The 60,948-nt window shown below is 37.0% G+C and overlaps 2 protein-coding genes across 3 annotated transcripts; one reads left to right on the top strand and one right to left on the bottom strand.

Moving 5' to 3' along the window:
- Nucleotides 1-1,453: 1,453 nt before the first annotated feature.
- On the top strand, nt 1,454-27,763 carry LOC115924154 (thyrotropin-releasing hormone receptor-like). The gene is made up of 2 exons (XM_030985995.1): nt 1,454-1,538; nt 26,463-27,763. The coding sequence occupies exons 1-2, from the start codon at nt 1,454-1,456 to the stop codon at nt 27,761-27,763; spliced, it is 1,386 nt and encodes a 461-aa protein (XP_030841855.1).
- An 8,267-nt stretch (nt 27,764-36,030) lies between these two features.
- On the bottom strand, nt 36,031-55,980 carry LOC115924090 (delta-1-pyrroline-5-carboxylate synthase-like). 2 transcript variants are annotated; one of them, XM_030985833.1, is made up of 15 exons: nt 55,867-55,980; nt 54,479-54,970; nt 53,599-53,733; nt 52,644-52,748; nt 51,759-51,923; nt 49,050-49,265; nt 47,623-47,832; nt 45,658-45,754; nt 44,589-44,809; nt 43,786-43,923; nt 42,290-42,485; nt 41,562-41,683; nt 39,398-39,584; nt 38,398-38,493; nt 36,031-36,294 (listed from the first exon to the last, which is right to left on the bottom strand). In XM_030985833.1, the coding sequence occupies exons 2-15, from the start codon at nt 54,881-54,883 to the stop codon at nt 36,095-36,097; spliced, it is 2,493 nt and encodes an 830-aa protein (XP_030841693.1). In that variant the 5' UTR covers nt 54,884-54,970; nt 55,867-55,980; the 3' UTR covers nt 36,031-36,094. The 2 variants fall into 2 exon arrangements, with proteins under 2 accessions (XP_030841693.1, XP_030841694.1); XM_030985834.1 differs by having other exon boundaries at nt 51,771-51,923.
- Between the last annotated feature and the right edge of the window lie 4,968 nt (nt 55,981-60,948).

Genomic DNA, 60,948 nt, shown 5'->3' with positions numbered 1-60,948 from the left:
AATGGAAGAAATAAACTGAAAACAGGAAATGATAGATTGATATATTATTACTTCACTCTGCCGCTATTCAAATACATACAGTTGGTTTACTATCTCAAATTAAAACAACGGACAAGGAATTCTTGAAGTTTCGCGCGCGACGAAAAGTCGAGCTAGAGAGTTTTAGGTTGTGTCGCGGAGCGATCATCAAGCATCAATCATTTACACGGAGCCTAGCAACCAAGTGTAGACGGTGTGGCAACAATGCTCTTCTTCTACTCCCAACATTTTGTTTTCAATTGCAACTGGAAATCGAGTGGGTTTACTCAGCTATCACGATCGTCTCTAAACTGGAAAGAGAAAAACGTCTCTAAACGGTCAGCGAAAATGGAGAAGTATAATCTGATTGCGGCGTGTACAATTAATGTGAGATGCAGGGTGTGCAAATATGGGGGCCGTGCAACTTGTGAATGATGGTGTCGGTGAGAAGAGCTTCTTGACTCGTTTTGGATCTTTTATCGACGATAAAAACAAGCAGTCACGGTGCATCTGAGTGATATTTAACCAAAGCTTTGATTTGAGATCGACAGAGTATCCCGATCTTCTTCGCTTCAAGTTTCTACCTCTTCACTCTTATATATATTTTTTGCATAGTGATATCAACTGTAAGACTTGATTTGTCCTGTGGACCCGAAATAAAACAAAGAATTAATTAGTCGTAATTTCGATTCTCTTTTTCATAAGGAATTCATCATCTTAAATAGCCTTGGAAAGTGTTATGAAGTGAAAACTTTAAGGTTTCATCATTATGTTTTTGATTGAAAATGAAGATTATATATTTTAATTCACCAGATATTTTAATGCGAGGGTGAATCCCCTCCAATAGTTAACATTTATGATTATAGATAATTGTGAAGTTTTAGCACTATACCAGCCACGTTCTTTGAAAAGAAATCTATCAAAATGTATCTTCACAAAAACGAAAGATTTCACGGCGTATTACATTTACAACTTGCCCTTAGATAAGGTTGTAAATGCTTAAATTAACAGAGGCTTTACATTACCAGACAAGGTTGTCCGTTGAAACTCGCGAAAGACATGTCAGCATGTACTCTCTTTGCCAAAATTGAATACTGGTGCATATTTTTTCAGGATCCGAATAGTGGAATTCATTCTATTTTTGACGCGTCTACTAGTAACCGACTCTAACATTAAAGGAGGAGAAAAACTACGCCATAATATAATGGAAGTGTCTAACTACAGTTCAGGTTCCAGCTACGATCCAAGCAACGTTTCCTGCAGTGCGATCGAGCAAGTCCTCAGCCCGGCGGCCCTGGCTGTTACCACCTTTACGTTCACAACCCTGTTCCTCGTAGGGGTGACGGGTAACATTTTGGTAGCCCTCGTAATATGGCGCCAACACGACATGCGGAGCTCTACCAATTACTTTCTTCTAAACCTAAGCATTGCCGACATGCTGGTCCTCCTGATATGCGTGCCTGTCGGGCTGGTGGAGACCTACAATCCGATGACGGGCTGGCCACTGGGAAAATTCATGTGTAAGTATAGTGGAAGTAGTAGTTGAAGTAGTAGTAGTAGTAGTATCATCATCAATCGGCAGCCATATTATTCGTTCTTAACCCGTTGACTACTGAATTATTGTCTAATTCCCATAGACTTAACACAGGGACCACCATGTTCCAGTAAGCAATGGGTTAATTCATCTCGAACACGATCGCAAAGACTTTCGAACAAAATCATCCTGAGGCAATTTTAAAAGCCTTGTATAGTATAGTTTATGCATTCGTTGTTGAGCAAATTTGAATTTTGCCCTATTTGCTAATTAGGAAATATTGATTTAGCCCAGGTTTTGCTGATAATAAATGGACAAAATAATTACCAATATGAACAAAATACATTACCAATTTTAGAATAGCTTGCTAAAAAATGTATTACCCACATACAAAGTAGCCTATTCTGAGAAGTTTTAAATATGTTTTACCTTTAAAGGTATATGTCCCATTTGCAGGCCCCCCAAAATGAAAATGTTAAATTCCAACGGCATTTGAAAGATGACACTAATTTAGAACTTCCCTAAGAAAAAAGGGGCTTGAAAAAGTCTTTAAGTGAGGAAAAAACGACCATTAGTTGTCAAATCGACTTTAGTGATTGCAATTCATTTTGTTGCGCAAAGATTCAATCAGTTTAATTTTGGCCAGATTACAAGGAGTGGGTTATTGATGTAGACAAATTTCATGTATCCTGTTCAGCTCATTTTCTGTTAGTTATTATCAAAGAAAATAATAAGTCACTCAATCACTCAAAAGTGTCTGGCAGTGAAGTTTAGAAAGTAAACGGATTTCCTTGCATAATATGAACATTAGGACATTTCTAACGTTTGAATTCCACAGATAGGACATACGTGACATATTCATAATTCCTGCAAAGTTCTACAGAATTTGATGTCGGCTGTAAATGAGATATTTCCTTTTCCCTTCACCCTATCTACATGTATATACTCTCCCTCAATCCACTCTCTCTCTCTCTCTCTCTCTCTCTTAAATGAAGCACGTAGTTAAATGGGCCAAGACCTGATCATGGGTCTTAAATAAAGGAATACATTTAGCAAGGGGGACACCCAACTTTACATTTAAGATCCTTGAGTATGTTTGTTGGTACATTTACAAGTTTGTCGTATTTGCAATGTGTTAGCACCTGCCTTTTCGTGAACCCTTCGCCTTTTTCTGAGTCGTCCCAATAGCCCACAGGGAAACTCTTATCCCTCCCAAATATTGTCGAAATGTGCAGTAGCCGAATCGTCTAAAGTACCCTCTTAGGAAGGTTGCCCGCCACAGGCATGCACTTATTCCAACAACAAGACATCTTAAAGACACTATATTTGAATATTCCGGTTCATGCAGGTTATCTTGCTTTACCAATGTTTAAATATTGGTCGTTAAGATAACATCAGTTCACGAGGTTATCTACATCAGACACTGCACGATAAGCCCCATATTGAACCACCTGACGATTTTACCGTATAAAATCACTTTCATTCCATTTTGACATCCGTAGAAGCTTACCAGTCTTTTTTTAAGTGTATGAGTTACTTTCATTATTATATTGAAATTCTAGTTGACCCGTTGACCACTGAATTCCCATATACAACGTAGGTTTAAAGGGTAAGTCCACTCCAAAAATAACTTACTTTCAATAGAAGCAGATAGATCAGAGAAACCAATCGAAAAAAGTTTGAGCAAAATCTGATGACTAATAAGAGAGTTTATGAATTTTTATTGACTTTGAAAATCACAAGACAAATTGGCAACTCACTCACGAGTCGGTGACGTCATTGCCTCACTATCCACGAAATGTTTTCTTTAAATTGATAATATAAATTTCCTATTTCCTCACACCAGCATCCAAGTTATATTGATAGTACATGTTTTTGGTGGATGTACTAAGTATACTGTATAAAGTATTTTTTTCAGTTAAATCATGAAAAATGTGTATTTTGATAAACTATTAAAATTATGTACAAATCAATGATATAAAATATTCAGAAAATAGTATCAATCCTTCAGAGTTCATTAAAGAGTTTGTGAAATGTCATGCACGCAATATGATACAAATTATTTAACCTGGGCAAAGGCATGGGGGAATCAAGTTTTGGGGGATAAAACTGAATTAATGGGATAAAAAAAATATATTAAGTAATTGATAAATAGTCAGGTAATGACGTCACAAAGTGATGACCAAATTTGCAATTTGTTTTGTGATTTTTTTTTAAATTCCATAGTTTTTCATACTTTAAAAAAAATCCTTAACTTCCTTATTAGTTATCCGATTTTACTCAAATTATTTTGGCTCTGTTTCTCTTGTTTTTCTGCATCTATTAAAATCATTTTTTAGGGGAGTGGACTTATCCTTTAATAGCGATACCATCGATTTCCGTAGACTATGAGTTGCCCTATCATCCTTTGCTCGTGTATAACACAATGCATTTTAGATACAGGTCCAAAAAGTGTATAATATTACTGCTAGTCTTTTTTTAGTCCCACTTGGCACACATGTGTAACATAATACTTTAAGTGGAAGTTAAGATCATCACGTTCCTACTTCATTATTATCGAAAAGTCCCAACTATTATTTTATCAACTAAGGATTTCCTATTTCGAATAAATTGTACTCGCCAGTACGATATCGATTTCTATAATTCTCTGTCAATTTGAAGATGAAGATGATAATGTAAACTTGCGAGTGTTTGCTTAGAGTTCCCTACAGCTGGCGAGCTGCCCACCATAGTACACGTAGTACAAATACCCGAAGCAAAGATTAACTCGTAAATGTAGCCTAAATACAGGCAAGCCCGGTATAAATACCGAAGAAGGAAAGAAAAAAAAGTATAACATTTGTGCGAAGATAAATGAGGGTCAATTCCCGTCTTATGTGGCGTTGTTTCATATTTTGTTATGTCGTTTGATATCATGCAGTTCTATCCGGCCTCAAGTTCAAACCAATTAAAAAACATTGGTATTCAGTATTGTTTCCTTATAATGATTCCTGTGAAATATAAGTTCACATTCACATGCATAAGAACGCCCACAGTGTACATCCCCCTCCCCCTCTCTGTGGAAATTGTATTTCCCCCATTAAATTTCAATAGGTATACTTTATTGTCCTACATGTGCTGAATCATCGTTTCAATTAATCCAGTAGCATTAACGCCCCCCCCCCCCCCCGCCCCGAGAAAAAAATGAATATTCCCCTATTCCCCGTGAGTATTATTTTGCTTTGATCTTCTATAAAATACATGGGAAAGTGGGTGGACTTTTCAAAGAGGCAACGTTTATTAATCATAACTCTTGAATACTGAGATGAAAATGTTTTCTAATTTCTAGCACCTCGCTGTCCATATCACAATCACAGTCAAACACCGGCCATGAACTTTCACTCAATACCTGAATGCCCTGTATACCGTTCACTAATTACATGAATTATGGCAAGTAGAAATCTATCACTTCGTCGCGCCGATCGAAAGAAAATGGGTTCATTTCAAACCGATGGGTCATTGTGGTAATGTCACCAAATTTAATGCGTCGATACGAATTATTTCATTCGCCTGTCAGAATGAATATTGCAAACATATACGTGTTGTTAGGTGGGGCGAGCCATAATGTTTGTCCTACTTAGCAACAACTAATATATAAAATTTGAATTCTAAATATTGAGATACATTGTTTCGTAACAGGTGAATGAAATCAATCGTATCGAGGTGCTTCATAAAGGCATATGCACAGATTTGGTTACATTACGAAAATGCCCTATACACTCGAGGTACTTTATAAAGTTCTCCCCTACCTCTGAATCTGTTAACGTTAATAATGCATGTTTGTATCATAAATGTGTTGGGGTTTTTTAATGGGAAAATCAAATCAATAAAATAATCTTTTTTTGACACTCTGACTCTTTGATAGAAGATAATTATTGTCTTATCTGTGATTCGAAGATTTCTTCGTGATCTGCAGAGATTCCTCATCTTGACACTTTGCTCTCCAAAATGGCAACGAAAAAAACCCTGTGATTTACGACCTGCGAGTATAGGCTCCAGAAAGGTCAGTGGGAAGAAAATTCATTACGAGACAGTTCATCCCGACCAACCATGGAAAATCAATGTCATTTCGTGATAGGGCATTTCGTAACGAGGACGGTTCACGTAATCTTCATTTTTTTCACCGATCCCAAACCGTTTTAGCCTGTTCAGACTGTACGAAATGTATACGAAAGTCGTAAAATGAAACGTCGTATGAATACTCAACGTATTGCGTACGGACTAGATAACAAACATCGTATAAAGAAATGTCGTATGAAGAATTATCGTATTGCGTACGGACTAGATAACAAACATCGTAAAAAGAAATGTCGTATCAAAAACTGCATGATTTTGACGAGATCTGTTGAAATGACAGACGGCCAATCATGAGTGCGCGGTCACGTTAAGCCCCGCCCAGTTATACGATTTTCGTACGATACGACGTTCAGAATAGAACTATAGATGGTGGCTCTTTATCGAGTTTTCGTTCGAAACGATACTCAACAGGCTTTCAGTATACGACGTTTCTAAACAACGTACGTTCAGAATAAAACATTTTTTGTTCCTTTCGGTATTCTGAACACAGGGTTAATGGTGTCGGGGAGAAGGTTAATCGTGCAAATAATTCGTGCTTTATCACTTGTCAAGCTCGTTCTTCTTCGTCTATAGCCGACATCTACTTCACACATTAAATGAAGAATGAATGCCTCTTAAACTAATTGCGAGATTTGCCACCGCCCTCCAAGCTCTGTAACATGTGTCGCCATTTGGTAAAGATCTATTGAAATGCTTTACAAAATTTCAAATTTCATAGAATTTGATGTAGGTAATTTTTAGCAAGGAGATAATGACGTGCGAATGTCGACGCGACACCGAGTCCTATAGGCGTCGTTTCACGAAAACGTCATAATGTACAAGTTCATCGACATCCCATTGAAGCGCGTGTTAAATTTATTACATGAGTTTCCATGGGTTAACAGCGAACTTGCACTTACGATTGTTTCGTGACACGCCGCCCAGGCTCTTGAACAAATAGGCGAAGGGAACGCCAAGTCGGTTGCTATTACTTGTTAGTCTGTTTGTTATTTGTTCCTGGATAGCCGTAGAATAGCTTTCCATCGATTGCAAGATCTGGACCTCTAGCTGTGTCCCTAGGTCTAAGTGAAGAAGATTTTCTGTGCTTTCGAATAATGATATTGTACGATACTCCCCTGTCCTAACAAAACTGAATATTGAAAAGGTGAAAAATGACCCCATTTGTTTTCATGGATAGATTTGCCCTGTTTCAAACTCAGTCACAACCAAATATAAATGACAAACCAATTTTTCCATGAACATATTGACGAAAGTGGGTGAGTTGTATTTCACTTTGGCACTGTAGCGCACCGACTAGGTTTCGAATCCTAGAACTTCTTGTTATTTTGGTGCTGTCATATCCATTGCGCCGTTACGTCTCTTTTTATATTACTTATTTGTATGTTTTGTTATAGGCCTAGGCGGAATTTCAAAATAATCAAATTCAAATACAAATGATTTTATTTCTCGTGCAAAACGTAATACAGTGAATAAGTATATATATATTACAAACATATACAATGAAACAAAACAAAAAGGAAAGTAATGGCACGAGAAAAGAGGAACTAACTAGAAGCAGAGCTTGTTGATGCATTAGTTTCTCATTTGATAACTTTGTGCGGTTCACGTACCGCAATATAAATCCCCCCTCAATACGACCTGTTTAAATATGAGGTATCTATGCAATAGTAATCCACCCTTGGAAAGACGGGTCTAAAAATATCTGCAAACCGAAAATTGGTTGATTTCTAATTCCTTTCTAAATATTATCTTGGATTTAAAGTAAGGTAGAAATCAGTAGGAATATTTGAAAACATCACAGATGGCATAAAAAGGATTAGGGTAAATCCGGCCGCTTTGAGGGTAGATTCTCCATTCTTGCAATTACCATAAGGAAGTGATTACAAACAAACTACACAGGAACTTTTTTTTCCAACAAAACAACGCTGGCCTTCAGAGGAATTCGTTTAAGAATAATTGTTATGCTTTTTTGTCGTCTTTTACCTCAGTTTACATTCTTTTGCCACTTCATTTTGAAAGAAGGTTCAAACAAGTTTACAGACAAAAGTTTGGTTATTATTTTTATTTTGGAATACAGTATAGGGGTGAACTCAAAGAAATCAGATTGTATCTCAAAACTTCGCAGATGCGTATTTAAAGAATAGGGTGATCCATCCATTGTGATAGTGAATTCTCCTTTCTGGTAATCAGTACCCAAAATGGAATGACTAAAAAACACTCTGCCTAGAAAATTGTCAACAAAAAAGCACTGGCCTACAAATGAATCAGCTTTTGGTAAGGCTTTTTGTTTGTTGTCATGTTTTCTCCTGAATTTGACATATTTCCTCTTCTTTTCTGAAAAAGGGTTTATATATACGTAAGTTTATAGCTAAATAGGCTGGTCATATTTTCTATTTTGGAGTTTCATGAAGCAGAATTGGAAGAGCTGTAAATCAAGCCGAGGAAACGTATCCCATAGAGGGGAGAGTATTATACGATTAACGTACAGTAGTATTGTCGCCTGAAGAATATTTTATTCATTCGGACAAAAATTAGGTGCTAACGAGCGAAACAGAAAGAACGAGGGCAAGGCAGAGAAGAAGAAAAAAAAAAAAATGGTGGGATGCGTCTATAGGGACAGCTCAGATTATCGCAATATGAACCCCAAATCGGCTTTGAGTCATATGATGACGTATATTATGACGTGTCACGATATTACTTAAATTAGGTCAGCAGAAATTTCTGGGATGAGAAAAACAACAAAAGCTTCCAAAGAAGTATATTTACATCCTGCTTTTCTAAATTCGTTCGGATAATTCTAACTGCAATTTCTTTGAAGAAGACACCAAAGGCTGAACCGCTGGTGATGTTTCAACACCTTTGTCATTTTTCTTAGAAAAACACTTTTAGCCAAGATAAGGAAGACATTGATAATAATTAGCATGTTATTCCTTTAGAAAATTGTTCACTACACAATAAGAAAGAAAGGCACATTTCTGCTACAATAGCAGCACCCTCTGCCAAAAACGCATAGGTGGATGCAAATGTGCACCCCAATGGCACCTTTACTTCTTAGAGTGTATGTCTCTTTATCTCTAGAGAACTAACCATGGTCACATCAGCTGATGGGAGCTTAAAAAATTGATTGCCCTTTGCACATGTACGCATGCAGCGTCATTCCGCTTGCGCTATTCCGCTTGCGCCATTGCATGCGCTAATCAAGCACTTGAAGGTAATTAGTGCATGCGCCAGTCATTCGGAGCAAATTTTCTTTGTTCATTCTACCTTCGCTTTCTGTACGATATCAAATTAACATGTCGCGTCAAAGGCCACTTTAGTAGGCTAGCTGGCGCATTCTTACGTCCCAAAATGACGCCTTGTGTTTTGCATGAACCCTTTATCAAAGGATAAGACTTTATACCATTCTGGCTCTCGGCAGACCGTACTCTCAGGGAAAGTTCAGCCATTAGCCTAGTTTGTACCGAACCTCAAACAGAACAGAAATATTGACTTATTTTGTTTGATGATATTTGAACATGCTCAAAATAATAAACAGGTGATGGCGTATAGATACAGACAATGTTTTCGCATTGAGAAACAAAATTATGTTTCACTATTCAAAAACAAAATGTTTTAGTATTTAAAGTGCATTGTCTCCATGAAGCCCGGTGGAGGTTATCCTGACATGATAATACTCCAGTCACAACACCAAACCTACTCCAACCCGACCGACATTTGGCCATAGTGGGGGTGGGGGATATAACGTAGGCTAATCGGATATTTTATATTTTCGGGCTACAATCGATCTTGGTTGTTCATCACTTGCACATGCGACAGTTGCTTCGCTGTAGTTTAATACATTTACCTAACTTCTAACTTCAACCTTAATCCTAAACCTAACACAAAGCCTATCCCTTAACCTAACCCTATATCTAAACCTGACCTAAAACCGAACAGCAACCCTAACCCTAACCCTATGAGGCTATGACGAAATAAAGTCCGGAGCAATTGTGGCCGGAGCATCGTCAGAACATGTTCGATCTGGTATGATCGGAGTCGTTAGTGTGACTGTGGTATTAGCGATGTAAATGCGTACCCCGAATTTGATTAAATTGGTCTGCTATGTTATTTGGTATACAGCAAACTGTATGGATTACCTCTCATCCACGTATGCAAAGAAAAGTAGTTTGCTACACCCCATGAAAGAAGATCCTTCAGTAAAAGCTTGTTTGACATTTGTTTTAACAACTCGCAAGATTAAAATAAGAATCATCGAGTCTTATAGAAAAAGAAAGAAAACTGATCTACATGTGAGCCTCTCCCAAAGTAACTACATGTAAATGTATTCTAAAAACCTCCTCAAACATCAGTTTTGTTTGCTTTATTTTATGTTTTACACTTTCCTCTACTGTGTAATTTTCAATTTTAAAAATTAAAGAAATGCATGGACGTATGTCCACACTCAGTATTCTGGTGCAGTAATGCCCTGACAATGTCATACCACCCTCACAGTTCATACAATATTTTCACAAGACTTCAGTTCCTCTTATGGTTAGCTACACATCGACCACGACAACGTGGACTGCTACGTGTGACTGCCAGTGCTCTACAAGAACGTCACACGTTGCAGTCCACGCAAATCTAAAAGTCCCTTTTAGGTCTTTGATTAGCACACATGGCATATAAATAAAGGGTAACTAATAGATATCACTCAGATAATGATAGCATCAATTTTGAAGAGGAAAATGCAGAGAAAATTATGCCGAAATGAATTCAGAAACAGAATATTTTCACCTCCTTTTTTTGCTCCTGAGTTGTAATAATACCATTACCTTAACACGAAAATTAGATCTCGGATATGCAACACAATAGTAGCAGTTACATAGCATGGATCCAGAATTCGAGGGGGGCGTTGGTACCATAGAGGGGCATCGATCTTATGAGATGGGAGTAATAAGAAATTGCACGTATCGCATTGTGTTCCTTCCCCAGTCCCCCTTTCCCCTTCTCTACCCCTTCTTTTCGCAATGCGATGTGTGTCTATGGGGGGGGGGGGGGGGCACGTGGTTCCCTCCTCGTCGACATCAATATACACCAGTGACAATAGGGGGTGGTGCGATGGCTCATTGGTAGATCAATGGTTTCGTAACCAGGAGATCACGGGTTTGAAACCAAACCAAGTCGATGCGCTCGTGCCCTTTGGTAAGGCATTAATCCTTCAATACCAAGTGCCTTGGAGAGGACTTAAATCCGTCTGGCCCCTGGTTGCTTACTATCAAACATACACATGCGTTCTTATCAGTCAGGTAAAACGAGTTCAAAACAAAAAACAAACTCATTCTGTTAACCTTACGCCTGCTAATGCTTCGTAAATGCCAATCTCAGCCGCAATTTCACGAACTTTCTTAAAATAATCATAATGGTACCGGCATGATAACGATAATCATTATAGGATTATCGCCAAATTTTTGTCGGAATCGACGAATGGATATTCTCCAGCGATGTTACTTTTTCCCCCTTTCTTTTCTCTTCTCTGTCAAAGTCAGGGACCTCTATCAAAAAGGAGGAGATTTAAATACCAGGGCAAATATCTTTCATTCAATGTAATTTATCACCCGAGGCCTAGCTCTGATAAATATTGTAAGTGACATCCATTGCGAGAATCCGCTTACCATAATCACATTAAAGATAGTGTGGACGAAGATTTGAGTACACGCTCTCCTTAAATATGATGTAGATTTGCACTTAATGGTAGAAATAAATCACAGCAGGATTTAGGTGTAAATTCTTGCCATTGACAGCCTTAAAATGCTTTATGTGCGGATTATTGGAAATAGGTATGCATGTGAAACCAACAAAAAGAGGATGATACATTTATCTTAAAAACAAGTTATGAGAGTCGTAAGGATAAATCTCGTATAACCCCAGTCCTAAAGGAGGTTTCTTTTCTAATACCCTTATCATATATATATATATTTTTTTTTTTTTTTTAATTATTATTATTATTATTGTTATTATTATTTTTTTTTTTTTTTTATTATTATTATTTTTTTTTTTTGGGGGGGGGGGGCGACTATCTACACAACAGAACTAGCACAAATGCTTATTCGCTCCATCATATTTTCGCGTCGAGTCGGGTTTCCGGATTACAGGACCCTTCGTGAAAACATACCCCCATATTTAACATTTAAAAGTCATGTTGTCGGGCTACGCGATATTTTGTGAAAACGTGCCTCTATATTCAAGGAATCAAGGTCGGGTAACTGAATGCAAATAGTCATATTTTTTCAAAGATGGTTCTCTGGATAAATCTGATATTTTTTCCTCTTTTTTGCCCATAAAATCAGACAATAACGAAGCATCTAACGCTGGCCTTTTTAGGAGCTCTTATGATTATTTATCTGGTATCAAAAAGGGTTTTCTTGGGTAAACTGGACCCGACATTTCCGCGAAAAAGAAGAGGGGTGTTTTCAAAAAGTACGTTACACCCGATCCTTCGGAAAGTAGGGTTTTAACCCGAAGACCCAAAGACCGATGGAACGAAGTATACATGTATCAACAAAACCAACCAACGGCTCCCCTCCTCCCCCCCCCCCCAAAAAAAAAAGGTTTGGTAAACCCTCATCTGACACACTGGTTCGTAGAATACAATCATATTTTGTGGGTTAAATCGAATAACGCATCATACACAATCATGATATAAGCTGTGTGCAATGTATTTTTCTGAAATTGCTTCTAAACAAAGAATGCAATCATCTCTTTAATTTTTTTTCGTAATCGCATGTTTTTGTTTAATGTTAGATCAATAATACATGTATGTTTTACAGACCTGATGCAATATTCTATACAATTTTTTTTTTGTCCCCCTTTAATTCCCAGGGAAAACATATATTTTCTTGTTTTCACTTAAAAAAAGGAATATCCCTCCTTTATTTCAGACTCCTCTTTCGTTCTTTTTTACATTTTACATGTTATCGGATTGCACCTTGCCGCTTCACTATCCCCTGATTTTTAGGATTTGGTCACGGTTCTCATTGCTTGCAAGTGACAAATATAGTCTGTGCAAAGATCTTTACGATTTCAAGAGTCCGGCGAAAAATCCACGACCATTAAATGGCACTTATCGCGCCTTTTTAAAAGCACTCCTCAGATTCTTTTCCGACAGCGTACTTTACAGCCGTAATTCTTCAGGATTTGAATCTAGAATTGCTCTCCCTCATCCCATTTTCCCATCACGATGTGTCGTGTCTGTCGCACTATATTACTCTATTAGAAAGTAAGGTTGAATCTGCGGTTAAATTTTAGCCCCATTTATCGGGAAAAATGTTAAGATTGTACTCTAGCTTGCTCTATAAACTCTCCTCTTTTCGCTTACCATCCGCTTTATTACTCGCTTTATGTCCTGTCTTTTGATTAAATCAACTGTTGAATTGTATTTTTATTTTCCTTTTCACAAATTTTGCTTTGAATAGCTCTAATTTAGTATTCTTCGTGTCCTCTCAATCTATTCATCTGTCTTATTCTATACCCTTTGTGTTCTTCGTGGCATTTGACATGTCTCTTTATCCATTCCTCTTCATTACTCTCTCTCTCTCTCTCTCTCTCGCTATCTCTCTCTCTCTCTCTCTCTCTTTCTCTCTTTATTTTTTTCTCCCTCTTTTTTCTATCCCCACGTCCCCTGTTCCTCTCTCAATACCCATCTATATCCTTCTTATGTTCTCAATTGTTGTTTTCTACTTTCATTTATTTTGTTTACGAGGGAAAATTCCACGTTATAGTTAATAAACTTTTTTTGAAGACGAACATCTTTCCTCACCATGCAGTGCTTCACTTAAGCGTTTACGATTGAAATAAAGCCCCTACCTTATACTAATTTTTATTCTATTTTGTGGATATATATTTTATATCCAAATGCGTTATAAAACAACAATAAATAACTTAATAGAGCTGAAGAAAGGGAGAGAGAGAGAGAGAGAGAAAGTAAATGATGGACTAATTAGGATTTAGGAGAAATAATAGCACTAAGATTAATCCGCATTACCAAGACCCCGCCCCCTTTTTCCTCAGTACTACGTGACTAGTGAATATCTCAGAGATCAAAATATTACCGGGATATTATCTTCAAACGCGAGGTAAAGGCATTAGCACTTGAATCTTGAATCTCAAAGTGCTTTAAACTTGGCGGAAAAATATTTTACATAGGCCCTAATTGTTTTGTTTTTCTGAAAAAAGAAAAATATAATATGACCTTTATGATGGCATGATGTGAGTCTTTTGTTGTCTGCTCTTAGTTAGTAACATTGAGAAGGTTAATGATTTTTTTTTCTCCAACACATGCATAATTTTAACAATTCATTCTGAGTCGTGGTTCAATGTAAACTATCCCCTTGTATATATTTACAGCTTTCAAAGAAAAACAAAGAGAACACATTTAGTGTACAAGATGGAAATGCATACAGAACTATTAAATGAAACACCTATACGTGAATTCCATTTTGGATTCATGTCCTATCGCTCATTGATTAATTCATCTTTACATGTATGTCAATACTGTCATGATATAATTTGTGATGATTGTTTTCAATAAATTAAATTAGAAGGATCCTTTGTAAACGGAATTCTGACGTCTAAAATTTATCATCCATCTTCTGAAAGTTCTCATTCATGGATTTTCTAGCAATGTCATTACCGCCACTCAACTTTATAGATGCAGCCGACATAAAAAGCAACGAATATATAATTCAGTATCAATCAAGTAATAAAATGCTGACATTTATATCTACTTAGAGTCGCTGTTATCGTTTTTGAAAGATACTAGGCAGAAGACAGTGAAATCGTGCAGGAACTCTGTATAGAGGTAACGGGATCGATACGTACGGAAAGCAGGGACGTCGAAAAAAAAATTTAATGGAGGAGGTTAAGGGTGATCGGACAATTTTTGAAATATTTGCTGACGGAAAAGATAAAAAAAATATTGAGCAAAAATAAAAACAATACAATGAATACAAACTAAAACAATAACATATTAAGCAAAAAACGAAGAATCATGTCGTACCTGGCTGCAAAATGAGTGGGTGGGGGCGAAGAGGAGGGGGGGGGGGTTGCCGTACCATCGTATCAAACCCAACTCCGTCTTTGGCGGGAGCACACATAGAAAGGAAACAATTTGAGAACACTTGGGACTAAAATTACGTACTCGCATTTCTTTGCAGCACAACCCTATAGGAGACTGAATTTTACAAAATTTCGCTTTCTAACTTACGTTTAAATATCAAGCAAAATTTTGAGGATAGTGGTAACGTTTAGGATTACGGTTCGGTAACTAAATACGATACTTTATTGCAACGCTTCATAAAGCTACGAGCACTGGTTGTGTCTCTGTCAAAACCATCTGCCCCAGATACACAAAAATGAGAAGGCGACAGATGAATATTATAAATCTTTGGGAATTTTAAGATAGCTTGAAGCAGAGGTAGGGAAGGTGGTTTCAAATTGTTTCGAACTGTCACTGCTTTCCAATATTTCGAACCCCCCCCCCCCCCGTCCGCCCCTCTTTCTTACAATGCTGAACCGCCCTTCTGAATGTTCGTGACTGATTTTGAGAAGTACACCCCCGCCGTCATGGAAGCGAAACTCTCCCCGTGCTTCGCGAACATCAATTAAATAATATCTATCTCCTTCTCTTTCTTTCGTTCTCTGTCCCCCCTCTCTCTATCTATCTCTCAGTCTTTCTTTCTGCTTTTCGTTATTTCTCTGTTTCCCTCTTGAGTTCCCCCTCTCTGTCTCACATCTCCCCCTTCTCGGTATCTCCCTCTTTTCTCTCTCTCTCTCTCTCTCTCTCTCTCACTTTCTCTCTCTCTCTCCCTTTCTCTTTCTCCAAGATGGTCGTATATTTCAAATGAAGCGACGTCAATTCAGACATAATCAAATTTCACATATATTGACGAGCAAGCATTGAAGATGGCCCTCAGGAATAGCCGTTTAAAGAAATTGTTGGAATTTCGTATTTGCCTGACATCTTTCAATTTGTAGCATGCAAATGTTTTTCTTTGTGCTGTACTCCCACTGTGAGCTCACATATGACCATATCCTTTACCTACATTTTACTTTGGAGCAATAAATTCTTAAATTAATTTGCATCTTTTATTTCACGAAAAGAATTTTTAGGCTGAAGTGCAATGGCTGATCCTGGGAAGTTGGAGTTCTTGCTTGTCAGATAACCTGAATCGAAAAGGGCACCCAAAATGCGATAATCTGTATGTGCTTACTTTTCGTTGAATAAATTTCGGACATGTGCCCCCGTCCCACCGAATCCCCAGCCTAAAGAATTCTGGATACGCCATGCATGGAGAAAAAGACTTCTTGGAGCAATTTTTGGTTCGACGTTACTGCGAGCATCCATTAACTCCATTTCTCCTTTATCAGATCACGATTTCACACGTAATTTGATAAGTCCTATTATTGACCTACATGTACTTGGATATATATATATGTGAAAGTTGAGTGACTATGTGTTTAGAGATGTAATAATGGAGTTGTCCAGTCCCCGGACTTTAGATCTCGGACAGCATTAATTTCTTTTGACTAGACATTGATCTACATTATTCACACTCTATATCTAGGTAATTGGTACACATGGTAAATGGGTCATGATGATGATTATGATGACAATGATTATGATCATTACAGAATTAATATTTAATCATATGATGTTTAACTGTATTATGAAGAAATACCCTGAGCACCACAGTGCCGTATACATTGATGCTAAGACAGGTGTAATATAATTAATCAGGTAATATTGGATTAAAAATCAATTTAAAAAAGTTTTAAGTATGTCTACACATGACAACGGTTTACGACTCGTCACATTAGTTATAATTTGAAAACTGTTGTCGAAGCATGTGTAATAATGTTCTTTTCTAAATGAAAAATAAAAATAAAAGGAACATGTACTCGACAGTGCCACGCAGCAGTAAATTATCATCATTATTCTTACATTATGATGTTTAAATGTATTATGAAGAAATACGCTAGAACCACCGTGGATGATGTACATTCATGCTAAGACAGGCGTAATATTATTAATCAGGTAACATTGAATTACAAATCAATTAAAATTAATTGTTATTCATCAACAAGTATATCTATAAATGACAATGGTTTACGACTTGTCACATTATTTATAATCTGAAAACATGACTTGTGTAATAATGTTCTTTTCTGAATGAAAATATGAAATGAAAGGAACGTGTACTCAAAAGTGTCACGCAGCACACTTTAAGATTCTTCAAATTGTGGAACATGGTCACGATAGTGTACCTTTAAGAGAACAGTCGATGCAGAGTGATTTTAATGTGGACGCCCCTAGCACTTCTTACATGCCGCATAGTCGTCTCCAATTTTTGCCAATAGTGGCGTATCCAACAATTGATAAACGGGTGCGGGGGAGGGTGCGAAACAAGAGGGCCAGGCAGAACGTAGTTTGGTAGGTTCGCATGACGTTAACACACTGGAAATAATATCATGGAGGAGGGAGAAGGCAAACAGGGGCGTCCACCTTCCCCATGCTATATTGGATACGCCTTTAATGAACGTAATAATACTTCTACACATCGTATATCGAGTTTATGGTGGTGGAATTTATTGGTTATAGTTAATAAGTAGATATGAGCCACAGGGAAAAAGAAATTAAGACAATTACACATTTTTTATTCGTTTTAAATGAATTCATTAGTACTTTTATGGTTTGTTGGTTGCTGTTCATGATAGATTTTAGCATTATAATGACACTTTCTTTTGTCAATTTACAAAGAAGTGGGCTGGGGTTACAAAAATATAATGTAATAACACACACCATGAGCAGCATGCCCCTAGTCTGGACAGTAATATCGAATCCTTCCCCCATCCTCCCCCGTACTCTCCACAAAAATGTGGCATTCCGCAAATTTCTGGCGGCAAATTTCCACTTAACCTATCAGGCCGCGTCAAAAAAATGAAAAGTTCATAAATGCTTCTTTTTTCTTCCCGCCGGTCGGGAAATTTAGTGGGACATTTTTGTCTGGCACTACTCCCTCAATTCAAACGGTCATGCAAAAACTCAACTGCTTCCGGTCTCTAATGTATTACTAAATTCTGCATGCTGTGACTATAGGAGTGAGGAAGATTATCTTCCAGTACCCTTTACTTTCCTGGTTTACAATTTGATGGGAAAATTACAAATAACTGGGCATATACACGAAGAAAAGAAATGTGCTCCCACACGAAAGTCACATTTAAAATATTTAACAAAATTCGGAGTGCGGGCTTGTCAGAGAATGCATTAGCACCTATCTTAATTGAAAACCCAGGTCATGATTTTGTCATAGAGAAGAAAATAATTCGAAATACAATTGGTACAAAACTATTCAGATGGTATCGTTTGGGGTGTGTATGTGTGTGCGTGTAAGAGTGTATACTTAGGATGTACTAAACGGGTACCACCAAGGGGGCTCGGACCGGTTGTTCTCCTAAATTGCCCATTGACCTATCCCCTAACCCAACACATGCACACACTCTCTCCCCCCCCCCCCCCTCTCTCTCTCTCTCTCTCACACCCATACGCACACGCACACACCACTAAAATGGTGATTCGCGTAGTTGACTTGTAATGCACCGAACTTCACGAATAATTTTAAAACAGGTCATTTCTCATCCCACGCATATTTTCAATTTTACAAAGTTAGCGTACCTCCTTTGGAGATCTAAACATATTCTAGAGGCAACAAGAAACTCAGTCAATATCAAGAGTGTCTCCGTCTCCTCGGAGACATCACGAACGGGAAATATATTCCAATAAAAGATCGATCTTTCGCGCCATTAGATGTATAAACGCACTATATTTATAATTAAGCGCCATTTTAACCTCTCTTCATAAACTATTCATGATCAAAGATGCGAGTGGTGTTACATGGAAAAACGACTGAGCTGTCTTTGGAATGAATTACTCATTAATGACCTCACGTCACTCATCCTCCATTAAATCCATTGAGAGAAAAAAAATAGTGCAAACATGATTCAAGAGACTCCTCTTTTCTCGAGTGGGTTAATGTATTAGGGATACCAAGGGTCGTGGTTTGCCAATGGCAGAACTTCAAAATAAAAAATAATGCACAAAGAAAGTAAATTCATGTTGCGTGGGAAAGGACAAAAATGTATTTTGAAAATAATAATGTACCATTTTGCTTATTTCTTGGAGATATATGCCTACGGGTGTAATCTAAAAGTGACACTACCGCTGTGCTTATGTCGTTAGATATAGCTCCCTTTTAATAATAATGTGGTATTTTGGTAATATCTGATAACTGTTAAATAATCCCCATTACTTACAAATGTTTTTATGGGGAAAATTATTGTAAATGCAATATTTACATTTGTTTCTAACAGTGCGATTTGAACCATAAAACAAGAATGTTCATATCGGCCTTCGTGGTTGAGGTCCTTATTGCATGTAAATCTACTGGAGAGGGATGAACCTGTTATAAGGGACAAAAATATGATACGTTTCAAACGTTTGATTTTAATTGAGTTTTATGGCACATTCCTAAATAGGGGTTGCCCTAAAAGAAGAATAATTGATGCACCCCAACTGACTAATAAACTATCATCATTTCAGAATTAAAATAATAACTCAATACAAATATTTCCATTGCTGACATTTATGGAGTCCAGAAAATATATTAAGATTCACTGGAATTTGGTCATAAAAAGATATGCTCTTTAGCTCCCTCGTTCATTTTTTTTTCTCTCTTTCCCAATCCTTTCAATTTCTCCAAGTTCTCCGTTCTTATCGTAGCTGTATGCATCTAATGTCTCTGAACATGCTGAATGTGTATCTATTTCTCTTACTCCCCTGTCTCTATCTCTCTCTCTCTCTCTCTCTCTCACGCTCTAGATCTGTCTCTCTGTCCCCAACCCTTTTCGTATTATTTCTTGTTCTAACTCTCTCACTTTCTCTCTGACACGCACACGCGCAAATACACGCACACGCACCACCCCCTCTCTCTCTCTGTCTCTCTCTCTCATCTTCTCTCCTGGTTACGTGCGCAAAAGAGTATATAACGAGTTAAGGATTAAACACAGGTGTCTCCTTAAGAAATGAATATAAAGAAAGTACCACCTGGATTGTATGGCATAACAATTATGATGTGTTTAACTTTCTCAAGACCAGTAATATACAGTACCGTAAATTCATCCTCAATGTTCTTTTTCTATGACCTATATTATATTTCCAACCAGTTACATCAAAAAGCTCTGAGTGATCCCAGTAGTCAGGAGATAGAACACGATTTTCTTTTTTGTAATCTAGCACCTTTAACTTCGTGCTTCTTTGGAATACCATCGACCTATTTTCCTTTCTTTTTATCTTCATTTCTATACTTATCTGGTTATCATCTGATGCGCTTCAGAGTCTTATTAATCCCCCGATTCCTCGGACATCATTCTGTCTCAAGAGTATTACTTGACCTTTCTCAAGCCCGGCCTGCTACAGATGCCATCTGTTTGAGATATTGCCAGATTTATATCCGACACTCACTTCATGGCATAAATATGCGCCAGCGGTGGGATATATCATTTGTCATTTCATATTCTGATACTTGGTTAATCAAACAGGACTAATTTATTTTACTCATCCTAACAAAAGTACTGACTGATTCCGTTCAATTTTCCTCTGATGAAAAAAAAAGACCCGATACGTACGCTGTATTTACTTTTTCTATTTTGAACTTCAAGTCCAATAAGTTAATCATTAGAGTAATAGTCAACTGTATCCAGTTGGTAGCGTCATTAAGTTATTTGCGTGTCTCTTTAATTTGATAAATATGTTGGATATTACATTAATGAAAAGAACTGCAGTTATGAAGAACGAAAACTGTTTTAAGATTATTTTTTGTATAGATGCAATAGGACATACATGTATTAAATTTTCATGACAGCACAATGATAATATTCATGATTTAGACAATGATCATTTAACATTGTATGAGATTACTTTAAAAAAAGAACAAGGTGGCAAAACTGTTGTGAAATGAGAGGTGTTGAGACTTGGGGGTATAATAACAGAAACAACCTGTAATACATCTTTTAATTGAAATTTCATGTATGAATCATAAGACTAGCATGTAAACTTATGCAAATACTGTTTTAATTAAGGGCATACAAATGGGTGGTACATGTAGCCTACGTACAATCCGCCTCATCATTACAAATCACTCACTGGACCCTAATCGGATTGAGGGTTTGGCGATGGAGGCGCGGTGGCTCAGTGGTAGAGCAGTCGTCTCGTAGTAGGGACATTCCGGATTTGTAACCACGTCGATGCGCTAGTGCCCTTCGGTATTAGGCATAAATCCCAATGCCTTGCCCCTCAGAGAGGACTTAAAGGCTAAGTAAAGTCCACTAGAGAAACAGAGAAAAATTAAGTAAAATCGGATAACAGAATAAGGAAGTTATGAATTTTTGTCTAAAGTATGAAAAACTATGGAGATTAGAAGATCACTACACAAATTGGCGATTTGGTTATCAGTTTGTGACGTCATTGCCTGACTATTTATCAATTTCTTTATATATTTTTTATCCCATTCATTTCCCTTTTTATCCCCAAATACTTGATTTACCCATGCCTTTGCCCCGGGTATATGATTTGTATCATATTGCGTGCATGACATTTCACCAAATATTTTATGAACTTTGAAGAATTGATACTATACTTTTTGGATATTCATAATATTATTGATTGTTATATAAATAGTTTTCGTATCGTAATTTGAGTGACTAACCACTAACGCTAGATAGGAATTTACGATACAAAAACTTGGATAGTATAGATTATACTTACATTAAATCAAGACATTTATTTTTCCTATTGACTGTCTCTATCTCCATGGAATTAGCCAGAGCTCCCCATATTCATATACAGAGTGACAAAAATGCTTCAAACATCGCGTACAACATGCATGTAGGGCTATAGCTCGTCTCTAGAGAATTCTAGAAAATTGGAAATCCGCGAAATCCAAGTGATTGATTTTGACCCCAGTTCTCTCATTTACAGCACCAATATAATGTCATCTGTATATATTCGTCCTAAGGGAAATCATTCCATCAGTTAATATTTCTTTTCCAGCAAACTGAAGAAGAACTCAAGATGGTTCCCCATTATATCGTGTTTGTATTCTGTGTATTCAAGTACCCCTCAACCATCTCACAAACCTCGCAATCTATAGCAAACCGAGACGCACAATTTTTATTTATTTATTTATTTATTTATTCAAGTTTTATTTAAAATAGAGGGTAGGTACATTCAGTTTAACAAAACTGCTTTCCAAGTACGCCCTCTAACATAACAAATGTGCGATATACAAAAATACAAGGATTATATACAAAATATAACATTCATCAAAACTAAACATTGACATAATTATTTGACATAATATAGAGTACAAACATATATAACATAAGAAAAATAATTATACCGGTAGAGGGAAATAAGAACGGAGATTCGACTATAATAAATGCTTTGCCAATTGGCATCCGCGCTTAAATATTTGAATTGATTTGGTTGATTGGATTGAGGAAGGAAGTTTATTAAATAGGGTGCTTGCTTTATATGAGAATGATCTTTTTTTGAAATCGGTTTTGGGGTATGGGATGTCAAGTAGAGCATTTAAGGAATAGCGGGTACAGTAGTTGAAGGTGCTATAATTTATAAGTGATTTTAAATAAGTTGGGGCCATGACATTTATAATTTTAAAAGCTAATAAACAGTAGTGATATTTTAATCTTTGTTCGACCGATTGCCAATTTAAAGTCGTAAGAAGTGTACATTGTGGTGTGTCGTAATCCTTATTTAAAATCAATCTCGCAAATCTATTTTGTAACTTTTGCAGTTTCGATAAATTTGTCTTTGAGTAGTTTCCCCAAGCAGTACAACAATAGTCGATATGTGGTAAAATTAATGCAAAATAGAGGTTTACAAGAGTTTTATGTGGTATTAGGCGTTTTATACGACGAATACATCCAATAGAACGAGATATCTTAGTACTTATATATTTTATATGTTCAGACCACGTAAGTTGTGAATCAAGTATAACTCCTAGGTATTTCATTGTTTCGACACACTGTAAATTTGTACCATTTAATTTAATTGAGAGACGATTGTTCTCCAACTTTCTTTTTGATCCAAATGACATCACCATAGTTTTCTGAGGGTGTATATACATCTTATTTATATCAAACCATTTACATATTAAATCAAAGTCATTCTGTAAATTTTCTTGAACTTCAGAAAAAACATTAGAATTATTAAAAATGACAGTATCGTCAGCATAAAGTGATATTTTGGAATTATTATGAAATGTTAAATTATTGATATCATTAATATACAAACAAAAAATCAAGGGGCCCAGAATTGACCCTTGTGGCACCCCGGATTTAACAGTTAAATACTCGCTACAATGATTATCTATAGTAACACATTGTTGTCTACCAACTAAGTAAGATTTAAACCATTCACACACCTTGTTACTCATGCCATAAAAAATTAGTTTATCAAGTATTATTTTATGTGGAATAACGTCAAACGCTTTCCTAAGATCGTAAAATATTGTTCCAGTAATCTGACCTGAGTTCATATTATCAAGAAGGTAATCAGTAATTTCTGTGAGACATGTGGTTGTGGAATGAAGCGGTCTAAATCCAGACTGACGTTCTGATAATAGATTATTTTGGTTAAGGTAAGAATACCTTATGTACGTGGTTAAGGTAAGAATACCTTATGTACGGCTTTCTCTAGAATTTTTGACAAAGAGGGCAGTATTGAAATGGGCCTGAAATTATCCACACTAAACGTTCCTCCTTTGTGTATCGGAGTGATTTTTGCAATCTTGAAATCAAATGGAAATCGTGAAGTTTTTAATGATTGGTTAAATAATATGGTCAGTGGTTTTGCAATGATATCTGCAGATAATTTGAGTAACTTGGGATGTAGACCATCCATTCCTATAGCCTTTTTACAATCAATATTGCGTAGTTCATTTCTAACAAATTCTGATTTGATTTCTTGAAATTCGAAAGAAAAATTGGTTTGAGATAACGTTTGTAAAGAATTGAAATTATCATCTACAATGCTAGAACATGTACCAGTTTGTAGATTTGAACTCACATTATTAAAAGTTTCATTCAATAAACTTGCCACCTTTACTTTGTCAGTTATTATTTCATCATCAATTAGGATTGTGTTGCTTACCTCCTTTTGCCTTGAAGGCAAGAGTTTTTTTAAAACCTTCCAATTTTTGCTCAAATCATTTCCGCATTCTGAGAACTCATTTTTATAATACGCTCTTTCAAGATTTTTGTTTAGGTTATTTGCTTTGTTTCTATAAAACTTGAACTTTTCCCAGCAACAATCACATTTTGTCTTTTTATACCTTTTCTTATAGTAATCACGGTCACGTGCCAAAGTAATATATTCGTCTGTAATCCAAGGCACTCCATTACGTTTTCTTCTGACAGAAATAAAAGGTGCATGTTTATCACTTAGTTTTGTGAACACCGATTTGATATTAGACCACATTTTATCAACTTCAACATTTTCTTCATTAAACTCAGCCCAATTTTGATTTCTCAAGTCCTCTTGAAATTCATTTTCGTTAAAGTTCCTAAAAGATCTAAATTTACATATTTTCGAATGAAGCATTGGATTTTTGCCTTTTACGACTAAAAATATTAAACAGTGGTCACTAAAACCAATGGGCATTACACCGGACCTCAAGTTAGCAATAGAATTCGAGGTAAGTATTAAATCAATGAGTGTACTACTATGAGGTGTAACTCGTGTAGGCTCATTGATTAACTGATTAAGCTGACAAATACGACAAATATCCTTAACATTTTTAGACAATGTATTATCATTTCTCATATTACAGTTGAAATCACCTAGCAAAACAATATTATTTGACAATGACATTACTTTCTCAATATTCCCTTCAAGGACGGTAAAAAATGTACCTGGGCAGGAAGGTTTCCTGTATAAAATACCAACAAAAATCGAACTACTGCTTGTTCTTTTGATTTCTAGCCACATGAGTTCTAGCTCCTTTGTTTCAAGATCTGTTCTTCTTAAGTAATTAAGTTTCTCGTTAATGTAACATCCTACACCACCACCGCCAGTGGCATCCCTGTCATTTCTTTCAATTTTGTAACCATCGATAGAAATCATATGATTTGAAAAATCCTCATTCAACCATGTTTCGGATAGTCCTAAAATGTCGAAGGGGTTTGACATTAGAAATTGTTTTACATCTGTAACTTTATTTCTTAAACTTCTTATGTTAAGGTGTGCTAATTTAATGCCCTTTTCCTTTGGAAAATCACAAAGTATGCTGTATCTATTATCTTCATTCGAAGTAGAATCATGTATAATATTCGCAAGATGAGAATATCCAAGATAAGTTTCTACGGGAGAGATATCTTCTTGTTCCCAAAAGGGAAAATGTTTCAGAGTACATACAGTACATTGCCAATTTTCAAAAGATTCATTCGTATCATCGTATTTGCATTTAGGAATTCCTTCACATACTATATGTGCCCATTTTGTACACGAAGTACATAACAGGGCCTTTTGGTTTTTCCTTACTGCTTTATTACATTTACTGCATGGATATTTAACCATAAAAAAAGAGTCGGTACAAATTTATTCATAAAATTGATTGAAAAAGAAAAAGAAAAAAAAAAAAAATATATATATATATATATATATATCAAAGTGTTCTCAAGTCCTCAAAGTATTGAGAGGAAGCATTGTCCTTTTTTGTCAAGTTTCTTTAAAGTCGAGAGATTTTTCAACAAGCATGTTCATACGCAGGGACGGATCCAGGGGGGGGGGCATAGGGGCACGTGCCCCCCCCCCCCCCCCCCCCCCCGGCCCAAAAGAAAGTGTTAAAATCAGCCCCAAATTCGCCAAAAATGTACTGGAAAACAAAACAAAACAAAAAAGTTAGTGTGCACTCCCCCACCACAGAACGAATTTGCGGCCGACGCGATTTTCAAATATTCGGGACAAAAAAAAAAGGGGGGGGGCTCTTACCCCCCCCCCTTCTATTGGCAGTACAATAAGGAAATTATCAATAAGTGATAAGAGAATGAAAGTGCTTACATTTTATCGTGAAAATCGCAAAGATGAATGAGAGTTGGCATTATTTGAATTAGCAAAAGAAATCAAATGAAATGAAAACAATTTCCTTAAATTTGTTGGGGTGCCTTAGGGAGCCTAAAATTATAACTATTACCATACATTACATAAAATAGATTGTCAGGCATCTATAGAAGTAATGGGTGATCGTTTACGCCATTTACGAGATTAGGTCACTTGTAGTGAAATTGTTGACATTGTTCCTTAACATGGACTGGTGTATCTTGACTTAATAATGAGGCTTTGCGTTTTGACATAACGTGTTAGGTTTATGTATCAGCGAGGTCAGCCCCACCCCTTTCTGTTTTTAAATAAGAATAATTAAAACATGGGGAAAATCTCTCTCTCTCCCTCTCCCCAGTTTTCATTTCTTTGTATTCCTTCTCTTTCTCTGTCCCATCCTCTCTCATTCTTTCTCTCTCTCTTTCTCTCTCGCTCGCTCTTCTTCTTATGTCTCTCTCTCCTCCTCTGTCATACATCTCATATACAGTACATGTACTTTCTTAATTCATTGTTAGAATGCTATGCTAAGTCCACTACTTTTTTGGTAGTATTGCTAATAAATTTAACACATTATTGTCTCTGCAGGCTACTTCGTACCGTATAGCGAGAACCTGGCCGCCAACGCCTCCATCCTCACCCTCCTCGCCATCGCCGTGGAACGCTATTACGTAATATGCACCCCGTTTGAGGCCCACTACATCTGCACCCCTCGACGAACCTTGGTGGTTTGCTTCCTCGTGTGGATCTTCTCTGCGTTGGTGAACATTCCTTTGTTGATGACCATCATCTATGTGCCCGAATGCGTGCATGAAGGTGAATTCCGGTACTTCTGCGGGCCATGGATCGACGAACAGTGGGAGAAGGTCTACGAGACGGGTACCACCGTGATGTTCTTTCTCCTTCCGTTCTTTTTCCTCTCGTGCATCTATTACATCATCGCCAACACCCTTCGTGAGCATAACTACATGATGGCCAACATTCGGGATAATGAATCTGAGAGCGGGAGTGTTCGAACGAAGGCAAAGGATGGGTCAATGAACCTGAAGCAACATGATGCGTCTTTGAAGAAACGCGAAACTGTCAAGGGTAGGAACTGTTTCAGTGAGCTTTTCCATAGGCTAGACTGCGGTTGTTTGTCTCGCCTGGTTCATTGGAAGACACAAGATGAGGGTGATCAGGGGCGTCAAGATGACAGCACCCAGGAAAGGCTGACAGACCTCCATATCATCGCTGAACAGGAAAATCCCTCGCGCGATGATGACGTCATGGTAGCTGCGCTCCACAGTCGAGATGCGGACTGCGGCAGCCGGAGCGCGCAGTCGCCGCCTTTGAAGCGCCAGGACACACCGAGCAGCTGGAAGCAGAAATCTCTGAAAGACAAACCGGCTCATACAATCTACGGGAACAAGATCCAGCGGCATCACACGTCGACGTCAATGACATCCCGCTCCAGCAGGAACTCCGATGCGAAAGGCTCAGTAAAGAGGTCATCGATGACGTCCCCACGTACAGCCAGTGCGATCACCCGCCGTAACCACCAGCGCGTGATCCTCATGCTCGCTAACGTAGTGGTGGTGTTTTTCATCTGCTGGATGCCATACCGTGCAGTCAATCTCTGGGGCATCTACAGCACGGCACAAGAACACAAACGTCTGACCCCACAACAGATTGTTGCGCTCGTCACTGTATGCCGGGTTCTTGTCTACCTTAACTCCGCCATCAATCCTATCCTCTATAACCTCATTTCAACGAAATTTCGAGCTGCCTTCAAGTCCGTTCTCCCGTGCGCGTCGCTTCATGGTCGGAGACGCTCCATGTCTAGTCGGTCTTTGTCCAGTACCTCAAGCTTCCGATTCACCAAGAAGTCTGTTGATCATGCATGCTAAAGCATAACAACGTGACACTTGAATAGGATTAGGGCTGAAGATGATCTGCAATTTAAAGCCCTTTGCCCATGAAGCGTCATTATGCTGACGTAGGATTACTTCGGCAACCTGCACAATTCTGTTTAACGCCTTGTGACAGCGATGCCGTACATAACATGAATGCAAAACATGCAAAATGAACAGTACAATCGATTCGTTGAATTATTCGTGCAAGCGCTAAATGTCCCGAATATAATTATGTTTGAATGGCGCAGGAAATGACGCAATCGAAATGATGCGTCATAATGTGCATTATGGATAGAGACATCAAATCTTTTCTTGCAAGGCATTCAAGATGTCCAACAGTTGCATCACCAACTGCTTGAATTTTGATCGTTGGTGATTTGGTAAGGGTAACCAAGAAGAAAATCCATTATGTTGTTATCGTAGTCATACCATAACATTCCCTTTAAAGTTCTTTTTTGATATATAATCGCGTTAATGATAATTGTTAATGTAAAATACTTTGTGAATCTACATCAGAAGAATGTAATAACCTCGCACATGAGAACAGTTTTATTAGTCCAAAGGTCTCATTTTGCTCACTGCTAAGATGACACTACTAAATGTTTGTAAATAATGTATAAAAAAATATATTAAAGTACATGTACACATTATTATAAACTAAATGTTAAGTTAAATATGTTGGTATGTATATGTGATACAAATCAGACGGGTAATTGTTATACATACAATGTTTTGTTACGTGATCAGTAAAATATGATTAATTCATGAATATGATATAAGTTAAGTAAATGTTGAAATTAACCTTTAATTCCACTATTTCCCACCAGGTTACCTTTTTACTTTCCCCTCCTCATTTTTTCATCCTCAATTAGTATATTTTCCCTTGAATTTTCTAATCACATCTTCAACTATCATGAATACTAATTGTAAAACCTAATGAAGATGGATGGTATGATTATCGAACTACTTTTATACTCTTGCTATAACATGTAGGCGTAAAATCACTAATGCTGCTACTGCTGCTACTGCTACTACACTGACAGCAACTACTACTACGATGATGACAACGACGACTACTACTAATACTACTATTACTACAACTACTAATGCTGCTGCTGCTCCTACTACTATACTACAACGACAGCAACTACTACGACGATGTTGACGACTACTGCTAATACTATAACTAATACTGCTGATGCTGCTGCTGCTACTACTACTTCTTCTTCTACTATACTACTAGTTCTGCTGATGCTGTTGCTGCTCTATTAGTATTACTTTTCTACGCCAACTTTTCTATTACCGATATTACTAGAATACTGTCTACAACACTGCTTACTATTTTTACTGCTATTGTTACTACTACTTCTTCTACTACTACTATTATTACTACTTCTTCTACTACTAAGACTTCTATTACTAATCATGTTACAACTTATATTACTATTACTACTGCTATTACTACTACTACTATTACTACTACTACTACTACTACTTTTATTAATACAAATATTATTACTCTACTTCTACTATTCTACTTACTGCTATTACGAAGCTACTTCTATAACTTTACTAGCTACTACTATTCACAACAACTACTATTACTAATAACAATAATAATATATACTACATGTATATTCTACTACTTCTACTACTACAATGAACACGGCGACGATATATATTACTTCATCTACTTATACGTACTACTGCTACACCAGTGCTGCTGCTGTCGCTGCTACTACTACTGTTGTTGTTTTTTACTTCTACTTTTACTCTATACCGTACTACTATTACTACTACGAATACTACGCATACTACTATCAATACTAATTATACGTACACTACTACTGCCCCTACTCTCAGAATACTACTTTCTTTCCTCCTACAATATTCGTCATAATGTATGCACAATGATGTCTGAAAGTTATCAAGGGTAATGTTATTGTCTCGTTGCCTTGGCATCGCTTTCACAGTTACCTACCCAATTATAATATTTGTGAACTTTCAAATGTGTTCAAACATTCATCAGAACCTCGAGCACAAGTTCAATTTGTACAATATCCATAATTAATCATTTTGCAGTCACTTTCATGCAAATGTATCAAATATTTTGTCTCACTTCATAGTAAACGAGTTTCTTCTGTGTGTTGCGTAATGTGCGTGGTGAAAATGGGGGAAAGGGGGAAAGAGACAAGGAAAGAAAATGAAAGGGGGAGGCATTTCGGACGAGAAGAGATTATAGGACACCTCCTCCCGTACACTCCCGCTGTCGCTCTTGTCCACAAATGTAAAATACAATGTTAGAGGAATAAGTTTATTTTTCCCCATGAATGTATAAGAGTAGATGCGTCAAGTATGCTTGATCTAAATGTATGCAAAATACATGTATGTGTATAATGTGTTTCAGTGTCTTGTTGTGTAAGAACTAGTATCATTAAACATACAAGTGCCAAAAACTCCCTCTGTTTTTATTGTTCAAGTTATTTCATCCAGAATGGTAAAATGGGTTGTCATGTATACTTATTCATTCTCATATTATCCATGCGCTCTTTTGGGGGGAGATAGTCTCTACCAGTAACTAAAATATAGAGAATTTACTTTTTCACACTGAAGATAAAGAATATAAACCTGGAGCCTCCCTGATAAAGCATAATCACCTTCTGAATAGTTATAATAATAATAATAATAATAACAATAACAGGTTCATTTAAATAACGCAGATACTATATAAAAGTACATGTACTCTACTGTGCTTAATAAAAAGTATTAGCCCGGCTATTGCTGAGCCGTCATAAGGCGGTAAAGCATTCAAGGAATTTCTTCCTACTGGGTACCCTTAATTCAACAGTAGAGTGGCAAATGTAGATTAATGTCTTGCCAAATGACATTAAGAGGACCATTTATTACAAAATGTAGTTGTAATGGCTTTGGTTAATTGGTGATACATGTAGTCAATTGTGTTCGTGGTAATGATGACATTAACAGTGGTTGTAATGGTGGGGAAGGTGCCCATGTTAATGATGGCAGTTATAGCAGCAGTAATCATGGGATGTTCAAAAGTAGACATGGTTTTAGGAGGTTGTCGTAATGGTGATATGGTTGCGTTTGTGATGGGTGACCATTAGATTTGATTGTGAGGTTAGTTGTACGACAAATGTTCTGGCAATATCCTTTAAAAGGGCTTTAAAAGTACAGGATTAGGGTTGCAATTGGTTATAACGTTAGATTTAGAGTTAGGGTACCGAAGCTGTGACATCATACACATCTATTTTTTGAATTTCTCAATTTTTCTTCATTTTCTAAAAGAGAGTAAAAAAATAATGTCCAAATGTCGAAAATTAATTGAATAGGCCTATGTTAAGTATTGGCTGATCTATGACCATCTGAATAAATTGATTTCCTATAGGAACTCAGTGTTATTTTGCTCTGGTTCATAACATTGCGAACCAGAGCAAAATAACACTGAGCTCCTTTAGGAAATCTATTTATTCAGATTGTCATATCTCAGCCAATACTGCACATATTCAATTGGTTTTCGACATTTGGACATTATTTTGTATGCTCCTTCGTAAAATGAAGAAAAATTGAGAAATTCAAAAAATAGATTTGTGATGACGTCACACTTCACCACTCTATACGTTCGGTCTAGGGTTGAAGTCGGAAGTTGGTTTGTGTAGGAAATTATTGCAGAGCAAGAGTTGCGGAAGCCGAGTGTTGTATATAGAATCATGTGGTTGAGGTGGTTGAGGTGATTAGAGGTGGTAGGAGATAAGGTAATGGTTGAGATAACAAAAACAAATTGCAAGGAGAACAAAAGTTAGTAAATGTATAATGCCATTTAATGAGTATTTCTTAGCCATTATACATCTCATTCCTGTCCAATCAATTTTCTTCAAAAATATTTTAAGTTGACGGGTGAAGCCTTTTACAAGATTTCATCATTATCAAAATCATTGATAATGCATATACACTGTATAATCAAAATTTTAAATAGGCAAAAAAAAAAAATATGAAGACATTAATGATAAAATAAAAAATAAAAAATACTACAACATATTTATATTTACCTGTTGTAGCAAATGTAGCATAATACAGGCATATCTCAATGACCAGTAGCTTTGCAAACTATTTGTGAATGAAAATTATGTGAAGTCTTATTTCCTATTCAACCATCTCCAATAAATGGTTCAAACTACAGATTAAAATTTGTGACATAAATTACATTCTCATTGAAAAAATAATGATGATGACAACGACCTTTTAAGTGTTAAACAAAGCAGCAACATATTATGTTATTGTGTAGAACAGAATAATGAAATAGTCATCACTGAAGATTCTGAGAGAAAATCACAAATTCCAATACATTTTTGACAGGGGCATGCAAAATTTTGCTAATAAGTACAAAAAGGCAACTAACTTCATTATCTCTTCACAGCCTCCCATCTTTAAAGGGAAAGTCCACCCCCAAAATAAGTTTGTTTCGATAGAGGCAGAATAATAAGAAAATCAGGTAAGTGAAAGTTTGAGCAAATTCTGAATGAAAATAAGAAAGTTATGAATTATTGAAGTTGTGATCAATTAAATACAAATTGGCAACTCTGTGACTTATCATACGAGCTCTCCTTCATTTGCTTTGTGCATAATATTCCATAAAATCATGTTTTCTTCGTTATTGATGACGGAATATATATTTGTTCCTTGCAGGGGGAGTATAGAAACATATTTGCAATTATTATATTTAGGGTGCATGTATGGTTGAAATTTTTCTTGAGGGAAAATGAAAATTTTAGATTTTTTTAGTACTGAGCAAATGGAAGTTGAGCTCGCATGATACGTCATAGAGTTGCCAATTTGTGTTTGATTGATCACAACTTCAAAAATCCTAACTTCCTTATTTGTAATCGGAATTTGCTCAAACTTTCACTGACTTGTTTCTCTCATTTTTCTACTCCTATTAAAACTAACTTAATTTCAGGGTGGACTTTCCCTTTAACATTTTTTAAATAATATTCATCTTCTTAAAGACTAATTTTCAACGAAATTCTTTGCCGTTTGGATTTTTAGATGGTGTTGCATATCACACCTTCTCTTGACACATTCCTTCTTCTAAAGATTGTGGTCAATCAGGTTTATAACTACATGTAATGATTTACAACTGGTATCTTATAATTATCATACACTTCAGCTATCAGCCTAACGAAGTCAAGGTCTAAGGGGTCCAGTGACGTACTGCAAAGCTGCAGATATTGCACAAAGTAATGATGGTACTGGATAGCAAATAGATGTGGTTTGTCAAGTTAAAAGATGATTCGACTGAAGTAGGGCAAAGCTGCCTGATGTAGTCAAATTTAAGATTAATACAGACTAAACAAAATAAAAATAGATAAAATTTAAAAAACAGGGCCCTGTTTAAAAAAACTTGTTATCAATAAATTCTAAAATTCTATGGCGAATTTGCTATCGGTTATTGGAACTTGCTACTGGTAACAAGTTTTATGAAACATTGTCCAGTTGTTGCGTGGCACATATGAGCAGCGCATCTCTAAGTGGAAATATCAATAATCATAAATAACATGGTAAAACCCATCAAGGTAACATGCACATTTATTTGAGGATGAATAAGAATTGAGCAGCACAAAATCCATTTCAGATCATTGTTTGGCACCTTCAAAAAATATGTACATGAGCATGATAATCAACCAATTTCTTTCATTATTGTCTTCATAGAAAGAGTACCAGATTATGAGAAAACAAGTGACTTTACGTCATATCAAACATACTTATTAGTTTGCGAATACATTGAAAGTGCGACAAGAATGGCAAATCGAGTCTTGACAATAATACACTGGAATTTACAAACTGAAACTATGAATTTCTAAAATGATTTTCCCAAAATAAAGTAGGCCTATATAGTTACATCATTCTTTCCATTATACTACAACCGGCTTCTAGTACAGCTACATGCTTATGTCTATTTTCCAACTTTCTAGCATAAACAGATAATAGTTATATAGAGAGGGTGGGAGGTTAGGTCCTTAGAAATGTTCACATTAAATATCACTTACTGCTTTAAATTTTAAAGGCATACATGTAACATGAAACTATATCTACTAATAATGAAATGAATGTTTACATAGCTTACAAGCGACAAAAAAAGGCTTTTCTACTGAAAGTGAATACCTAATATTGAAGTGTCAAGGAATGTAGATTCTAGATAATACTTACAAAAGAAATGGTAAATAATAAAATACCCAGCTTATAAATCATATATGATAAATTGCAGTCACATTGTATTCAAGGCCTTTAATAAATGGACACCTATAGAATGTTATAACAAATAAGGGGTGGGGGACACTATATATTCAGTGTCCACAAATGTATTTGAGTTGCTATTTCAAAGAGCAAGGTAATTAATTTCAATACATGAATACATTCTTGCAATGAATTAAGGTGTCCTTGAATAAATAACATGCATGCTTTTGGCTCCAAAAAAGAATGATGATTTCTGACGATACCTTCTAAAGTATGCTACATTTAAATGCTGCGAGAAATAAAACTAATCTTGAATATATAAATGCTTCTGGTTACACAGTAGACAGGACCAAGTGGTTTCTAAAAGGAAGCCCAAGAATTGATAACTTTGAATAAACTGTTAAAAGAACAGAGCCTTTAGAAATAAATATCTAACAAGAAATACTTGAAATGTTCAAAGCTGAACTGAATGAGAAGGAAAGTAAACATATGACAAAATTAATTAACATTAAATTTAACTTAATTAACAATAAAAACCATTTTAATTATTAACTGATCACAAGGCACTTTCCTACCGAACACTTTCTTCTGTCAGCTGTGCACCATAATGTGAGGACTGAGGATGCTTATTTAGAAATCAAAATTCACATAACCAAGGCTCTCTAATTTCAAAACCATTTATGCAATAATTTTTATAGCACATAAGAAGACTTTTTCAATATTTCGCCCATTCAATAAAGAGCATTATAACACACAAGAGCTGTATACAATGATGAAGGTGAATAAAAAGATTGACACATGCATTATCACTATTATCATAAAAATCCTTATAATTTCAACAGTGATATGCAGAATGTCGGTTATCCTATAATCACAAGCATGACCCTGGAAAAAATTCAGGTCATTATCATCATCTTTTTTTTATCATCATAAACACACTAATCATTATCATCATTATCTTCATCATCACCATCATCATCAACACCATTAACACAAACATTATCACATAGTAAACAGTGACACAAGTTCATGTTCAAACAAAACATACCGTTTACTTGTCGAAAAAAGACTTACATGTATTAACTACCGGTATTAGTAATGATGGTCAGTACACTTTCTGATGTTTGTACTGGCAGGGATAATAATTATGAAGTAATAAAATACAAAAATCTCTCTCCAAAATCTTACTACATCATCAAGAATAATAATAAGCCAGTTCACGGATAGCTGTCAAAGGTCAAATGAGACATATCCTGTAATGTTTATAATCGCTAGGCATGTATTCACGTAGTGCACACAGGTTATAGTGGTACGCAAGATCTTTCTTTGCTTAGCATTTTTTCCATCACTTTTCTACTCTTCACCTAATATATTATCTGAATTTATGAAGTGGAAAAAACTATTTAGAACAGCATCTAAGTTCCAGGGAAACAGAGGGACTTTCCAGATACGTAGTGCAAACAGGGTGAAGTGGTACGCAAGATCTTTCTTTGCTTAGTCTTTTTTTTCCATCAGTATTCTACATTTCTTCTAAAATATTATCTAAATTTATGAAATGGAAAGTTCCAGGGAAATAGAAGGACTTTCCAGACACCTCTATGCTGTTGAATACTCCAGAACATCCTCCCCGTTCTCCACCTCCAGCTCCTTGTGTACAGGTGTCAAAGGTCAAATGAGACATATATTGTAATGTTAACAATCGCTAGGCATGTCTACACATAGTGCACACAGGTTGTAGTGGTATGCAAGATCTTTCTTTGCTTAGTCTTTTTCTCCATCACTTTTTTACTTTACACCTAATATATTATCTGAATTTATGAAGTGGAAAAAACGGTTTAGAACAGTATCTAAGTTCCAGGGAAACAGAGGGACTTTCCAGATACAGTCAAACCTGCTTTAGTGACCACCTGTATAGAAAGACCACCTGTCTACAAAGACCACATTTTTTGTTTCCCTTGAAAATGGTTCCTTATTGAAACATGTACTAAAGGAACCTGTACATACAGACCACAAGCCTATAAAGACCACTTCTCTCGTCTCCCTCGGTCTTTATAGACAGGTTTCACTGTACCTCTATGCTGCTGAAGACTCCAGGACATCCTCCCCATTCTCTACCTCCAGCTCCTGGTGTACGAACATCTTACTCCCTCCTGCTGCGTACTCCTGCACGGTGTCTCCGGACCCTTCAAGGATCCACTTGGTGGTGAGGAGACCCTCCACCCCGACCGGTCCCCTGGCGTGGATCCTGGTGGTGCTGATACCGACTTCAGCTCCTGAAGGAAATTCATGACAGAAACGGGTACATTAAGTCATTAGCCAGATTGTAAAGAAATATTGAATTAATACTATCACATCGCATTGCTGGTTAAAAATAGTCATTAGACAAATAGGCACTGCTGAACAGGACTGGTATATTTCTACCTGAAGGGGAATTCCAGAATGATATGACGTTGATTTCAATAAAAGCATAAAAATGGATGATTCAGATCAGTGTAAGGTTGAAATTTTCTAGAAAATAAGGTATGAGTTTTTATACTTGAAATTGATCACACACAAATTGACAACTCTGTGATGTAACAACAACAAGAAATCTAATAATGACTGTATTAATATTAAAAGAGTAAGGTATTTTTACAAATTACTGAATTTGTTGATTATTACAGGATTTAGTAAGCCAGTTCTTATATACTGTATATTATAATCCATTTATCAATCAGCTTTCAAACTTCAACATGACACAACTGCATAGAAGTACAAGTCTGCTATCAAAACACAGTTGTTCAACACTGTTTACATAATGCTATCCATGTACATATATATTCAGTTTTCGTTGTAATCTAATCTCCACACTTTCAACATGTTGAATAATTCGGTCTACTCCATTCCATATCAATTTTAACATGTGTTTTCAAGCATTCTGAACCGTCTCTCTTTGTAAATAATCCTGAACATCTGTTTTATTTTCTAGCATCCCAGGCACATACTCTATACCATATTATCCTGACCATGTCTTAGCTTTTCCAGCAACTTGTGCATATTGTGAACCACAATTATTGTTATTGTCATCATTATTATCATTATCTTCATAATCATCATCATTATCATTATACTCATCATCATCATTATTATCATCAACATATTAAATCATTGTTGTAATTATTAGTAAAAGTATTATTATCATTACCATCATTATTATCATCATTATTACCACTATTGGTATTATTATTATTCTATCACCAACATCATTATCATTATTATGTTAGACATTAATAGCCCTTTTACCCCTCATAGAATACAGCTCATTCTTAACACCATAAAAAGACAAGCACTTCCATAAATGACAAATCAGTAAATCAACTCCATAGAATAATCATTAGGATCTTGATTTTCAACATTTTAAAACTAACCACAATCACATCCTGGGCCAAACTGTGACCTAGATTCCTCTCTGTTTACCCAATCAGTGTACATTTCACCTGAATTGAAAATTCATTAGCTGTACATTTCATCCTGCTTGAGAGTATATTTCATCCTTTGATTGACAGGTGGCATGTCATATGAAGATCTGTTTGTTGATTTTGTGTTGATTTCGTACCCTCACATTCATTGGTAGTATATTACATCCTGTGCTTTGTTCTTTTGAGTACATTTCAATATTCATTGAAGGACACTGGATATGACCTTCAACAAGGTTCACAATTAGTTATCCTTACATAATCATGAATAATCATATATTTGAATATGGGAATACATCAAGATGCACTCTCTCTGTCAATGAAATTCGTTTTGAAGGATTTTATTTGATGGGATTAAATATGATATGAAGTGTATCATGTATAACAAATTTTGTATATATATATATATCAAACAAGGAGAAACATACTGCAGATAGCCTCTTGGGTCCACCAGGTATTATCAATGGACAAACATCTGCTCAAAATTCACTTCATTCATACTGAATTATAACCATTGACTCTTTGTTTGCAGGGTATCAATTTCTGATGAAGTAGCTGCCGGTACATCTTATAATTCAGTACTGGAGAAGAAAAATCGTAACAAAAAGAATTTGGATAGAATAAGAAACCATCTAATTATATGAAAAGCTAATACAGCTCATGTATATTTTATTTTCTCCTGTTTTATTTTTGTTCCCAACATAATACGGTGTTCAGACATATGCTGCAGCAACAACTGCCTGGTTTTATTTTATCAATGATATAGTGTAAGGCAGAGGGATGCAATCGGTGTCAAGTTTGGTTCAGAACGAAGATTAAGTAGGGTAAAATGTTTGGTATAGAGTTGAATTTATGAAGATTGAGAGCAAAGCAATCATTAGCAGAGCAAAATACTTAAAATGTCCAAAGTTAGAAACATACCCAATCCAAATCGGTATCCATCAGAGAAACGAGTGCTGGCATTGTGGAAGACACAGGCACTGTCCACGTTCTTCATGAATTCATCCGCTGTCTCTTCTAAAATGTCAAAGACAAAAAAAGAAAATGAGAAAAGATAAATATGTTTCACTGTAACTTTTATCGTCACTAAAATCTTCTTCACTGAATTGTGCTGTGACAGTTTAAAGTATGTTTGACAAACAGTGAAAGAAATATTACAAAAACATTTTTATTAAATTAAGATTTGATGAAGAAAAACAATTACGAAAAAAAGAAAAGAAAAAGAAAATGTCAACTCCCAAATAGTACTCCCAAATAGTACTTCTTCAAAGCAACCTTAAAATAGTTGAAATATTTCTAGTCATGTGACAAGCTCTCAACCAATCAAAAGCCAGGATATAAAGATCAATATTTAGGTGTGGTATTCCACTTATCTATGAAAGGTTATATGGTAGTATATACATTTTCTTTACAATTACAGATTTTTGCAAGACATTTTCGAGGTCTGACTTTAAAAGATTTGAACAAATAAGAAACATAATTTAAAAGAGTACTAGTTTTTGCGCCCCCAAAAATTGATGAAATAAAGTACATTTGGTATCATTAGAAATCTCCAACAAGTTCATGAACACCATTTTGCTCTGCAAGATACATACATGACCTAAGTTAAGCAGGAATCCATCATCGATTCTTGAGATAATGCGATCACAAGCTATTTTTTGCATACATAATCAGCCCTGTGACCTTTGACCTTGTGACCCCAAATCTAATCAGCTCATTAGTTCTGCAAGATACATACATAACCCAAGTTTGACAGGAATCTATTAATCAGTTCTTGAGATAACGCGATCATGAGAATGGGACGTACGGAGGGACAACCCGAAAATAATGCCTCTGGCTTCTTTGCAACAGAGGCATAAAACGTGGCAAATGTGCACTAGCTGTAAGAGTTAATAAGGAAAGAATACAGAGAACTACTGACCATTATTTGTAACAATCACATCAGTATGGGAGCTGCCATGTTTATGGACATGGTTGATTGCACCTGTGACGTCGTCAACTATTTCTACTGCGCACTCCAAGCCACCGTACTCGATGCTCATCGAGTCTGCCTCCCGAGGTCCAAACTTGAGGGATCGGGCCAGGCGAGGGCCTGGGTTGAATTTGACCTGATATGAAAATAAAATGAGGAAAGCTTGGATGAGTAAATTTACTTTTGAATTTGTTTTAAAAACTGTGGCCTTTTCAGTACCATCCAGTGTTCAATTAACGAATGAGAGAAAAATTGTAATTAACTCACACAAACTTACTGTTATATGGCACCCACGAGCATGAATAAGTGATCAATATGTATTTTTAATTGATGTAGATAACAATGACGTGAAAACATACATGTTGGTGAGGAAGCTAGTTCTAAATGCAATTATTAAAAAAAACCTTTGTGTAGGCTTATTACTCATTCTTCTCAAAATATAGTAATGCCAGTCTCAATTCATCATACATTTTGTTAAAGGTACTATGTCCCATTTGCAGGCCAAAAAATGAAAAAGTTAAATTCCAACTGCATTTGAAAGATAATACTGATTTAGAACTTCCCTAAAAAAGCTGGGGCTTGAAAATGTCTTCAAGTGGGAAAATAACGACTATTAGTTGTCAAATCGACTTTAGGGCTATAGAGCCCAAAAGTAATAGTCTTGATTTCAATCAGTTTAATCTTGGCCATCACAAGAAGTGGGTTATTGATGTAGACAAATGCTCATGTACCCTTTACAACTCTTTTCATGTATGTTATTACAAAAGAAGAAAACTAGATGGAATTTTGACTGCGCGCAGTCAAAAATGATGCCTCCGCCATAGAGCAACTTTACAAACCAAAACGGAAGCAATTTTTAAAATTCAAGTTTGATTGTAATCCATCTGTCGGTTTTAATAATAATGCATTCACAAGCTATTTATAGTCATACATAATGAGCCCCATGACCTTTGACCTGATGACCCTAAAATCTAATCAGTTAATTGGCTCTGCAAGATACATATATACATGTCTTGAGTTTGATAGTAATCTGTCTATTGGTTCTCATTATAATGCGATCACAAGCTATTTGTGCATACATAATGAGCCTTGTGACCTTTGACCTCGTGACCCCAAAATATAATCAGTTCATTGGCTCTGTTAGATACATACATGACCCAAGTTTGGCAGGAATCCATTGACCGGTTCTTGAGATAACGCGATCACGAGCTATTATTGTAGACATAATGAGCCCTGTGACCTTCGACCTCGTGACCCCAAAATCTAATCAGTCCATTGGCTCTGTTAGATACATACATGACCCAAGTTTGGCACGAATCCATCGATCGGTTCTTGAGATAACGCGATCACAAGCTATTTTTGTATACATGAGCCCTGTGACCTTTGACCTCCGACCTTGTGACCCCAAAATCTAATCAGTTCATTGGCTCTGTTAGATACATATATGACCCAAGTTTGGCAGGAATCCATTGATCGGTTCTTGAGATATTGCGATCACAAGCTATTTTTGAATACATAATGAGCCCTGTGACCTTTGACCTTCGACCTCGTGACCCCAAAATCTAATCAGTTCATTGGCTCTGCAAGATACATACATGATCCAAGTTTAGAGAGAATCCATCAATTGGTTCTTGAGATAACGCGATCACGAGAACGGGACGTACGGACGGACGGACAACCAGAAAACATAATGCCTCCGGCTACTTTGTAGCGGAGGCATAAAAAGCCAGTCAGTCACTCAATAGTGTCTGACAGTGAAGTCTAGCAAGTAAACGGGTTTCCTTGCATAATTTGAATTTGAGGACACTGCTAACGTTTAAATTTCACAGATAGGACATACATGACATATTCATAATTCCTGCAAAGTTCTACAGAATTTGAGGTTGGCTGCAAAAGGGACATAGTACCTTTAATATCTGTAACAATATCTAAAAGCTACTTTTAAATGAATGTGACAAATCATTAACAAATTGTTTTAAAAACAGTGTAAAATAATTCCTGTAAAACAATTCCAGAAAAATATACCCCGGTATGTGTGCTTTTAAGAGATTCTGACATACATAGAATTACAGATCCACATTAGCAAATATGGCCAAAATAACTTTCTACATACATTTTCTGCTCTCAGCATATCGAGGATATCTTCAAAGACTTGAGTATGTCTGAACTTCTTGTGGATGAGTAGCGTCTCCATTGCGTTGCAGGCGGCTGGGTAATCGCACTTAGAATCGCGGACTGTCATAAACGGAACAAAAATATCATTATACATAAATTGTAAACAAAGTGTACACCTACTTCATACGCAAACAGAAGATGGGCATGACATCAGTTCAAAACAATTGAAACTTGTGACATTATCATGCAAGTTGCACTTGATTCTACTCTGTGTGATTCAAGAAAATCTCATGTCTCTTTCTGGCACATGTAAAATGCTCATGACTGATTTCTATAAAGTTTGTAGTACTGCTAAATAAATATTGGACTTGTATACAAAGAATATGACACAAGATAAATTGTTCAACAGAGTACAAGTCAGCATTCCAAATTGTATTAGTGTTTTGTTCTTATTTTTACCTTTTAATTTGAAATGTCCTGCATAACATCACCCTTGAATTGGAATCTATGCCCACTGATAGTGCAAATGATTCTCTGCTCATGCAGGCTGTCATTTCACATCTAAGTATTCTCTCTTTCTCTATCTCTCTCTCCCTCCCTCCCTCCCTCCCTCCCTCCATACCTCCCTCCCTCCCTTCCTCACTCCCTCCCTCTCTCCATCTCTCTTTCTCTTCCCCTCTTTATCTCTCTCTTTCAAATGCAAGTTTTAATGATGCAAGTTCTTACTAATCTTCAGGGCCATGTCGAGATCCGCCTCCTCGTCGATGTAGACATGACAGATTCCCTCGCTGTGTCCGAGGACTGGGATACCCTCACTCTGCTGCTGAATGAGCTGAACCATCTCCTTGGAACCTCGTGGAATGACCAGGTCAATGTCGTCGGACATCTTCAGCAAGTCACCGACCTGCTCTCTGGTACTGATCTGTGAAGGGTTGGACGTCAAGTTTATATATGTTCATAAAGATTGGGAGCCTGATTAGTTAGTCACAGTCACACATTCAACAAATATGAAAGTTATAATTGAAAGGCCTTTAATTGAATTGGTGTGAGTTCTATTACATTTAATTTTGATGAGTTGTACTAAAGGTGTTGAATATGGTTGCCACATTAACATATTAAATATTAAAATCCACTACATGTTCAATATCACAGATTGATGAGATGCTCAAACTTTAATGAACATATTCAAGAAAGCTCAAAAAGTTATATGAAATTTCAATTCTCAATGGTGATGGAAACTAGTATCAAGTAAAAAGCTCATGCTTCAAATGGGTCATACGATTATACATTCATCAACATTATCAAGCATCGTAAGGCAATAAACGTACAAGTCCAAGTTCTACTAGATACGGGTTGCATGACACATCCTCCGCAAAAACTGCTTAGCAATAAATATGCTTCACTATAAAACACTTAACACATTCCTGACTTCAATCCTGGACCATACACAACACCTCGCCTAAAATCTAACCCCAACCTAAAATTCAATACCACTCCAACCCTAACGCTACATCCTAGACAAAATAAAGCCCAAAGCAATAAGCCAGTTCACGGTCGCAATCTGAGCATGAGCAGAAAAAGGTCATTGCAGAACAAATTGTGAAATACACGGAGACGAAATACTGGATACGTGCTCATGAAAGTTATGTAATCATTATTCATTTATGCACTCCATGATACACAGGTGGAAGTATTCTTTGAAAAAGGGGGAAAAAAGGGCTATTTATGTAGCACATCCATCGCTGTAGGAGTGATTATTTCAAAAATTTACAAAGTGGGACCTCTTCATGTTTTGAAGATCTGTGGATATTCGGGGTCATTGCAGTAATGTGCTAACCGTGAACTGGTCTATTGTCTCAACAAATGTTTGATGATCAATGATTGTTTTACCCGACTGCTAAGAAAGCATGTACATGCTTGTACAGTCAAACCTGCTTTAGTGACCACCTGTCTACGAAGACCACCTGTCTACAAAGATCTAATTTTGTGCTTCCCTTGGGTGCTCGCTGTAGACAGGTTTGACTGTATTAAAGAAAACAACCAGGAGACTGACGGCTTTAGGTCCTCTCCGATGGACTTGGTAATGAGGATTTATGCCTTAGCAAAGGGCACAAGCGCATTGACTTGGTTTCGAACCTGGTTATGAGACTGCTACTCTACCACTGAGCCATCGCGCCTGATCAATGTCAGGGCACCAAAGAAATTGCAAAATATGCTCTTACCAGTGCTACAGCATCTTTGGCATCATGCATCTCCAGGGCTTCTTCTACTAGAGAGTGTAGCACCTCATTACTATAACTTGCTTCCTTGCCTCCCTTCAGGAGTAGACCATTGGCACTGCTGATGGCCAGTGCTGCTACCTGCAATATAAAAGTGAGATCCATCTTTTGAGTTATGGGTTTCAAGCTGATATAAGAGAACTTTCCAATTAAAACTTACAAAAACTAAATATGAACGCACATTTCACCCGAAACAAAATGTTGAAGAACAGATCGTAAAAGCTGCTGCATATCCTACAAGCTACAAAAATAAAAAATTAAAAAATTCCATTTTCAAGAAGCATAAATATGGAAAGAGAATGTAGAATCTATTTTTACTTGTATTGTTCTTTGCCTGGTCCAGCAATAAAGAGTAAAATCACCTTGGAAACCTTTTCCCGTTGGCTAAATTTTCATTTTTATATAACACACCTCTTCCATAAACTCTAGCCTGAGATATCTCCTTGTTCCACAAGTTAGCTTGTTCATAGTTTTTTCATCATTAGCTTAGCAGCAGGGGATAATCAAATTCCAAAAAAGAAGAAAAGAGAGAGAGAGAGAAGAAAAGATATAGAGGGAGAAAAAGGAAAAAGGGAGAGGGGGAAGGGAACTGAAAAGAAGTGAAAAGAAGAGGGTACGACTACGCTCTACATCCTCCCCTGGCCTTGGTAATTTCATTCACCGAGTAGGACGGGTGCCCCCTCTTCTTTCCACTCTCCAGTGATGTTCATAGAATTTATGCAACAGATTGCGAAATGTTGGCCTACCTGCGGCAGACAGTCTGGCCTGGACTCGAAGATAACCATGAGCACTCCGATCGGCACGGTGACCTGTCGCAGCAACATGCCATCGGACAGCAATGTCCTCTTGATCTCTCGGCCAACATTCTTGTGAGAGGTGGCCGCAATCTGCCTCAGACCGTCGGACAGGCTCTTCAGCTTGGCATCGGTCAGCGCTAGTCTGGACAGGTTAGGTCCAGTCATATTACCTGTGGCAAATCAGAGAAAATCAGTGGATCAATGATGTATGTAAAAGGAAGAGAGTAGTGAAGAATTTAAATTTCTTGTAACACTAAAACATTAGAATGACATCAAAGTCTTAAAGTGTATCAATCACCTAAACAAATTAATTGTATGTACTGGTAGCTAGAATGTATCAAATCAGCCTCAAAATTCTTTAGGTAAACGGTTAAGGAGTGCGGAGAAAATAAAGGATAACATTAAAGCCAGCGTACAGGGCTTGCACGAAACCCAGGTCGGACGTGGATTCCGTGTGAGCCTTTTTCTATGCATGTGCGTACGCATAGATTAAGTAGTCTACTCCACAATAAGTTTTAATATTCACTTAGAATGTATACGAATTGCAATATCTCTTTCTAGAAGTAATATTTGAAGCTAATATTTTGGTAATTGGTACACTTTAAGATTCTCTTCTGACAAAGTACAAGGAAAAAATGGGAAATACCAAATGGTAAATACCAAATGGTATGCTCCATATTTCCCATCATTCTTGTACCAAAAATTATGTAAAAAGTCGATTTTCAGTTCAATATCAGCTCCAGTAACAGTTTTAAAAAGTCAGATGATCTAGCAACATGCCTGATTAATTTCCAACTATTAAACTACGAGGAAAGTCACAAAAATGCATGTTGGATATCTGTGGCTATCATGATGCAGCCATAAACATTATACAATTGACGGGTAGGCGGTTAATATTTAAAAAAAATTACCACCCAAGTGAAGTTAGGATTAAAACTTACCATGAAACCACTGGTTATAAGATCACATTTCCTAAACTCTATTCTAAAAATTAAATATTTTTTCCACGGTTACTCACTTAGCCTAGCCTCATCAATGTCCCTCCTGTTAGCCGCCATGATGGTTGATGACCTTTCAATCAAGAGGTCAGCTAGACGTATTATTACCTCAGCTCTCTGAAGCAAGGAAAACAAAATAAAGATTCTAGATTTATCTTTTATTAGTAACATTGTAGTACCGTCAATTGTACCTTGTAATGGTTTTGATAAGCATCACTATACTTATCACATGTACCCTGTAAAGTGTTGCGAAAGTAGAGAATCTATCCGACTTATGCAACAGCTTTTGATGCTTTCAGTGAAACCTGTCTTTAACCCTATTTTAACTGGGCTATTTCAGACCAGGTTTTTCTGGGGGGGGGGGGGTCAATTTGACCCCCCCCCCCAAGATCTCGGCTGTTTCACTGCCCATTGCCGCAAAAATTTGCATACATGTCAAGTGAAGTGTATAGAATACTATGGTAATTTCAATTTTTTGAAAAATTCACTCATTTGCATATTTATGGTAATTTATGCAAATAAGGTCATAAAATTCACATTTTTGCCCATAAATCATACATTATTCATAGTTAAGCATTTTTTTTAAATTCAAATATTTGTTAGACCATTTGGAATAATAATACAACACAAAGAATTGGAAGAGCCACGTTATTCCTTATGTTATCTCTTGTTTTGATAATTTCTTATGTATTTCATTTGTTTTTTAACTTATGTATTTTATTGTTTTTGTTGTTTTATTTCATTTATAACTACAATTCAACTATTTTGACCCCAAAACAAACACCTAAACTTTAAAAAAGACTAAATAACCAATGTTTTATCTCTTTTTAGGAAAAATGACATTTCCATATGTTTTGTACACAAATCACAAAAATGAGCGATTTTCGGGCTGACAGGCGAAGACAAAAGGTCATGTGACTTTGTAACTATAAGTCTGATTTTCGAAAAAATTGTTTAAAAGATGCGTAAGACTCAAAAGAAAAAAGTCATGAAAGGAAAATATTATATCTGCCACGGTTTCGGAGTAGTCCCGAAATTTCTACAGGGGGGGGGGGGGGGGGCAAATTGACCCCCCCCCCCCCCCAGTTAACGTAGGGTTAACCCTCATGGGCAACACCATTCCTGCATCATTTTTATACTGGACTCCAAAGAGTGACTTTGTTTCGTTGATATATAAAGGCAACTGTTTCTGCTTCTGGACTAAAATATAGACCCTCTTAGTATGAAAACATTTTCCATTTGCACGGTAGGGGTATTACAAAATGAAAAGACCACGAAAGACAGCACTTATTTTCTCATGATGGGAATAGTTAATAAATAAACACTCAAAATGTGGCTTTCATCATGAGGTGACCACAAAGGAGTATATTGGTGAAGGCCCTTGATTTATTCTACAGAAAGGTCCTGGATTTGATCCTTGCTTGGTTTGTATATTTCATTTGTCCCTCTTCACCCAAATGTATCACATGGTTACCTGGTAATGCTGAGATATATATTGCAGGACCGTCTGGAAGAATAATGTTGATATTGATAAGGCTACCTTGCGTAAATAAAACCATAACACTAAATTATTACATCTTTGTGGTACCTGTTCGGAAGTGAGTGCCTGGAGTTGCCAGCCACCGTCTCTGGATTTGATAGCCTGCATCTTGTCAGATTATTTACCTTTCCTTCATCTTCACAACTTGATCATGATATTATATTGAATACTTTTCAATGAAGATATAATGTTCCTATGCAGCAGGGAATAATTTTCCTGGTATCGCATCGCAATTTGCTATGCATTTTTGCATGACTGCTATACAAAATATCTTTTGTGTAGCAATTTTCTTCCATAGAAATGTACAGAGTTTCATTTGAAATATTTATCCATCGGCTGAAATTGCTAATCAAAAAATTTGAGGAAAATTATTCCCTGTGCAGTAAAAAATTTATTAAGGAGAATATAACAGGCCGGGTATATGATATTGAGACATAAGTAGTACCTGTTCGGAAGTGAGTGCCTGGAGTAGCCTGCCACCGTCTCTGGCTTTTATAGCCTGCATCTCCGGGGACACGCCTGTGGGTTTGGTCTCCGTGAAGAAGGTGCCCACCTTCCGCCCGTTGAGGATGTTCAGGACGATGTCGTCCCTGTTCATGCCGTTGCCGATCACGACGGAGCAGCCGCGCTCCAGCGCCCAGTTGGCTGCTTTGACCTATCAAGTGGTAAATACAGTGAAACATACTTTAGCACCCACCTGTTTAAAAAGACGATCTATCCATAAGAAAAGCGCTACTCAGTGAAGTCTGTCATATAATTACAAGTACCTGTGCAAAAAAAAACATCTGCTCACTAAACTAAATATATTGTCTTCCACTGTCGTTATATACAGAGGTCCTATTCTGAAAACGATGTTATCTTTAATGTAATAGAAAATTATGTAAATTGTCACAACAAATTCAAAATGCACAGAACTAAGACTTACCATTGATACTTGCGCGGATATCTCTTTTGATTAACAAGCTTTGCTTTGCGCAGACAATAACAAATGGCATGTTCTAAATTTGATTTGTTACAACATTTCACATTATTCTGCTAAAATTAAAAGATCATTTTATACAGTATGATAGAATATTTTGTATACGGTAGTCACCTTCTGTGGCTTAATCATGCATGAATATTTGGAATGTATCATGTTCTGAGTAAAATGATTTATTCAATTTATTGTGATAAATGAAGTAAAAGGCATGCCATAAGAAAGAAAGTGTATTTCCCGACAGACTATGTCTAAATCCAAGCTGTCCATAGATCTGCCTTCTCCAAATGTTGATTCTGAAACCTAGGATCTATGGATTTCAAGCCCAACCCTCAAATCAATTTGAGAATGCCCCTCCTATTCTGTTTATTCAGTATTAAAGAAGAAAGACATTGCATTACAATACGTATGCAGAGGGCAAATCTCTGCAGAATCTATACAAGCTAGTCATACTTGAATGAGAAATGTTGAAGTTATGATTTACTGATACATGTAAAACATGCTTGTCTGGCAGCATTGTCTATATGTATATATCCCCTGTCACGCCAACGAGACCGACACCAACCAACAACAGACCAAACAAAGAATTACATAGCCACAGATTGGCAAGAGTCAGTTGGTTTGGACTTGGTGTGGAGTTGGTTTGGTCGAGGTATTGGCAGATACCTGACCTAGTTTAACATGGTAACATATTACAGTCAAACCTGCCTTAGTGGCCACCTCTATACAAAGGCCACCTGTCTATAGTGGTCAGTTTTATTGCCCCCATTAAGGAGGAAACGTGTCTTGAAGAGGTTGTCTTGAGAGGTCACCTGTCTATAGTGGCCACTTTTTGTGTTTCCCTTGGGTGGCATTAATAGACGGGTTTGACTGTATATGCCTACAAGCCAACTAACCTTTGATTCCATACCGCCAAGCCCAACACGAGAAGTCCCTTTAAACTCGATGAAAGCTGTGTCTCCAGGGTAGACCGTATCTAGGAAGGACGCCCCCTCTTGGCCAGGAGGAGCGGAGAAGATGCCGTCGACATCGGAAAGCAGGACGAGTAGATCAGCATTGATCTCGATGGCAAGACGGGCTGCAAGGCTGTCATTGTCCTTGATACTAATGACCTTTACATAACAAAATACATAAATGATTAGTAATCCGTGAAATATAAATTACATTTTATCATTAGTCAATAGTTAATACCAGATGGAAGGCAAGATGGGCTGCCAGGCTGTCATTGTCCTTGATACTAATGACCTTTAAATAACAAAATGAATTATATGAATGATTAGTATTCCATGAAATATAACTAGAAAGTATATTAGAATTTTTTAATCACTGCTTTTTATCAGATGGAAGGCAAGATGGGCTACTTACTAGCCTGCTGTTGTATTTGATACTAATGACTTTTATATAACAAAGGAATAGTGATAAGTATTCCATGAAATATAGCTTGAAAGTTTATTACACATCGGTTGCTTCTAGTTTGTACTTTATCAAAGGCACAACAAGCTACTAGGCTGCCATTGACATCGAAACAAAAGACCTTAATATAATGTGTTATGATTAATAACTCCATAAAACTTATCCAAAAGATATTTCACACTATATCCTTAATTGATATATAATATCTATGGCAAAATGGGGAACTAGGCTCTCCCTGTACCTTTTAAAGGAATGACCTACAGTGTGTCAGTCATGGTTACTGGTCCATGAAATAAGTCAAGAAAGTTTATCACACTGGAACCAAAAATGCATTAACTCATCACAAGTGTAGATTGATTGCGCTTTAGATGTCAGCAGCCTGTGTACCATATCTGCTTTTCCTACAGTCTTGAAACCATGTTCTGTGGTCAATTTGGCTTGATTTATTGATAATACAGCACTATGTGCATTTCAAGGTTACTTGTACCATCTTGTACATGGTAAGTAATATTGAATAGCAAATAATAATAATAAAGTTGGCAGAATGCTTTTAGCGTGAATAAATACACAGGGGATAGAACTGTCCCATGTTGAAAAATAAATAGATTTAAAGACAAAGAAATTTAAATCAAGAAAGGGAGGGGGTGGAATATGGAATATCTACGATCTGTTATCAATTATTTCTTAATATTTTGTGAAATAACATAGTGAAGCAGCATGCGTCGATATGAGGAGTTAAATTTATAAGCCTTGAAATTTCTCAATCTTGAACCCAATGATGTTCTGTGTTATACTGACTGTGTATTAAAATATATAGAAGACTTGTAAGCAGAGAGAAATTGTAATGTTAGGTGAAAAATGATTAACTCATATCCTGCCATGAGACTGCCAGCGCACTATTGTTATAGTGCCGTGTGCCCGCGACCACGCTATCGATTGATTGCTACGTTTATGCTAGCGAGCTACTGCTTGTCTGCTTTGTGCACGCTAGCACGCATATGTAATGTCAGTTATTGTTTATGCCAATTGCACCGTGCTGAGTGCTTTTGCAGCGCTATTGAAAGTACCATCGTGTGCATCAGATTAACGGCTTTTGATTACACGTCTTCGTCTACAACAGTCAGATTGGATTTTCTTGAGTAATTTAGCGATTTGTTTTTGATATCATATATCATCATTATGCCTCCCCATCGCAAGAAACGGGTATGCTTCATTGACCCGTATCTGGTGCGAGAGATGCTTATTTACCTCAGCAAAATTACAAATTGATGACATGATATTGGTATCAATGGAAAGAGGGTGAAATTTCCTACAACTTTCATGTACAATGTTTATTTATACAACATACGAATGAGAAGTTATGGTGGATCGAACATAGTAAAGATTTTTTAAAACACGAACTTGAACCAACACTAAAATTAACTTGGCACACAGGGGGATTTGTGGCTGGCACAATAGGGATTAGCACTGTGGCACTGGGTGCATTGTATGGGTGGCAGCTTAAGAGTTAATGACTAAAGAGGAATGTGAAAGAAATGGTCTAAAAGTTATTGACAAAGGTTGATCATGTAATAAAGAAGAATAGTTGTGTATGGCGAGGTTCTTGAGAACAAAGTGACTCAATCATGCTGAAAATCACAAGCAGTGAAAAAATCACTGCGCACATATATGGATATGAGGGACTATGCATACATGTGGCATCAAAATTTGGTCCAAAGTTTTATACTATTTATATTTATATTCAGAATATGAGGGCATGCAAAAGTATTTCTTGTCATGTGACATTGCTACTATGATATTCTTTCTCATTGGAAAGAAAAGAATAAGAGAAATGTTTCACCTTGGCTGGAACTCAACTTTCTTTTGAAATATAGTATTAGAATTTGAATGGGGTTACATACTGTACATGTACATGTATACAAGCTTGAGTTTAACCAATGGAATCTAACTAAGGATGTTTAAATGTGATGGGCAAAGGAAGAAGAGGATAGTATTATAAACGGAATAATGCAAATATAAAAGTTGCACAGTATCAAAGGAGAACTGTCCATGTTACTACGTTAGAGTGTGTAGTCCTGCCATGTTATGAGCCAATAAGTGGGTGATAGTGTCTATGTGTGTATGAGAAAAAAGTATAAAAAGTGCCCCAACGAGTCCGACGACCTCATCAGTGGACCACTATTAGTCCTTACCCCTGTTCTTACCCCGGCCAAGTCCTTGTCCTCCTCTGGGGGTGGGACCACCGCATCGTTGGAGTTGATGATGGGGATGATGTTCATCCGCAGCAGCTCCTGCATGGTGCCCCGGAGGTTGCTGCGGGTGTAGTCGTGGTAGAAGTCTGGCTTGGTCACCAGTACCTGTGGGGGGAGAGGGATGTCATAAATTGTTTAAAGTCATCAGTTTGTCATGTGGCTCACCTCAATTCAACACTGGCCACATTCTATTTTCAGGGATACCAGGGCCAGGGGCCTGTTTCATAAAACTTGTCAGTTATCAATAACAAATTCTAAAGTTCAATATTACAAAGTTGCTCTCAGCCAATTAAATGCCTTGATTTCTGTAGCTTATAACAGTTTTTGTAACTTTTTATTGATAAAAGATTTTATGCAACAGGGCCGAGGTGATTTCAGCCAGTGTGCTTGAAAATAAACTTACCACTAGATCGGAGGCCCATATGCGCTATACAATATGAAGCCTAAAAAAGGCTGAAACAGGGAGGTGTCAGGTCCTTAAATCAGGCTACAGCATCCCGTTTTTTGCATAAATATTTGCTTCAGCATAAATATTCATGAATGAATGATACACGCCTATAAAAACTAAAACAACAACATTGCCATCATCTCACTAGAAGGGTAGGTCAAGGGTTTTGTAAAGGGGTTGGGCATGATGATTATAATTAAATATCTGTACACTTAAAAAAAGTGGGGGGTAAAAGTTATATTGTTCTCATGTCTTCTGCATTGTGTTGTGTACTTAATGTACTTAAAGTATGCAGATTATGTAATAAAAGGTACGTTAATATTACATTTTACATAGAGTTTAATGCCCTTCTAGCTCTGAGCAGCTGATATCATTACCTGAGCAGTAGTGAGCCCATACTGTGAGAACATAGCTTCGTATAGAGACATCAAACCACTCTGGCCAGCAGCAGCACAGGCTCTTGAGTCCATCTGAATAATGCTCTGCATTCATAGAGGAAAAACAAGTGTAATTTCAGTTTCAATTGCATTCATATTACATTATAATAATAATAATAATAGCTCACATTTATAATGCGCCTAATACTACGTTTCTAGGCGCGGAACATATTATTACCCCGGTCATCGGATCCAGGCTTACCCGCACACAAGGTATGCACATTCTCCACTCCCTGGGGAGCATTCCAGCCAGTCGCCATTTTACAAGCGCCACTTGCTAATCAAACCACATTAGCTTTCGCATCCTACCGGGTACCAATTTTAACACCTGGGTGGAGAGTGGCAAATGTAGATCAATGTCTTGCCAAAGGACATTAGTGCCGCGGCGGGACTTGAACCGCGGACCTTGTGATCCACAGTCCGGTGACATATCCACTCGACCACGACACCTCTACATTACATGTATGTTATCTTAAATAGTCGTGTTTTCAAATTACAGTAATATAAATGTACTTGAACATTTATGATAACAAGTTTTAAAATATATTTAAGAGCGACAAATTTAAAAAAAATTATAGAAAGGCATTGACAAACAAAATGCTGTTTGCAATAATCCACACTTTACTGATCATCATTGACTACATCTTACACATTCACATATTAACCCCTTGTATGATGTGGGATGAAATCCTTTTTTTTTAAACCAAGAAGTTAAACTATGAATGGTTGTTTTTCTTTGAAAAGCATGACTGTGTGTCTTAATTTCTACAGATGGACAAGAAGAAAAATGTATCATGCAAGATGCTGGTAATAACTTTTTTGAAGTACACAGGAAGACTGTATCACATGCAAGTAGAATAAGTCACGATCATGAAACATTAAAAGGGCAACTCACAGAAGAATTTGGGGCAAGAGTTTGTTTGATGCTCTTTGACAGCATGACTTCATGGCGTAGCCTCTGCTTCCCGAATGCCACAGCTCCACTGGTGACCAGTACGACCTGTCTGCCTGAAGATTGGAGCTCTGAAACCTGTAAATGCACATTGTGGAACAATAGGATCAAATCTCCAGTATGTAAATGTTAACTTATAGACCTACATGGAAAGCTTCAGTCATAATGGTCATTCCTTGGAAGACTGTCTACCTCTACTGTTCACCCCTACACAGAGGATGAAGTGCATCATATGGCATGCTGAGAGGAGGTAGAAAGGCATTTCTTTCAAGTAAGTAGGTTACCAAATCTTATGTTTAGACAATGAACAAATGCTGAATTAAGGCGAATAATAACTCTCTTGTTAGAAGTTTGAAAGTCGTTACTCTGTTCTTTATGGTTACTGATCGATCGCTCTTAACATTTTTTCTTCAGGCACATCTTTAGACGTTACTTACAGTATGTAAGTGATCTGCGCTATACAAGAAACCTTCACTATCATCATTCTATAATAAAACTCGTAAACTATTTTTTTAAATAGTTGCTACTAAATATAAATGATGAAAGACATGTTATTATTGTTATACTAGATGCCTATTTCATGTACATACTGAACCCGAAAAATCATCTGCCTTAGTTCCTGAAATCGTATCAAATAATTACAAACAGTGAACCAGGGAATTCAACTGGTGTTGCCACTCTGTTTGCACATGACTAAACAAATCACCTCTTTTAGTTCCTAGATATTATGTATCGATAACATTCAGGAAGGGAATGAAAGATTCTCTTTAATCAGGAAGGTCCCACTCAAATCCCCCTGGTATAATCACTGCCATTGACTCACCTGTTCTACGATGGAAGCCAGCCTACCTAGGGCCAACCCACACTCATCGTCTCTTGTGATCACAGCACTACCTAGCTTCAGGACTATCCTTTTGCTGCTCTTCAGCTCCGCTCTCGACGTCGCCGACTTCTTACACCCTGCAGTCGTTGATACGGACCTCAGGGAAGACATACTATTTGCAATAAGGTTATGAGTGGACAACCTTTGAAGGTGTCCATCATTGTTGCCAGTCCTGGTTGTTGTCGGTGCTTGGCTATTCCGATGTGACAGGTAACTGAACAGTAGTCGAGACTGTTGTAAGAAGCTGATTTCAGGATTGAGCAGAGTCTTTAGGTGTGTTGCTGTTGTGCTTGCACTCACAGCACGGGATAGACTTGCAAAACTGGCCATTGTAGGATTCCACATCGCTTTGAAGTTTGAATTCACTCGAGTACTGTGTATCAAAGGCACAGTTGCCAAAGGAGGATGCTTCTTCTTGTGCACAGATGAAGCCTACATATAAAATCAATACCCTGGTTACTTTTAGTTTTACATCTCTGTCTTTGTGTAGAGTACACTTAAAGGTCCACCCCAATATTAAGTTGGTTTTAATAAAAGCAGAAAAATGAGATAACAGGTCAGAGAAAGTTTGAGCAAAAGAATGATTATAGATGAGAAAGTTATGAATTTTTGAAGGTGCAATCAATCAAACACAAATTGGCAACTCTGTGATGTCTCTTGCTAGGTCCCTCCCAATCCCATGATTTGCCCTGCACTAAAAAAAATTATATTTTCCATCATTAAATATGTTTGTATACATCCCCTGAATGAAACAAATGGGGCCGGGCTAACTCGGACCCTGGGACAATTCGGCCTGCTGCAAAATGGTCATTTTTTGTCATTTTACCCTAAATCCTATACCTGCAAAAACTGACCGTTTTAGCAGTGAGCAGAGTTGTCCCCGGGTCCGAGTAATAGCTCAACTCCAAACGAATCTAGATCTACAGAATCTAGTAGTACAAGAATCTAGACTAGACCCTATCCCATTCCCATCGTCAATAACAAAGAAAATTAATGTTTATTACATTTATTACAGTACATAGTAGATCTAATTATTTTCATCAGCCTCCCCAGGCAAAGGCCGTCTCTAAGACTAAGACTTGGACCAACCGCTGCAAACTGCACTAGACTCTAGTCTATTTAAAATAATTCGGAGCAGGTGGATGGTGGACCCAGCGATAGCTGTCCCTTACGCCCGCCTGGAGCTTCGGCTGGCCGCATAGCTAGAAACGAGAGCTCGTTTTCTTGAATCGACTTGAACAGATCATACCAATTTTGGTTGTTCATTAATAATGTCAAGTAAAAGAGGCAAAGAGGGTAAAGAGATATAAGCATTTATTCTAACTTACACAACTTTCCGACAACAACTTATGTCAAAAACTTGAGCTTTATGACCCCGTCTTTAGACATCCAAAGAGCACTTCTAGTTCACGTTCACGTATTACTGTAGACTCGTACACACGTACGCAGCATATGTCGACGTTCACCAGTACGAATTCGCCCCTCAACTGAATCGCCATTCGTATGTATTTTCGCAAAATAATATTTCCAGACTGTTAGAATACCATAGTTCTGAAAAATGAGTCATGAGACATACACATTGTTTGTTATGATTATGATTAAAAAAACTACTAAAGTAACTGAAAACTAATCAGTTCCATCCCCATAACATTTTTGGGTAAACTAATTTTGGGTCGATAATGTTTTGGCTGTGATGATATTGGGGCGATTCGACGTATAGACATGAGGATGAGGATGGTGATGATGAAATATCAGGCTTGCGTGGCATGCTAAATGCCTTTGACATTGATATCGTGGGAAAAAGTGCTGCTCGTGCAAAACAGAGCTGAGAGCTGTATAGCTGAGCATACATTGGTGTGGACTGTGGACGATTGCTATAATTATATTTTTAAAAAATTGGAAAACCCTTTAAAAATGCACAATAACTTCTCTCTAGCTCTCTCTTTCTCCTAATCTCTTTAATTCTCTCTCTCTTACTCTCTCTCTCTCTCTCTCTCTCTGCTTGTCAAACTCTTGGGGAAAGTTGAACCAAAGAGATACCAGCACTGGTAAAACGTACCACTTTGATTGATTGATTGATTTTTATTCGACAAGCTTCCAACGTACAACAATATACAATAATAACAGATCAGAAATAATTAAGTCAGCTTGAAGTTGAACAGCTAAAATGGTAGCTGTTTTTACTCGCACTCAGTCAACTGTACCTAGCCATTATCAGACATTGTACACACATCTGCATTGCACCTCAACAGTACGAAAATACACCTGACGGTGGCCTGTACTGCTACTGAAGAAGAAGAACAGGATAACCCACGAAAGCTCGAGAGCTTATTTACAATGGGGTCCCTTACAGACATGAATACAATTAATAACTTAAAATAGTAATATTTACAGACAGATAAAAAAATAAATAAAAGAATTACTTATTAAAGGTATTACAAAGTTTTGGTATGGGGTCATGAATTTGGTTCAAATTAACATATTGGAAGCACATGCGTTCCTACAATATACATTGATCGTTGACGCGGTTGAAATCGAGTCTAAAGTTATGAAATTATAAATAATAAACTCTTTATGTTGTATAGCTCCCTCTCAAGGTCAATATATTAATTTAGCTATGAAAGAATGTTTCTTGACTGAAATCGACCGATTAGCTATTCCCGTTTGGAAATTATATATCCCAACTACATATTCTGAGATTTTTATGGTGGCAGCTACGATTGTACGGCCATATGCGCTATTTGAAATTTATCAAAATTTACTGGGAGCACCGGTAAATTTTTATATTCAAATTTTCTCGAAAACAGAAGTGTTTTAGGGGCTAATTTTTTTAGTGCTTATAATACATCCATAGGGGCATCCAAATATATCAAAATTGTAAAGATTCACTATCCACCCAATTTTCGAAATTTCCCAAAACTTTGTATTACCTTTAAAGATAATAATACTAACAACATTAAACTGATGATAGAAATGATAATAAGTACAAGAACAAAAGGAAAAAGGAGAAGAAGGAGAAGGAAAAAAAGAGGAGGAGGAAGAAGAGGAAAATAATGATAAATTTGTAGAATTTCTATAACGTACGAAAACATAAGTATATACAAAATGAAAAAGTATGAACCGGCAGAAGAAGACAAATTTCAATCATATAACATGTCATTCACTTCTCTTATCTGACTTTAACAACATCCTAGAACCTAGAACCACCCCAGTGAAGGTGTGAATGATTAGATCTGGCAAACGCCACGCCGGGGAGAGAGCAAGTGCTCATTATTATCAAGCCCTATAATGCAATTGGCTGGCCTAAATGAGCCTATATAATAGTGGCAGCCTAGCGATTCCATGTACAATTAATGCATTTTTTAAAACTAACAAAGCGAAGAGTGTCCTATATATTATATATAAATGGGCACAGTCAGACCAGCCCCCCCCCCCCCCCCCGCCCCTCCCCCCTCCCTCAGGAAAAATATCAGATACCCTCAATGAGGCAAACGATTTTTATTTTTCAGATATGCACCAGAAGACGTCATATTTTCTAGCATATCAATAACTTGAATACTGTATAAAGGGTGGAAATGGTATGAACGACTATAGGAAATTGTATTTTTTATGATAATATAAGTCTGTTCCAATGCTTTTCTAATGCTTCATGAACATTATCAGTGGGGTATCTGAAAAAATTGGTTGGGTGGACAAAGGGGGAACAGGCGCTTACTAGCAAATGTGTCGTGTGAAAAGCCAGGGAAGGACACAGACACAAAGGCCCGAAATCACAAAGGCCCGAATTCACAAAGGAGGTTTGTAGACAAACCTATGTTTATGTAATATGTGCATCATAATACGCGTTTCAGACGAAGGTTTGTCTAAACCTTGGTCTGAAACGCATCGAAACGCGTCATATGAAGCACATAAACCTAGATTTGTAATGGTGACCAGCAGTGACGTAATTGGGGGTGGGTGGGTGCAGGGAGGGGCGAGTTTCCCCCTCCCTCCTCCGCGAAACGCGGAAGCTTTGACATTTCAATAAATTATTAGAGAAAGAAGACGATTTGTTGTACCGTTCCCAAAAAATAATCCTCGTCTGAATTTAGTTTTCCCCTTCCCGCGCTAAGCGGAAGCTTACGTTTCATTAAATCATTAGAGAAAGAAGACGATTTGTTGTGTCGTTATCGACTCTTAATCTTTGTCTAAATTCAGTTTTTTTCCTACGTTCTCTTCCTTCCTTTGCCCCCCCCCCCCCGATCCACAAGTTGTTGGCGGGAAAATTGCAACTGATACCCCCTTTTTTTCTTTTTTTCTTCCTCTTTTTTCCTTCCCTGTATCTCCTCTTTTTCCTTTTTCTTTCCCTTTTCTTCCTTCTCTTTTATTTTTTGATTTGGGGGGGGGGGGGGCAACAGCCTGGGAGGCAAGTCCTTTTGCCCCCCCCCCCGATCTACTTCTTCCCTCCTTAGTCTTTTCTTTTCTTCTTCCTCTTCTTTTTTTTCCCTTTCCCTCCTCTTTCCCTTTCCCTTCTTTCCTTCTCTCTCTCTCCTTTCTTTTTTTCTTTTTTTTTGCGGGGGGGGGGGGGGGCCAAGGCCCGCTTGGCCCCCCTGGATCCGCGCCTGCAAGTATCAGGTATTCCTTTAATTTTCTCTTAAAATGAGGATAGTTTTCTATTTCCTTTACACCATTGGAAAGGGAATTCCAATGTTTTATGGCATTGTGATAAAACGAATTTCCAATACTACCTACTCTTTCTGGTAAGTAAAGTTAAAGAATCGGCTATTTCTGGTATTATAATCATGTACGTCAGTAACAAGATCGAAGTTGGATCGAATATAATGATTCGACCTAGTATGATATATTGTATACACGTGATGCAATACGAGTTGTTTTGATCTTTGGTCGACTTCAAGAAAACCAGCTTTAGAAAGTTCACCGTAGCCAACATGAGTTCTTGGACCAGAACAGTTGATAAATCTCACCATTTTGTTCTGTATAATCTTCAAGTTCTTTTGATCTGACTTGTTTATGTTACTTTACCATGCAGGGTTAGCATAGTCAAATAAAGTCATGCAGTAACGACAAAACACAATACCCAATTGCTGTTGAGCTCGAAATTTAATTACTAGTATATTATTGTTTTACTCATTCATTCGAACATGACTTATTCAAGTCCCATCGAAAGTCATCGAATCTAATCAGCTAACACTTCATTACTATCGACTAGAAAGCAATGTACATGGATGATTACAGAGTTGATTACAGAATGATTAAAGAATTGTTTATACCAATTTTTCAGATCAATGGCACGCAATTAATTTGGAGTGGCTGTACCATCTCCAATAATAATAATGGAATAAAGTTGTATTCTATGGACGCATCGACCCATGTCCTTGACCTCCCCCCCCCCCCCCATACAAAATTAATTGATTGATTGATTGATTGATTTTTATTCGACAAGCTTCCAACATACAACAATATACTATAATATCAGATCAGAAATAAGTCAGCTTGAACAGGATAACCCACGAAAGCTCAAATAGACGCCTTTAAATGAAATTGGTCGTGGCACAAGGCTCTGAATAGAGTGCTTTGATTCAACAGGGTATTCCTAGGTGGAGAAGTAATTAAACAATGCCGGTTAGCTTCTCTGTTCATTATTTAAATTGCTATTAATTGTAATATTATAAGTGCTTATACGTCTTTGGAAAATGGACCTTTCAACGGAGGTCATTTGAAAGAAAAGTAATTTCCGGCAATCATCCACCGATCAAATTATCCTAATCACCGAGAGACGAAACAATGGTATTCAGCTAATTGGAGCCATCAAAAAATGGTTGCCTTGGCGATCGAGCTATAACAAAAATAATAAAATACATGTTAGTACCCAACGTACTCCACAAAAGAGATTCAGTATTAGTCAGATATAATTGTCATACCAGATGCTTGATTATTTTACCCTTTGAGCAATAAACGTTCTTTTAACTCGAAGGAATCTCCATGGATGCAGGCAAGGAGGTGTTGTGAAAGAATGGCGGCAGTATGGGTAAGAGCAATTTCTAGCCGAGTTAAATTGATTTCGAAAGCATAATTTTATAATTAAGATCTCTTGTAAGAGTAGTAGAGATGTCGTGGTCTAGTGGATATGTCACCGGACTGTGGATCACATGGTTTGCGGTTCGAGTTACACCTCGGCACTAATGTCCTTTGGCAAGACATTAACCTCCACCCATGTGTTAAAGTTAATATGGTTGGAATTAGTACCGAGATGTGACTCGTACCGTAAACTGTATGATCCGAACCGTCAAACATGTGTTCCTTCTGAAGAACGGAATCTCAAGTCCGTTGTCTTTCTAAACATTTACTCACTTTTTGAGAACTTTTCTTTCAAAACTCTTTGATAGGATTTTTATAACCATGTAAAATCC

This window comes from Strongylocentrotus purpuratus, unplaced genomic scaffold (genome assembly GCF_000002235.5).
Source record: "Strongylocentrotus purpuratus isolate Spur 01 unplaced genomic scaffold, Spur_5.0 spur5_scaffold_15, whole genome shotgun sequence".
Classification (NCBI taxonomy): Eukaryota; Metazoa; Echinodermata; class Echinoidea; order Camarodonta; family Strongylocentrotidae; genus Strongylocentrotus; species Strongylocentrotus purpuratus.
The sequence above is the reverse complement of the archived record's forward strand: the minus strand, read 5'-3'. Positions and strand labels throughout refer to the sequence as shown.

Bases quoted from the DNA above. Each gene is read 5' to 3' on its own strand.
- LOC115924090 (XM_030985833.1), bottom strand. From the start codon at position 54,883: ATGTGGAATCCTACAATGGCCAGTTTTGCAAGTCTATCCCGTGCTGTG. The intron at 52,749-53,598 runs GTGAGTTGCCCT...CTATGAATGCAG, and splicing joins CTCTTGCCCCAAATTCTTCT to AGCATTATTCAGATGGACTC. The intron at 39,585-41,561 runs GTATGTAGAAAG...TTTTCATATCAG, and splicing joins ATATGCTGAGAGCAGAAAAT to GTCAAATTCAACCCAGGCCC.
- LOC115924154 (XM_030985995.1), top strand. From the start codon at position 1,454: ATGCTGGTCCTCCTGATATGCGTGCCTGTCGGGCTGGTGGAGACCTAC. The intron at 1,539-26,462 runs GTAAGTATAGTG...TTGTCTCTGCAG, and splicing joins GCCACTGGGAAAATTCATGT to GCTACTTCGTACCGTATAGC.